The sequence below is a fragment of the Lissotriton vulgaris genome, chromosome 9 (assembly GCF_964263255.1).
Source record: "Lissotriton vulgaris chromosome 9, aLisVul1.2, whole genome shotgun sequence".
Lineage (NCBI taxonomy): Eukaryota > Metazoa > Chordata > Amphibia > Caudata > Salamandridae > Lissotriton > Lissotriton vulgaris.
Window position 1 is genome coordinate 822,796,487 of NC_141697.1, and position 72,089 is coordinate 822,868,575.

The window sequence follows — 72,089 nt, forward strand, 5'->3', positions numbered from 1 at the left end:
TATCACTGACATGCAAAGCAAGGCCCAAGATGGTCGCTATCTCCTATTAGCTGTCACTAACTGGTGTTAGCGACAGCTTGGTAATAGGGAGATAATTTTATCTCCGCTTTCTTGGCTTTTAAAGCCAAAAAAGCAGAGATAAACCCCCTTGATAATATGCCCCATTGTTCTTTCTGACTGTTGAGTGAAAGACTCATTTTGAGCAATACCACTGGAATTGAGGGGCATATTATCAAGCCTGTGCGCTAAAATTATCGCCGCTTTATCGGCCGAAAACGGCCGATAAAGCGGTGATAATGGGCTTGATAATATGCTCTGTGGAATTCCAATCGAAGCCCATGTTAGATGTCTTCACATCTAACATGTGCTTCGATTGGAATTCCATAGAGCATATTATCAAGCCCATTATCGCCGCTTTATCGGCCGTTTTCGGCCGATAAAGCGGCGATAATTTTAGCGCACAGGCTTGATAATATGCCCTGAGATCTTTACAATCCATGGCTACTGGTATATAGTGCTTTACATGCTATACAAAGTACCTTGCACACAATCCTCTTTCTTAGAGGAAGGCAGTAAAGCTTAGTCAGTTCTTATGAGATCGAGTGAAATTTAGGAATGTTTAGTATACATCGGGCAGCAGCTGCATTTTGTACTGCCTGCAGCGTATTTAGGGACAGCTGGTTTCAACTTGTCAGAAGTTCAAGTAAAGAGAGTCACCATCAAGACGCAAGAAAATGAGGGCTTAGACAACCGATTTCCGTGAGGAGAAAGGGATAAAAAGGAAATATTTCTCAGAATCCTGATGATTTTAAAACATGAAGATGTGACCTGAGTCACCTAAGTGTCGACTGTAAGTGAGTCATCAAATAAAATTCTCAGATTCCCAGCGAATTTGACTGGGCTACGTAACATGCCAAACTTTTTTGGTCACCAAGCATTAGACAAGATAGATGGATCTTTACCAAACTCAGAACCTCTGTCTTTACTGCATTTAATGTCAGACAATTATTTTACATCCAGATACCGACTTTTTGCATACAATTGTGAAAGTTAACATCTGTTGGCTGGACAAGATAGTAACAATTATCTGAGTGTCTGTGTACGAAAAGACAGAGAGGCTAAATATCCTGATCTAACTTGAAAGATGTGAAACAGATTAAAAATGATGCAGCTTAACAACAAGTCTTACAGAACTCTACCCGCAGGTAGAAGGATTAGAAATGAACTGATCACAGGTCATAGCTGGTGACCTATCCATCAAGAGAGAAAACACGAGTTTCAGCACCTTCTCCTTGATTCCAAAGCAGGTAACTAGAACAGAATGGCAGACAGTAAAAAATGCTGGTGTGAGATCAAGCATAATTTGAGCTGCTACACTGCCACCGTCAACAATCGCTCAATTGTTATCTGCAGCCGCTACTAAAGCCAACTCCGCGTTGTATCTACTTCTAAAGCCGGATTGCGATGAGCCTAGAAGATTGTCGTTAGCCAGGAACACCTCATTTCTGGTGTGAATATGTTTATGAAGATTACACCAATTGTCAAGAATTAATTCGAGAAATGTATAGTTTACGTTAGTTGTTGTAGTGTAGTTTAAGACGATGGCAAAGTCAAGCCTGTTTCGATAAGAATGGAAGGCAGGTATTGTGAAATTAGTTGAAACTAATTTTTTTAGGACTGAATTTTAAGTAGTCAGCCTGGCCCGAATGATGTTTAGTGTTTAAGCCAGTAAGCAGATGTCAGCAGGGAAAGAGACCTTCTTAATGGTGATAAGATAGGCCAAACTCTTTGATGATGTCACCCATGGCTTTAGGGAGAGGTTGAAATACGCAAGGGATAGGTAATAGAGTTCTGGGGATCACCTTGATGGCCTGAAACAGGATTGGCGTAACCACTGTCTATTTTATCGTCTGAGATCATTGTGCTAGATAGGATTATAAACAATTCAGGACTTTGGCTTTAAAACCCATGCATTCATTGAGCACACGAATGAGTATACCATAGTTGACTGTATTGAAAGTGACTCCTAGAGAGTTGTATTATCAAACAGAAGTCATTATTATTCACAATACCCAGGGGATTAGCAATACTTTGCAAAATGGCTAGTTCACTATTACAACCAATTCTAAAACCTCAAAATTATTATTGATGATGAATTGTTTGAGTTTTACATTTTCACAGCTTTCGAGGATTTTGGCAAGTTGGGGAAGAGCGACGACTGAGTGGAATTTATAATATCATCTGGGACAAAAAAGGGTTTTTAAAGAGAGGGGACAGTGCCCAACGTTCTGACAGGACACACTCCCCGAGTTAGTGAGAAGTCGACACGTTTATGCCATTGAGGCACAAGACCTGCTCTTATCTGTTTAGCTAGGGCAGCCTGTACAAATCAGTAACATGATTGGATAATTGAGAGAGGGCACAAAGTAGTTTTGTGGGATTAGCTACTTATTGATTTACAGAAATGGGTGGCATCGGAGAAGCTGGGATGAGTTGAGATGTAGGCTTAATTATTGTGGTTATATCTTACTGCACAGCTTTAACTCTTTGTGCTCAATATATGGTATATACCTTTCTTTATAATTAGGCTCATGCAAACACAGCACTGCATAAACAATATATATGCAGGAAGAAATATGCTATTTTTAGAGTTATATACTAAATACCCAATCATGGAGTTTGGGGTGATGAGAGCAGCAGAGCAACTGAAAAAGTGATAAGTACAGGGTTCGAGGGGGCGCTAGGTGGCGCGCAATCAGTTTGGCGCACTCTAGTGAGGCTTCTGCAGCCTGGTGCTTTTAGCCGACAATCATCCTGAGTAAAAGCTCGAAGAGAAGGGTGATCTTGCGGAAAACGACTGAGGAATGTGAAAGGGAGCTCCGCAGCAAGTTTCGTTAAATTTGGGACTGAGCTGACCCAGAAACATCCCGAAGAAGACTTCGCCGGGAGTGAGGAAATTGTGGGGGCGGAGCGCTGTGCCGGCTCCGAGCACTAGGAGAGCCCACGGCCTGCCACGAGGAGTCCAGGCCCTGGAAAGAGATCTGACGGGCCGCGGGAGAGGAGACAGGCGCACGCGAAGATACGGCTGGGCCCACAAGGAGGGCAGGTGTGGAGACGGCAGGATTATCAGCCGCAACATAAGGAAAGCGCGTGATTTAATATTATTTGCTGGAGCGGGAAGGAACAGGCTAAGAAGCGACGCTGCTGGGGCCTCTAACTGGGCGGCCATCACAGACCCACAACCAGCTGCCGAAAGACCAGTGCGAGGTGACCGGGAGCGAGTGCTGGCCCCACACCTCGGAGAGCGTACATACCCCGAGTCGTGGTGGGGGCCGCGGCTGCTCGGGGAGGGCCTGGACGGCGGGCGATAGATGCACCCGCACTGACCGAACTAAGGAGGAGGCCAGTGCTGGAGGCGCTGACAGCAGGAACCAGCGCTGCAAGAAGCTAACCGCGGGAGGGACCGATCCCCCTTGGAGAGATACTGCCGAGACTGGCTGGAGTACATAGCGCGGCCCCCGCGACTTGGAGGGAGGAACACTAGCTGGGCCGGGCCCTGGGATACGGGGCGAGTACCGGGAGGCTGCCTGCCTGCCTCTGAGAAGGATTATCCTTTAAAGGCTGCCCTTAACAAGTGAGGAGTTATTCAGGGCCCACACCGTCATTCAGCAAGGGCACAGTATAGGAGCCCTAGACTTGCCCACTGCACGCGCAAGCTGACACTGCCACCAGTGCCTGGAGAGCGATCTGGACATCTTTAAGAAGGGAGCAAATCAAGAAGCTGAGGCCTGAGTAGGGAAGCAAAGAGCGCCAAATTTGCTGTTGGAGTAGGCCTGACCTGGTGGAAGGAGGGGGCCTTTGCTGATACCATTGGATCTGTCCGGAAGGGCTAAGCTGCCCTGTCGCTTATAATACAACGGCGCGCTGTGCGTAGATACTGCATCTGCTGCTGCACGCACCTACTCCCAAGTGCTGTACGCGCTGTACAACAGGTATCCTAGAGTGAGGTTGGCTGAGGCGGACCGAGGAGTTTCCCAGAGTAAACATGGGCAAGCCAGACACCCGACAGCCAAAATTGAATTTGGAAACGGCGGATCGCAATACCAAAAACCTGCAGGAGGATGAAGATAGTGACAGAAGAGAGGAAGCCCAGGTGAGTGGGACGACGCAAGCATCGGACATGCAGAGTATCCTACAAGAGGTGCGCCAGGGTTTCGCCACCATTGTTGGCAAGGTTGATAGGATGACCTCGCGGATGGACTCCATCGCGCATAAGCTAGAGGGACACGAGGACCGTCTGACGGAGGCGGAAAGGCGCATTTCGGACACAGAAGATACGACAGCCAGAACCACGTCACAGCTCGCTCAGATGGATAAGCTCATGAAACTGATAGCTGCCAAGAACGAGTACTTGGAGGCGCGCAGTAGGCGCAATAATATACTCATAGTGGGAATTCCCGAGTCGACCAACACGGGCAGAATGGAAGACTATGTGGAGTGGATGCTGCTGTCCTCGATTGGAGCGAAATCTTTATCCAACCACTTCACAGTAGAAATAGCTTACCGCTCGCTGGGACCACGACTGGCCTATCATTGAATTACAGGGACAGAGATGTGGCACTAAGAGTGGCAAGGAGTAAGCAACAACTGACGTACGAGGACAACAAGTTCTCTATCTACCCAGACTTCTCCCCTGTTGTTCAGGAAGAACGGCAAATTCATGGCTGTCAAAAACAAATTGAGACTGCCTCAAATAAATTATGCGTTGCTATATCCTGCTTGCCCAAGAGTCACCCACCAAGGGAAACAGCGTTTTTTTACCAAGCCGCAGCAGGTGGAGGAATTTCTCAAACATGTGAAGCGAACGAACCGCTCATAAGGAGCCGCACCGGCGTCGCAACAATCCTCCTCGACAGGAGCGGAAGACGACTCACAGTGAATGTAGGCACTTTCATGCACTTTGATTGTTTTGGACATTTATAATTGTTGGAAGGAGACTGCAAGCTGGGATGGATCTGTACCAGTCGGACCTGCTTCAAGGACTGTGTATCCCGAGTAACTGGTAGGACATGCCAAGCTGATTTAATGTACACCAGGCACCCTCTACATCACCGGGCCCAGACATACCACCGTCTGTGAAGGGCTCCGGGATGGAGGTGCAGTTGTGCTGTCACCTGGGGACCGCCCCTAATGGGTATTCCCCCACTGTTGTCATCGCAGACTTTGGCGGGAGCAGTTGGTTGTTGCTGTCTAAGATGGGACCAGGGGAGGGGGGAGGGACAATCTTTCTGGCATGTTGGGGTTGCTTCAGTGGGAAGGGGGTGGATGCTGGGGGGAATTGGATACTTCTAGTTTGTACCTCACATATGAGGGGGATGGATTTCTTAGGCTGGTAGGGTCGACATGGCAGTTACAAGCAGGATACTGGACAGGTAACATGGCATGACGCACTGCACATATCTGGCTAACGAGCTGTGCACACCTCAGGGGCTCGATCCGACTTTGAGGAATGTATAGGCACATGGCTTGCAATGACCTTGCATTATTGAATGTAATTACGTGGAATGTCGGGGGGCTGGGGGACCCACGGAAAAAGAGACAAGTCCTGGACTATCTTGATAGGCAACAGACGAACATAGCCATGCTGCAGGAAACTCACCTTGCCCCCCAGGGGACCAATACATTTGCGAATAGATGGGTGACACACATAATCTTTTCGTTCTACTCATCCTACGCTAGAGGCACAGCCGTACTGATTAGGAAGCAGGTCCCCTTTCACCTGGCTGGAGCCTCCTGTGATACCCATAGATAATATTGCCTGGCGTGGGGGAGACTGGGGGTAGAATCAATAACTTTGGCCTGCTGCTGCGGGCCTAATACGGATGCCCTGGAATTTTTTACTGCATTATGGGCTGAAATTAATGCGCTGGGCTCTAATCAGGTCATCTGGGGCGAGGATTTTAATGTTACGTGTGACCCTGCCATGGACAGGTCTCACCCTGCACCCCACCATTACACCAAGGCGTGCCTTATTTTACAAGCTACACTCAATGACTACCACTTACTAGATGCGTGGAGACATACCAACCCCTTGAGGCGTGAGGGGACACATTACACAGTACAAGCTGGGTCATGGGCGTGATTAGATTATTGGATTGTATCTAGAGGACTAGGCCCAACCATACAAAAGGTGCAGCACTTAGCTAGGACATACTCAGATCATGCTCCGGTCAAGCTCACACTAAACTCGGAAGAACTTACGGCCTGATTCATCAAGCTTTTTTGCGCTCGCAAAGGGCCAGATTCTGAGAATCTGGCCCTTTGCGAGAGCGATTTTTGCATTTGGGATTCAGCATCCCAAATGTAAAAATCGCTAATTGCGATCTCGCAATTTTGCGAGGAATTACATTTAAGGAATCTCTATTTGAGATTCCTTAAATGCAATTCATCATCCTATTTTTTTTTTGCGAATTCGCAATTTCTAGGCGCAATTTACCGCGAGGTCAGACCTCGTGGTAAATTGCGAAAACTCAGAAAAATGCATTTAAATGCATTTTTCTGAGTTGCATGTTACACACACACATGTCCTTTGGACATGTGTGTGTGCAACACATGTGTAAAATGTCATTTGAGGGGTGCTACAGGGTGTCCTGTGGACACCCCTGGCACCCTTCAAATCGCTATCTGTTGGACAGGCCACATGAAGGGCCGCTCTCCCCCGGCTCAACCAGGCCCGAGCCCGGTCCCGCAAGTACCACACACCACCATTGCACGTCCTCCGTCCCCTCAGGGACCCCTGCCCCCGAGCACGTTAACCTCGTGGATCCGATCCACTGCCGGCCCACGCGCCCAGCCCGGGCCGCCATCTTGGACACTTCACCACGAGGCCGCCTGGCCCCCGATCGACCTCAACCCGGGGCCTAGCCCGGCCTCAGACATTCCGGCACCACCCTCCACCCAGGAGGTGAGCGGGCTACTTGGCAAGTCAATGGGAGAAAGAGGTGCCGATGGCTCTCCCCCGCCAAGTGCCGCTCGCCCATCGCCTCCCCGGGCGCTGGCTCCACCCCCCTGCTGGGTGTCTGGACTCCCTCATCCCGGACCTCCCGACCTCCAAGTGCGAGGGCCTGGACATCAAAGCACACCAGCCCTATAACTGGGGCAGCTCCAGAGCAGGAAGGCAGTTGTATCTTGGAGTCGAGAGACGTAAAGAGGAACTCATCCTGGACGGACTACTGGCGCTGCCATAGCTCTGTCCTGTGCACCATCGTCCTGCCTGTTGGCGCTGCCACAGCCGTCGTAACCTTCATCCTTCATCGTCGTCGGGATCTGCTGGCGTGGCCGCGGACCGTTGTAACCGTCATCTTTCACCGGGACCTGCAGGCTCCGCCGCGGACCGTCGTCCTTCCTTCATCCATCTCGGGACCTGCTTGGCTCCTCCACGGCCCGATCATCTAGAACGCCGAGCTCGAGGATTGAGAGCTATTTTGTACTCATTGGTAACTAAGACTGTCCCGCTACCCCTTTCCTCAACCAAAGACTAGAACCGAGGGGACCCCTGAGTCCAGACCTCCTTGTATCATACCACGTAACCTAAGAATTGCATATAAAGTCTCGTTAACCTTCAATCTTGTGTGGTGTCCGTCTGTGGGGGGGAAGTTACTTGTCTGTACAGTCGTTGGAGACGGCTCTCCCTGGAGACCTCTCCCCGTAATCTCGGCCGACCCTCCCGGTCCGTCTAACATTGGTGGCCAGCGGCGCGATCCGAATCACCGCATAAACGTACAGAGAGTAGCTCACCCCACGACGAAGTCACAATGACCACGAAAGAGAGCGGATCAACTGAGAAATTCCAAATGGAGAAATTGGAGGAGTACAACCATCGTGAACTAAAACAATTCTGCATCGAACTGGGTATCGCTACCACCGGACTGAGTACCAAGGACGATTTTAAGCATGCCCTAGAATCTTGGGCAGAGACCGGGGCTGCCGGAACCCCTGATCAAAGCACCGCAGAAAAAACGACCACGGCCCCTGAAGGACAAAGAACGGGTCTCTCGCAAGACGAGATCCAGGAAAGAGAAAGAACCCGACTACACGAACTAGAAATGGCCCGACTCAAAATGGACGTTGAACTTAAATTGGCCGAACAAAAAATCAACTTAGAGCACCTGCGTCTCCGAGAAGAAAGAGAGGAGAAACAGAGACAAAGGGAGCTCGAGGAAAAGAAACTAGCGTACGAACACGAACGGAACCTAGCCGAGATCAACCTACGCAAGCAGAATAAAGAAGCAGGGGTGCCCGAGCGACCCCCCACCTCAGGGGCCACAGACAAAAAGGTACACATCCCCAAGGATGTTGTCCGAGAATATTTCAGAGAGGACGACATCCAGCAATGGTTTAAAGCCTATGAAATCGCTATGACTGCACACCGGATCGATAGAAGTGACTGGGGAGCCGGTCTCTGGGGAAGATTCCTCAATGAGGGCCGCGACACCCTGCTACAGCTCCCGGACCACCAGATGACCTCCTACGACCATATGAAAGCGGCACTCCTCACCCGCTATGGTCTCACACCCGAGATGTACCGTCAGAGGTTCCGAGACTGCACCCGCATCCCGGGTACAACTTGGGTGGACTATGTAACATACTTTAGCCGAGCCTTCGAGGGCTGGATCCGGGGAAGCAACGTCACGACCTACGAGCAACTATTTAATCTGATGGTATGGGAGCATCTGTCGAACAATTGCTTCATTGAACTCCGCCAGCACCTCCTCGACAGCAAGTTAACCGATCCCCGGCAGCTCGCAGCCGAAGCTGACCGGTGGGAGATCACCAGAGTGGGCCGGAATGGGTCCTACGAGCAGAACAGGAACCACAATGGTCACCACCGACCCAGAGGAGGAGGAGGGGGCCAAGGACGAGGAAGAGACAACACTCCGGCCGCCCCCGTTACCAGCACCACCCCCCCGGCCAACCGGGGCAGCACCCCGGCGCGACCGGGGTACAGAGCCAATGTCACGTGTCACCGATGCCAACGAGTCGGCCACTATGCAAACGACCCAAGCTGCCCGCAGTATCAGAGTCCAAAACCCCGCCATGTGGCCGCCGCGGCACTAGGGGAAGAACAGATCCCCGAGGAACAAGAAACAGACGAGCAAGAGTATCAAGAGTGGGAGCCAGCCGCCATGACTCTCGCGTGCTTAGGGGGAAGAGACATGGTCCCGCGGGTCCCCCTACCCGCTAACACCCAGAAGTACAGCCAATGGGTGAGCATCAATGGACAACGGGCCGAAGCCCTTCGGGACACCGGGGCCAGTGTGACAGCCGTCCGCTGTCACCTGGTGACCCCAGAACAATATCTACCGAACATTCTCTGCCCTGTGCGATCAGCCGACAACTCGGAAAGTCTGTGTCGGATGGCCTGCGTCCCCTTTGAATGGGGAGGGGTCTCCGGCATGTTGAAGGTGACGGTCCGAGACGACGCCCCCGTGGACTGCCTCCTCGGAAATGACCTGGAGAGCTCCCCGTGGGCAGCCGTGGAGCGAAAAGAACACTTGGGGATGTTGGGCGTCCCGGACTGGGCGTGCGTCACCACCCGGTCCATGGCCGCCCGTGCCAACCATCACCCGGAAGAACCAGAATGGCCGGCGCCACCGCCTCCGGTCGCCCCAGCCGAGACCCCCGACCATGACACCCCCCTCGAACCTGCTCAACCTTCCGACCTCGCTAACCTTGACCAGTGGGCCCAAGAGGGGGGACCCACACAAGAACAATTTCGCCAGGAACAGAAGACCTGTCCCTCCCTCGAGGGACTCCGCCAACAAGCGCTCGCCCAAAACGCAGGGGATACCTCCGAACTCATTGGGTCTACTGGGACAATGATCTGTTGTACAGCGAGCAACGAATCGCCGAGCTGGGGGCCAACCGAGTACTAGTAGTGCCCCTCCGCTTTAGAGACTTCCTGCTAAACCTGGCCCACGATGTCCCCCTGGCAGGGCACCTGGGACAAGATAAAACCTACAGTCGCCTAGTGACCCACTTCTTCTGGCCCAAAATGAGAAACGATGTGCACCAGCATTGCCGATCTTGCCCCACGTGCCAAGCCAGTGGGAAGAGCGGCCGCAAACTAAAGGCCCCCTTGCAACCTTTTCCAGTAGTCACGACCCCATTTGAGAGGGTCGGAATAGACATTGTGGGACCCCTGGACCCGCGTACAAAACAAGGCCATCGCTTCATTCTGGTGCTAGTGGACCACGCCACCCGCTACCCTGAGGCTGTTCCTCTCCGGACCGTGACAGCCCCAGTGGTCGGCCGGGCCCTGATGGGGATCTTCTCCCGGGTGGGGTTCCCCCGAGAAGTCGTCAGCGACAGAGGCACGAACTTTATCTCTAAATACATGAAATCCCTCTGGCAACAGTGTGGGGTCACCTACCGATTCACGACCCCCTATCACCCCCAAGGGAACGGACTTGTTGAGCGGTTCAACCGCACGCTAAAAGGGATGATCGGGGGATTGGAAGAGCCCCTCCGTCGCCAGTGGGATGTGCTGCTGCCGTGCCTCCTCTTCGCCTACCGAGAGGTCCCACAGAAATCCCTAGGCTTCAGCCCATTCGAACTGCTATATGGGCACCCAGTGCGGGGGCCGCTCAGCCTGATCAAAGAAGGCTGGGAGATGCCTCCGGCCAAGAACCCTCCAGATGTCTTCCGGTACCTCCTCACCCTCCGCAACCAGTCCCGGCGGTTCAGAGACCTAGCAAAAGCCAACCTAGAGGCCAGTCAAGAGGACATGAAAAAATGGTATGACCAGAACGCCTCATCCATTGAATTCGAGCCGGGGCAACAGGTATGGGTAATGTCCCCCACGGAGCCCTGCGCTCTCCAAGACAAATGGACGGGACCCTTCAAGGTAATCGAGCGCAAGGGTCCTGCCACCTATCTGATCGATATGGAGTCCTCCCGGAACCCACTCCGAGTCCTCCACACCAACAGACTGAAACCCCACCTTGCACGAACAGAACTCAGCCTGCTGATGGCTACAGACAATGGGGTTGAAGACGACTCCGAGCCTCTCCCTGACCTCCTGCGGACCCAGGAGCAAGACGGCTCCGTGGATGGGGTCCGACTCTCGGAGACCCTCACCAGAGAACAACGCCAAGAGTGCCAAGCCCTCCTGTCACGGTTCGCCAGTCTGTTCTCCCTCACCCCAGGTGTCACTTCCTGGTGTGTGAACGATGTGGACACCGGAGACAGCCCTCCTATCCGCCACCGGGCCTACCGCGTACCTGATCGGGTACGGGCCTGCATCCAGGCGGAAGTGGCTAAGATGCTCACGCTCGGGGTCATCGAGCCCTCAGACAGTCCCTGGGCCAGCCCGGTCGTACTGGTCCCCAAAGCAGCCGCCCCCGGAACCACACCAGAACTCCGGTTCTGCGTCGACTACCGGGGCCTGAATGAAGTCACCAGAACGGACGCCCATCCCATCCCCCGGGCAGATGAACTGGTCGACCGAATGGGAGCTGCCCGCTACCTCAGCATCTTCGACCTGACAGCAGGTTATTGGCAGATCGGCCTCACACCCCGAGCACAAGAACGTTCTGCCTTCTCCACCCCCGATGGCCACTACCATTTTACGGTCATGCCCTTCGGCATGAAGAATGCCCCAGCGACTTTCCAACGGCTCGTCAACCAGGTCCTGGCGGGGCTCGAAGGGTTCAGCGCCGCCTACCTAGACGACATCGCTGTGTACAGCCACCATTGGACCGAGCACTTCCACCACCTCCGAGCAGTACTGCAAGCCCTTCAGCGAGCTGGCCTCACGATCAAGGCCAGCAAGTGTCAAATTGGACAAGGGTCTGTGACCTACCTCGGACACCAGGTGGGAAGCGGCCTAGTGGCCCCTCTACAGCTGAAAATTGCCGCCATCCAGGACTGGCAGCCCCCTATCACCCAAACCGAAGTACGAGCCTTCCTGGGCCTCACGGGCTATTACCGAAGGTTCGTGAAAGACTATGGTACCATAGTGGGGCCTCTCACCGAACTCACGTCAAAGAATCAGCCCAAGAAGGTGAACTGGACCCCAGAGTGTCAAGCGGCATTCGAACAGTTGAAGGCCGCCATGTGTTCCGCTCCTGTGCTCCAGGCCCCAGACTACAGCCGGGAGTTCGTCGTCCTGACGGACGCCTCCGACCAGGGCATTGGGGCGGTCCTGTCTCAAGTGAACACCGAAGGCCTTGATCAACCGGTGGCCTTCATCAGCCGGAGACTCCTACCACGGGAGCAACGCTGGAGCACCATAGAGAGGGAAGCCTTCGCTGTGGTATGGGCCCTCAAGAAGCTCCGGCCCTACCTTTTTGGCACCCACTTTCGGGTGCAGACCGACCACCGACCCCTGCAGTGGCTGATGCATATGCGGGGGGAAAACCCAAAGTTGCTACGCTGGTCCATCTCCTTGCAAGGTATGGACTTCACAGTCGAACACCGGCCTGGGTCAGACCACGCCAACGCGGATGGCCTGTCCCGGTTTTTCCGCCTCGACGAGGAGAGTCCCCAAGAGGATGGGTAACTCTCCCCGCCTTCAGCTGGGGGGGACGCATGTTGGACAGGCCACATGAAGGGCCGCTCTCCCCCGGCTCAACCAGGCCCGAGCCCGGTCCCGCAAGTACCACACACCACCATTGCACGTCCTCCGTCCCCTCAGGGACCCCTGCCCCCGAGCACGTTAACCTCGTGGATCCGATCCACTGCCGGCCCACGCGCCCAGCCCGGGCCGCCATCTTGGACACTTCACCACGAGGCCGCCTGGCCCCCGATCGACCTCAACCCGGGGCCTAGCCCGGCCTCAGACATTCCGGCACCACCCTCCACCCAGGAGGTGAGCGGGCTACTTGGCAAGTCAATGGGAGAAAGAGGTGCCGATGGCTCTCCCCCGCCAAGTGCCGCTCGCCCATCGCCTCCCCGGGCGCTGGCTCCACCCCCCTGCTGGGTGTCTGGACTCCCTCATCCCGGACCTCCCGACCTCCAAGTGCGAGGGCCCGGACATCAAAGCACACCAGCCCTATAACTGGGGCAGCTCCAGAGCAGGAAGGCAGTTGTATCTTGGAGTCGAGAGACGTAAAGAGGAACTCATCCTGGACGGACTACTGGCGCTGCCATAGCTCTGTCCTGTGCACCATCGTCCTGCCTGTTGGCGCTGCCACAGCCGTCGTAACCTTCATCCTTCATCGTCGTCGGGATCTGCTGGCGTTGCCGCGGACCGTTGTAACCGTCATCTTTCACCGGGACCTGCAGGCTCCGCCGCGGACCGTCGTCCTTCCTTCATCCATCTCGGGACCTGCTTGGCTCCTCCACGGCCCGATCATCTAGAACGCCGAGCTCGAGGATTGAGAGCTATTTTGTACTCATTGGTAACTAAGACTGTCCCGCTACCCCTTTCCTCAACCAAAGACTAGAACCGAGGGGACCCCTGAGTCCAGACCTCCTTGTATCATACCACGTAACCTAAGAATTGCATATAAAGTCTCGTTAACCTTCAATCTTGTGTGGTGTCCGTCTGTGGGGGGGAAGTTACTTGTCTGTACAGTCGTTGGAGACGGCTCTCCCTGGAGACCTCTCCCCGTAATCTCGGCCGACCCTCCCGGTCCGTCTAACACTATCTTATTTGCGATTAGCAAATTGCTAATCGCAAATAAGGAATACTCCCCATTCATTCCTATGGGCCTTTTGGCCCATAGGAATGAATGGGGAGTTATTCCTTATTTGCGATTAGCAATTAGCTAATCGCAAATAAGGAATTGTAAGGAATCGCATTTTTTTTGCATATTCCTACATGAATCCCGTTTTGCGAGTCCTTAATAGCGATTCGCTATGAATCGCTATTAGGGCCTCGCAAAACGGGAGCATGATGAATCAGGCGGTTAGTTCCCCGCGCTGTGCAAGGAGACTCAATGCGCGTATACTATTAGATATAGTGTTCCAGGAGGAGCTGCGGGAGGAGATCCGTGATTTGTTTGAGTGGAATAAAGGCACTGTAAAGAGCGTGGATACCATCTGGGAGGCATTCAAAGTCACAATCCGAGGGTTTTGCATCTCTAAAGGAGCTGGAGTACTGAAAGACATCACCACACTTCGCAGGCTTGACTCAGAGCTCAAGGCATTGGACGGAGCGCTGGCAAGGGGTCCAGACAGTGCTACGCAACAAAAGTTTAGAGAGACACTCTCAGAATATATTGACATGGCGCAGAGGGAAACAAGATTTAGGGGCAAGCATTGGGTGGCTTTCAGGTACGGAGAGGGAGAACGGCTTGGCAAAGCGTTAGCCGACACAATTAGAAACCCGCGATATTCTAACTACGTAGTAAAGGTGGTGGGCCAAGGGGGAACTACTTGGCGAGACACGGAACACATCCTTCAAGCCTTCACACATCACTATACTGATCTATATGCCACGACTAGAGAGGATGACTTGGACCCGGAGGCGTACTTGGGGGACGTAACCTTAGGGTGGTTAAGCGACGTGCACCGTGAATTTCTGTGTGCTCCCTTTGAGTTGGACGAGTTCAGGGAAGCCATTATGCAACTACAATCTGGGAAGGCAGCTGGCACGGACGGCATCCCAATAGAATTTTCCAAAACCTATATAGATTTGATGGCCCCATTTTGCGTGAAGTCTACGAGGAGTCTCTGGAAGTGGGCTGCCTCCCACCATCCATGAGAGAAGCTCTCATAATCTCTCTTTTGAAAGCAGAGAAACCACTCCAACAATGCCGGTCTTACAGACCGCTGTCGCTTCTAAATTGTGATGCCAAGATCTTGGCGAAACTCGTCGCTAATAGGCTTCGCTTATTATTGGAGCACCTGGTTCTCTCGGCTCAGTCGGGATTTGTGCCAGGAAGGGCCACTTCCCACAATTTTAGAACATTATTTACCATTTTGAACAACGTATCCCCTGACTTGCCCTTGGCGGCGGTCTTTCTAGACGCCACCAAGGCTTTTGATTCCATAGAATGGGGACTATATTTTTGGAATAATGTTACAGATGGGATTCCCGCCCCTTTTTTTGTCCTGGATCCGATTGTTGTACCAAAGACCAGGAGCTAAGGTACTCATGAATGGGCACATGTCTGAGACTTTTCCGATCACCAGGGGTACTCGACAGGGGTGCCCCCTGTCCCCCTTACTTTTCGCCTTAGCGACAGAACCATTGGCGGCAAGGCTGCGACAATGCCACAATGATAAAGCACAGAGATGTAACATGCAGCAGATATTGATCTCGCTATATGCTGACGATATCACATTATATGTCAGGGACCCTGAGCACAATTTGAACGTGCTCCTTAGAGAATTTATTGTATTTGGGAATTGTTGGACTTGGCCCGCAGGGCAGGTTCACCCCTAGACTTTTTGCCTTATTTGTGACCCTGTGTTAGTGATTTTTGGGTCTCTGCGCACTTTCCCCTGAGTCCCAGAGTGAAAGTGCGTGCGTGTAGTATGGCTGGCCTGCCCTCCCATAGGAATGCATGGGGAATGTGTGTGTCCCTAGTAGTTCCTGATGCGTGGGGAGTACAGGCTCGAGTTTAGTATGTGTAAACTCGTGAGAGTGAATGCTGCAAGATGGTGTCTGCGGCATGTGTGTGTCTAGTTGGGAAGTGCTACTTCTGGACATTGAGATATGTGTGCAGTGAGGGTGCTGGAGCGTGATTGGCTGGAGCTGGCTGGCATGCCAGGCTCCAGGAAGTCTGGATGGGTCTGCCCGGTGGTGAGTGGGAGATTAGCATGAGTGATGTGTGGGAGGAGTGTACCTGTGTCCTGGATGGGCTGGGTTTTCCCCACACAATGCTGGCTCCGCCCCCCTGTGGTGTGTCTAATGACCCTAGCCTCCCCAGTGAAAGGAATGGGTGGTTGGGCCATCAAGAGTGCTCCAGAACCAGCTGCGACTGGTTTTCCCCCCACCCTGCACATTGTAACAAAGGATTTACTGTATAAAAAGGGACTGTGTCCCCTTGGAAAATGTTCTACTTTTGGATCCTGCCAGAGGGGGCTTTTTGCTGCTGCTGGGACCAGAAGGACCGCCACTTGGGGAGTCTCCCTGCCTGGAGACCCAGTGTGCTGGCTCTGGCCCAGCCTTGCCCCCCTGCCTGCCTCCAGCCCAGCTGGAGCCCTGTCCTGTCCTCCAGTGCTGGGGAGCACTGAGGACTTCTTGCCTGCAGCCTGAGAGCGCTGCTCTCTGCCCTTCAGCGCTGGGAGCGCTGGAATTCCTTGTCTAGCGCTTGAGAGCGCTGCATTTGGCCCGGTGGCGCTTGGGAGCGCCTTTTCTTAGAGGCTAGCGCTGCTAGCGCTTTGAGAGCCAGCCGGTGCCCACCTGGCATCAGCCCGAAATTGCGGTGCCTAGCGAGTGCCTACCTCGCTTTATATTTGCTTTGGCGGCGCGGGTGCCACCCCGCTCATTGCCGCGTTATTTTTGCCCGGTTTGTTGATCTACGAGGGAGCCCACTCCTCGGATCATCTGGGAAGCCGCCTGCCTGCCTGGAAGCGAGCCGCCGCGCTGCCCGCGGCGACCCGGAAGGGGAGAGGCGGCCAGCCAATCCCAGCGCGGCCCCGGAGCGGCCGACCGGAAGTCCCGCCTCCGTTGCCGAGCCGGGAAGAGAGAAGCTGCCGGCCGGATCCCCGAGGCTCCCCGAGTGGAGAGGAGAGCCCCGGGACCAGCGGGAGAGACCCGCCTTCACTGGAACCCAGCGCGAAGCCGGTGAGTGTGGCCGTTCTGGAGGGAGGGGCGCCGGGACACATTGTCGGTGTCCGCCCCCCCCCTGCCCCCTCGGCAGCGCGACCTCGCGTCCTCATGTTGAAGAGCCCAGAGAGGCTCGGGGGCATTGCGTGAAGAGAGCCCAGCGAGGCTCCAACGACAGGGCGCCATTTCTTGTTTAGAGAGCCAGAGAGGCTCTTGAGAGGGCATTTCTTTGAGAGTGCCATTTGTTCGCGAGCCCAGAGAGGCTCTGAGGGGCATTTCGTTCGTGAGCCTGCGAGGCTCGTCCAGGGCATTTGCCTTTGCTTTGGGTCCCCAGAGCGAGGGACCCCACAGCCCAGCGAGGCTGCACCTGTTGTTGCTGGAGTCCTGAGAGGCTCAGCAGCACGCTTGTTTGTTTAAGAAAACGAGAGAGGCTCACCAGTGCCACAGTGGTGGTTCTTTGAGCCCAGAGAGGCTCCAACGTTGCCCTAACTTTCCCTGCTCCAGTTGCCCAGCACTTTGTGGGCAACTGCCACGTTTAGGCCCTGACATTGGGACACCGGGACAGTCACAGGTGGTGACTTGTGAGTTTGGCGCAATTGTATTTTCTCTGCACCTCTGAATGTATTGTTTATGCGTCATGTGCCTTTACACCTCTGAATGTTAATGCATCATGTGTTTTATCCTTGCACCCCTACAGGTAGTGTGACATGTAGGTGGTTGTTTTCTCCCTAGTACAGGTGGTACTAGTGAGGTCCTGTTACCAGTGATTACTGGTTGTATGCTCTACTTTTATAGTGTGTGCCATTCCTGAAAGTATTATTTCTAAAAGTGCTGATACCCTTGACAGTGGTCCAAGTGGCCCTGTCCTGTACAAATATCCCTTGTAAATTCCGCCCGTGCCTGTTGGCACAGTGTAATAAGATGTGTGTTTTATCTGATGTATATTTATGATAATACAAAGGCTATTTTTATATAACCTTGTGTGGAGTTTTCCTTTGTGGTGGGCCTTGGTTGTTGTTGCTGGGGTGCGTGCGCAAATACTTAACTTACATCGCCTCCAAGTTTAGCCTTGACTGCTCGCGCCACGTTACCTAGAGGGCGAGTGAGGGGTTATCTTGGTGTGTAACTCCCTTGACCTGACTTTAGAAATGGTGATCCCTGACTGACCTCGACGCGAGTCTTGGCCGGCCAGGGTCCCGTTTCTAACATTGGCGGCAAGCGGTGAGGATAAGAATTTGTGTTTGCGTTGTACCACAGTGGCAACTGGCCACTACAGAGCTCTGCATTTTAGATAAATCACATTTTGGGGATTATTGTGTTTTTGGTAAAATTCCATTGTTTCTTCTCCTGAAGAGTGTCATTTGATAATTGTGTTCAGTACATTTGTCCCCCGCCCTGCTTCCAGAGTTTGGTACCTGTGTCACATGTGGTCAGGTTGAGAAGTCAGGGGTGGTAGAAACTGCCTTACCGATCCGAGGGGAGGGTGTGTGTGGATGAATGGTGTGTTTCCCTGGACGCATGAGTGAGTTCTTTTTTTTAAGGAGAGTGGAAGTTTTGGAATTGTGTACTTTTACTTCAGATTGCTAGGTCCCTTGTGTTGCATGTGTCTGTGAGCATCCTGTCAAGATGGAATCTCCTTTTAACCTTTGTAGCCTGTTTAAGTACAGTGTGCATGAGTTGGTACGGTTATGTAAGGAGAGAGACATCCCAGTGAGTGAGTCAGACACCCAGTCGAAGCTTAGGGATAACATGATCCTGTGGCAGAAGAGTGACTGGGAGCGTGAGCACAGTGAGAGGGAGAGGGCCCGTACCGCACACCATGAGGGTGGTGGGTCTGAGGGGAGCCCTGAAGAGTCTGATGTGGAGAGTGAGTTTGACAGTGAATGGGCGCCAGCAGAGAGCGAGTACCCCCTAGATAGGGAGTCCCTTGCTGGGTCCAGTGTCAGATGTAGCCCCCCCATCCCTTTCCCTGTCCCCAGAGGAGTGGGTGGATAGGAGAGAAGAGAGGGAGCACCAGCTGGCCATGGAGAAGCTCAGGTTAGAGCATGCCTGGGAGATGGCGCAGCTGGGTGTGAATGAGCGGACTGCAGAGGCTGAGAGGGCCTTGGCCAGGGAGAAGATAGCCCTAGAGTGTAGGTTATCCCCTGACCGCAGTCTTAATTTTCTGGATTCCCCAGGGAGGGTGGAGTCCAGTGGTGGCAGCTTTTTAAGTGTTGGTGTTGACAGTCCCACTCCCAGTTCCCAGAGTATGGTTCCTGTTTCTCCAGAGGAGGAGAATAGGTTGAGGTTTAGGAACCTTAGAAAACAGCCTCACCAGGAATGGAAGTATTTTGTGGATGACTGTTCAGATGCAATGTGGGACTGGCTGAAGGCTAACTTGAACGATGAGGTGGATGATGAGGTGGACAGTGTGGTAAATATGTTCCTCAAAGAGCAGTTGCTCAGTGTTGTCTGTCCAGAGTTGCGTCAGCACCTGCTGAAGTTGAAGTGTTTTTGTCCTTGGGGCCTTGCAGATGAAGCAGAGCGCTGGGAAAGTGCTAAAGGACCTGTAGAATCATTAGCGAGTGAGTCCAACAGTAGTGGTACAGGGAGCTTCCAGCCCAGCGTGGTGGAAGAGGCTCAGTGTAGCCCAGCTAGGTCCCAGTATAGTGAGAAGGGTGGAGGGGCTGACTACCTGGCTCAGTGGAGCAGGAGTCAGTGGGTGGCTGAGAACACCCAGAGGCCCGAAGCCCTGTCTCAGAACTTGGGTGGTTTCTTGAGGGAACACCAGGTTAGGGACCTAGGCTGTCCTGTTAGTACACTTGAGGAGGATCTCCTAGTGTCTAGGGAACCTGGAGCGTCTGTAACTAGAGCTCCAGGGGTTCCAGTGTCCGGCAGTGTCGCTCCAGTTGGGAGGGCACAGAAGTCCGAAGCGAGGAGTGATTGGGGGATGAGTTTCCCAGTGGATGCACCAGTGGACCAGAGACTAGCCAGTTGGGCTAGATCTTCTTGGGTGGACCCGGGTGGCGCCACTTCTGGTCTGGGGGATCTTTGCGCACTGTCAGGTGGACAGGAGGCGGGAGATCTGCGCCAGACAGACAGTCACACGACACATGGGTCATGTGTCAGCCTCAGGGGGATTGCGTGTGAGTCCCCAGAAGTCCTGGAGTGCCAGGCAATTATTCCACCAAAGGTTTTAGACCGGAGGTTGGGAGGCCAGGTTCAGGTTCTGCCTGACCTGAAGGGTAGGACGACTGTAACCAGTGTCCTGACCGGTTCTTCCAGAGGAACTTCTCCAGTTGGGAGAGGGCAGACCTCTGGAAGGGGGTACAGACGGTGGGAAAGCCCACCTCTAACCCCGGTGCAACCTGAGGGGTTAAACCCTGGGTTGGAGTGGCGTTGTAAGGGTACCCCTCACAGGAGGAGGAGGAACCCTAGAAGAAGAGGTAGGGGGAGGAGAGCCTTCCCTGAGACTCCTGGTCCGCCTGAGATTGTAGACCAAAGGCTGGTGAACCAGTGGCAGTCTAGTCCTGTCTTGCAGACAGGGAGAGTGGAGAATGGGTACTATGTGCCAGGGGTTACTACCCCCCGCTCTGCGAATTGGCAAGGACCGGTGGCACCTGGGTGGCCCAGGGCCTGGTCCTGGCCGCGGACAGCTGAGGAGTACCAATGGGGTAACCCAGTTGGTCCTTACAGCAGCTTTAGAAGGAACCCTAGGGGTTCACCGTGGCATAGAACAGGAGGGTGTCCCGGCATTGGCGGGCCTGCGTCCGTGTTCTATCGCCCCAAGCAGGGAAGTCCATCACGGTGGTGATTGTTCTCCCCTGCGTTTTGGCTGGAAGGGGGTTGTGTTGGACTTGGCCCGCAGGGCAGGTTCACCCCTAGACTTTTTGCCTTATTTGTGACCCTGTGTTAGTGATTTTTGGGTCTCTGCGCACTTTCCCCTGAGTCCCAGAGTGAAAGTGCGTGCGTGTAGTATGGCTGGCCTGCCCTCCCATAGGAATGCATGGGGAATGTGTGTGTCCCTAGTAGTTCCTGATGCGTGGGGAGTACAGGCTCGAGTTTAGTATGTGTAAACTCGTGAGAGTGAATGCTGCAAGATGGTGTCTGCGGCATGTGTGTGTCTAGTTGGGAAGTGCTACTTCTGGACATTGAGATATGTGTGCAGTGAGGGTGCTGGAGCGTGATTGGCTGGAGCTGGCTGGCATGCCAGGCTCCAGGAAGTCTGGATGGGTCTGCCCGGTGGTGAGTGGGAGATTAGCATGAGTGATGTGTGGGAGGAGTGTACCTGTGTCCTGGATGGGCTGGGTTTTCCCCACACAATGCTGGCTCCGCCCCCCTGTGGTGTGTCTAATGACCCTAGCCTCCCCAGTGAAAGGAATGGGTGGTTGGGCCATCAAGAGTGCTCCAGAACCAGCTGCGACTGGTTTTCCCCCCACCCTGCACATTGTAACAAAGGATTTACTGTATAAAAAGGGACTGTGTCCCCTTGGAAAATGTTCTACTTTTGGATCCTGCCAGAGGGGGCTTTTTGCTGCTGCTGGGACCAGAAGGACCGCCACTTGGGGAGTCTCCCTGCCTGGAGACCCAGTGTGCTGGCTCTGGCCCAGCCTTGCCCCCCTGCCTGCCTCCAGCCCAGCTGGAGCCCTGTCCTGTCCTCCAGTGCTGGGGAGCACTGAGGACTTCTTGCCTGCAGCCTGAGAGCGCTGCTCTCTGCCCTTCAGCGCTGGGAGCGCTGGAATTCCTTGTCTAGCGCTTGAGAGCGCTGCATTTGGCCCGGTGGCGCTTGGGAGCGCCTTTTCTTAGAGGCTAGCGCTGCTAGCGCTTTGAGAGCCAGCCGGTGCCCACCCGGCATCAGCCCGAAATTGCGGTGCCTAGCGAGTGCCTACCTCGCTTTATATTTGCTTTGGCGGCGCGGGTGCCACCCCGCTCATTGCCGCGTTATTTTTGCCCGGTTTGTTGATCTACGAGGGAGCCCACTCCTCGGATCATCTGGGAAGCCGCCTGCCTGCCTGGAAGCGAGCCGCCGCGCTGCCCGCGGCGACCCGGAAGGGGAGAGGCGGCCAGCCAATCCCAGCGCGGCCCCGGAGCGGCCGACCGGAAGTCCCGCCTCCGTTGCCGAGCCGGGAAGAGAGAAGCTGCCGGCCGGATCCCCGAGGCGCCCCGAGTGGAGAGGAGAGCCCCGGGACCAGCGGGAGAGACCCGCCTTCACTGGAACCCAGCGCGAAGCCGGTGAGTGTGGCCGTTCTGGAGGGAGGGGCGCCGGGACACATTGTCGGTGTCCGCCCCCCCCCTGCCCCCTCGGCAGCGCGACCTCGCGTCCTCATGTTGAAGAGCCCAGAGAGGCTCGGGGGCATTGCGTGAAGAGAGCCCAGCGAGGCTCCAACGACAGGGCGCCATTTCTTGTTTAGAGAGCCAGAGAGGCTCTTGAGAGGGCATTTCTTTGAGAGTGCCATTTGTTCGCGAGCCCAGAGAGGCTCTGAGGGGCATTTCGTTCGTGAGCCTGCGAGGCTCGTCCAGGGCATTTGCCTTTGCTTTGGGTCCCCAGAGCGAGGGACCCCACAGCCCAGCGAGGCTGCACCTGTTGTTGCTGGAGTCCTGAGAGGCTCAGCAGCACGCTTGTTTGTTTAAGAAAACGAGAGAGGCTCACCAGTGCCACAGTGGTGGTTCTTTGAGCCCAGAGAGGCTCCAACGTTGCCCTAACTTTCCCTGCTCCAGTTGCCCAGCACTTTGTGGGCAACTGCCACGTTTAGGCCCTGACATTGGGACACCGGGACAGTCACAGGTGGTGACTTGTGAGTTTGGCGCAATTGTATTTTCTCTGCACCTCTGAATGTATTGTTTATGCGTCATGTGCCTTTACACCTCTGAATGTTAATGCATCATGTGTTTTATCCTTGCACCCCTACAGGTAGTGTGACATGTAGGTGGTTGTTTTCTCCCTAGTACAGGTGGTACTAGTGAGGTCCTGTTTAGGCGTGGGCGGAAAATCCGTTCCGCTCGCGGATTTTGCGGATTTTCGGGAAATCCGCAATCCGCGAGATTTGCGAATTTCCCGCAAAATCCGCAAATCCGCGAGCAGCGGATTTTGCTCGCACTGCTCGCACTGTTCGCGTGAGTTCGCGCCCCGCGAATAAGTGCAAAATTGCAGAAATACGATCTTAGCAAAACTGAAAGTAACTACTTACCAGGTTCAAAAGTTCAGGCTCATCATTAGTAGCCATTTCCTGGAGTGCTTCCTGAGGGGCCCCTCCAGAGTTCAGTTGGCAGTTGCAACTATTATGTGACCCTGCTCTGAACCTCAGAATAGTTACACATATGCCACAAAGGTCCTGAATTACAGCTAAGGGAGACAAGCAGGAGCCAGGCTGGAAGTTAAAATCCATTAATCAGCCCCTAATTCATTATTGTCAGTTGGGGCAGGGCAGGTGTTGTAACTAATTTTGCAACAATGAAAGCACTTAGCAAGTGCAAAAGATCACTAATCAGGGCGCACTAAGGAAGCAGGTGCCAGCTAAAAAAATATTCTGTGACACATGAATCAGCCCCAAATTAATTCAGGTCACTTGAGGCAGGGAAGGTGTGCTTTGCTTTGCCGAAAATAATGTACACTGGACAACCAGAGGGTGTGGTGATGAAACAGAGGGTGGCATGGGTGGGCCAGAGGGTGGCATGAGTAGTCAGAGAGTGGCAGTGGTGACAGAGAGTGGCAGTGATGAAGAAGAGTGTCCCAAACAGGCTGGACACGTAGAAACAACAAGTTCGCGAAACTTGCGACCCGACAGGTAAGTTCGCAATTTGCGAAAGTGTACAAAACCCTCGCGAACTGGCAGAAACACGGGCGAACACAAAAAAAAAAAAAATCCGCAAATTCGCGGGAATTCGCGGATTTTGCGGATTGCGAATCCGCAAATCCGCAAAATTCGCGAACGCGAGATCCGCAAAATTCGCTCATGCTTGGTCCTGTTACCAGTGATTACTGGTTGTATGCTCTACTTTTATAGTGTGTGCCATTCCTGAAAGTATTATTTCTAAAAGTGCTGATACCCTTGACAGTGGTCCAAGTGGCCCTGTCCTGTACAAATATCCCTTGTAAATTCCGCCCGTGCCTGTTGGCACAGTGTAATAAGATGTGTGTTTTATCTGATGTATATTTATGATAATACAAAGGCTATTTTTATATAACCTTGTGTGGAGTTTTCCTTTGTGGTGGGCCTTGGTTGTTGTTGCTGGGGTGCGTGCGCAAATACTTAACTTACATCGCCTCCAAGTTTAGCCTTGACTGCTCGCGCCACGTTACCTAGAGGGCGAGTGAGGGGTTATCTTGGCGTGTAACTCCCTTGACCTGACTTTAGAAATGGTGATCCCTGACTGACCTCGACGCGAGTCTTGGCCGGCCAGGGTCCCGTTTCTAACAGGAATCTATCCAGGATCCATATAAACTGGGGAAAATCTTGTCTATTCCCTCTGACCACATCAGTAAAACGATTCGCACTGGATTACCCACTGGAGTGGTGTGAAGACGAATTGCGTTATCGGGTCATCCGAATTACCAGGGATAGGGAGGAATTGATGCGTCTTAATTACGGAACTGCGTTGAATCGCATAGGAGATTGTGTCACCCGCTGGATTGCATTGCCACTCTCTGTGGCTGGTCGAGCATCACTAGTTAAGATTTATTTATTTATTTATTTATTTTATGTATTTTTATGGAGCTCAGCTACCCAACAAGGGTTTCCCGGCGCCTATGACATATGGATGGTCAAGGAAAATACTGGATTAATAGTTTAACACAATTGTCTCTGAAACAACCAGGTTTTTACGTGTTTCCGGAATTTTGTGTAGCTGTCCTCTTTCCGGATATGAAGGGGGAGTGAGTTCCATTGTATCGGTCCTCTAACAGAAAAGGTTTTCCCACCAGATCTTTGTAGTTTGAATCGGGGGACGACAAAATTCGAGGCCGTTTGAGAGCGAAGACTTCTTTTTGGCAGGTAGGGAGAGGCTAAGGCTTGTAGGTAGGAGGGTGCCGTTTTGTTTTTGATTTTAAACATGTAGCTCAATGTTTTGAAGTTTATCCGATGTTCAACCCTGAGCCAGTGCAATTCGTTCAGGTGTTTTGAAACGCTTTCGGACTTTTTAATCCTACACAGGAGTCTTGCAGCAGCGTTTTGAATTAGTTGGAGTCGCTTAATTACTGCTAAATTGGAACCAAGGTAGAGGACATTTCCGTAGTCAATACGTGAAGTTATTAAAGCGTTGACCACGGTTTTTTGCGTGTCAAGGGGCAGCATCCAGATGATTTTTTTTAGCCACTTGATTATGGTGAAACAGAGTCCCGCCACTTTGTTTGCCTGCTGTTTCATAGACAGGGTATTGTCCAGGATGACCCCTAGGTTTCTTACCTGGGAGGCTGGCGGGGGAATGTTGCCCAGCTCAGGCGGCCAGTGGAAAGGGGTCCAGAGCTCCTTATTTCTTCCCAGTAGAAGAACCTCCGTTTTGTCTCCATTAAGTTTCAACTGGTTGGTGGTCATCCAGTTGAAAATCTCTTGGAGGCCATATTTCAGTAGGGAGGGGGCTAACGGGTTTGCTTCGGATAGAGAAAAGATAATTTGAGAGTCGTCAGCGTAGGTCATCAGGGTCAGGCCTACGTGGTCGGCCAGGTCTGCCAGTGGTCTGAGGTAAAGATTAAAAAACAGTGGGCTTAGGATGGAGCCTTGTGGAACTCCATGTGGCAGGGGGAAGATGTCTGAACTAGCGATGTTGGATTTGATCTGGAAAGTTCTTCCGGATAGAAAGGACTTGATCCATTTTAGGGCATCGTTATGAATGCCATTTTTCTCTAGGGTAGACAGAAGGGTTTTGTGTGATATGGTGTCAAACGCCGCACTCAAATCTAGAAGAATGAGTGCGACTGTTTGACCTCCATCCAGGAGTTGGCGAATTTTTTCTGTCACACCTAGCAGAGCGGTCTCCGTGGAGTAGCCTGCTCTGAAGCCTGACTGGGAGGGGTGAAGAAGATTGTTGTCTTCAGAAAAAGAGGAAAGGGCGGAGTGAATGTGCCTTTCCATGAGCTTGGAAAAGGCAGGGAGCAGAGAGATAGGTCGATAATTGGAGAGAACTGTGGGGTCGGATGACGGTTTCTTCAGTAGTGGGGTCACCACTGCGTGCTTCCAGCAGGATGGGACAGTGGAGGTTTGAAGGGAAGCATTTAGGATAGCTGTTATGGCAGTCAGGGGTGTAGTTTCGAGCTGTTTTAAGACACTCACAGGGAGGGGGTCACAAGGGGAGCCTGATGTGATGGATTTTAGGGCAGATTGTAAGGAGTTGCTGGTTATTGGAGGCCAATTGTCCAAGGTGTTTATTTTGTCAGGGGCCAAGGGCAGGTCCTGGCGAGGGCAGATGCAAAGGGGTCTGGACGCAATATTTGTGATTATGTTTTCAATTTTGTCATTGAAAAATGTCGCAAGGTCCTGACATTGTTTTTTAGTTAGGGGGTGGGCAGCGGCAGCTGTTTGGGCCCCAGCTAGGTCCTTTACAGTGTTAAACAAAGTCCTGGCTTTGTTTGAAGCATTGTTGATGGAGTTTGCCACATATAAGGCACGTGCTTTTGTGCAAGAGGAGTGGTAGGCATTTCTCGCCTTATTGTAAGCTGTCTTTTTTGCCGGGTCGTAATCTTTGCGCCATTTTCTTTCAAGTGCTTTGCACTTGGATTTTTCTTCTTTGAGAAGTTCATTGAACCATGGGGCCGGGGGGTGGTGAAAGTTCTTATTTGCCGTTTGTAGGGGAAGGTATTGATTGACAGTGGATGCCAGCCACTGATTAGTGGCTACAGCAAAATTTTCCACATTTTGGTCCTGGTGAGGTATGCTAGTGGTTAGCGTTTGATTCAGTTTATTGATGTCTAGTCGTTTCCAGTTTCTCATGGGGTTTAAGGACCGGGTGGTATTTCTGGGGGGGGAGTACAGAGTAGGTGAAAGCTGATAAGGTAATGGTCTGACCAGCATATAGGGCTGGTTAGAGTCCATTTTAAATCCGGAAGATTTGAGATTATGGGGTCTAGTAAGTGTCCCGCCTTGTGCGTGGGACCGGAGTTGAGGAGTGATAGGTTTAAGGCATTTAGGTCATCTAGTAGACTGCAACACGCCAGATTTAAGGGGTCCTCTAGATGCAAATTAAGGTCCCCTAGGAGTGTAAAGTTTTTGTAGTCTAATAGGAATGGTGAGATATAGTTTGCAAGGGTGGCTACCCAGGTAGTAGCGTTCCCTGGAGGTCTATAAATTAAAAGGCCGGAAAACGTAAAATTGGGGTTCAAAGTGATTTGGAAGGAGGGAGCTTCACAGTCTGGGATGTTCACTGGAAGCATGTTGCAGGTAAAATCTTTGCAATAAATGATCGCAATTCCCCCGCCCATTTGACCTTGACGGTCGTGCCTAGCTATGGCATAGTTGGCTGGGAGAGCTGTGGCTACATCAGGACCTGAGCTGTCATGCAGCCATGTTTCTGTGAGGAAAAGAGCACTAGATGGTGATACTCCCCCAATTGCTATACCTCTTCCTAAACATACCATATTCTCCAAGTAGGCACTTCTTTAAGGCTCTTAATACGGAGCTGACACATCTAGTGTGGCGGGGTAAGAAACCAAGGTTGCAATGGAATGTCCTGATAAGACCATATTCGAAGGGGGGGTCTGGAGTCCCAGACTTTGAACTTTATTACATTAGCGCACAGGCCCACTATTTGTACTTTTGGGTGAACCAACCGAAATACATGCTACAAGTAGCAGCTGAACATTGGCCGGCATACCCGGTGCCGATCGAGGGTGCACTCTATGCAGCTCCGTGCGCCCAAGAGAGGACGCAGACTACTGTCACGGCATGGCGGCGCATTGAACAGCTGCTAAATGCCCCCAAGGCCTATTCCCCGCTCTCACCCCTGGTGTTTCACCCGGATATGCCCCTTCTTCAGGAAACAATATTTCATAAATTCAGAGAGCGGACTGGAATTAATACCTGGGGGGACCTGTACCAAGACGGACAGTTTAGGGGCTTGGGAAGTATAGTTCAGGACAAGCAACAGACCCCGCTAGATACTTTTTTGTACATAAGGCTTTGACAGGGAGTCCGATCTCTGACTCTGGAATTCCCAGCGGAACCCCCAACACTGGCACCGCTACACTTGGTTCTCCAAAATACATCCGCTAAACGCCTGGTCTCAATGATATATCGTACAGTTCACACACAAAGGGAAGTACTGACTACGCCGTCCCGCACACGCTGGGGTGAAGAACTAGGCTGCACACTGAATGATGAGCACTGGGAATATAGTTGTGCGCAGACTGAAAGAGTTTCGGCGAGTAGCAGGTTGCAAATAATTCATTCTAGATACCTGCATAGGTTATATTACACACCGATGAGGATGCATAAATATAAGCTTCGGGACACGGACAGATGTGAAAGGTGTCGTACTCCGCATGCTGATTTTCTGCACCTGGCCTGGGACTGCCCGGCGGTGAATGAATATTGGGGACAAATCTTCGAGGCCTTGACTTTGATGACTAACACATATATTGAATCGACAACTTTGATGGCCTTGTTAGGGTATGTTAAAAACGTATAGGTGACACACCGCAGGTATGTAGCCCTTGCGCTACTTATGGCCGAGAGACGGGTGGCATGTCGGTGGGGCAGGGGACGGGCGCCCAAGTTTAAGACCTGGCTTGCCGATATGATATATTGTCAGGAACAACTCACCACTTATGCCGAACTGCTTCCCAGTTCATCCAGGCCCAGGTATATTTGGGCACCACTGACTTGTTACTGAGTGTCACAGCCACAGGAAACTGAGATGGATGCACAGCAGGGACTAGACCCCCATGATGCCTCAAAACAGAGTATAACGGTTGAAGGGGCTCAGGGAGAGGAGATATGATCGCTATTGGGAGGTGCGGGACATGTGTTCTGGATAAGATGATAAACCTGTTGCACAAACAAGGGCTTAGAGCTAATGGGCCGATATCCATGAAAATTGGTAATGTGTGAAGGAGTCGGAGATTCATGCAGGATTGAACGAATGCCCTCAAATGTCCATGTTGCACAGAAATGTTTACGCCTGGGAATGCGATGCACTGTGCCTTCTGTATTGTTTTATTGCATGTTGATGTAAGTAAAGTAAGTGTCGGATACTGCCAGACATGTAACCTACCGATATTGTTGGAATAAAAAATACAATTTAGAAAGTTTAAAAACAAAAAAAAGTGTAGTAGAAGCACTGTAAATGCATGCTTTAACATACATAGCAATACGAATACATATAAACGAGTTGCACTCATAAGAGTTTCTTATGACTATGTTGTTTATTTAACGTTTATGGATAAAATTGTGCTGTTAATAAAGTGGCATAGTGTTCCTATCGCTTTTTGTTAGAATGCACCATTTTTTAAAGTTGCTGCAAAAATGTGCAGAAATGAGGTACGATCTTGAAATTTCACATAATAATACTAGAGATACTATAATTTATGAAAAGTGAAAAACGAACTTTGTAGTATAAACTTAGAAAATGTACACATATCAATCTTGAAATTGTGTGGTATTTGGGTATTTCTAAAGTTTCCTATTTCTATGTAATAATCTCTGTAGAAAGTTCTATATATTCTCTATTTAAAATGATGTATTGCATTATATTTGATATTGATTTAGAGTTTATTTCAATTAAATTGAGTCATGCTAACTTAAAAAAAAAGTGTTTTTATTGTAGCGGCCCTGGGCTAGGATTAAAAAACAGCGTGACACTGTGGGAATGATTAATCCCGCTTGTGTGTCACAGAGGTCGACAAGTTTCAGCCTATGACCCATTAGCGGGGTCAGGGCTTTCTTCAGACCCAGGAGTGCTGCTGCTTAAATATGGTCAAATAAAATATAAGGGCATAACTCATGTTTGCAATATATGCAATATTTACAAAACCAACCAGTTATCTCATGGAACATCAGAAAAGGAAGGATTCACTGATGGTACCTGTGGAAGACATATTCAGAAAGAGGTTTTTCACAGAGAAGTATGCGTGTCGAACTTTGATGGTTAAGGTACAGCCAATGGGCAAACATATCTATTAATGGGTATTATTGACAAATCTGAAATGTAGAAAAGTCCTGCTGAGGGCATCTCAAACCCTTCTCATTACTGTGTGTTTTCATTAGTAGGGACCCATTCACACCTTATTGGCAGGCGGAATGGGTAAACAGTAAAACAATACATATTAGTAATAGTGAAGCATATAAACCACAAACGTGGAGGGGCTTACCCGCTGTATTATTAATATGTACTGTTTTACTTTTTACCCATTCCTCACACTAATAAGGTAGGTCGCTCCAAATCACCTGTTACTACCTCCATTGCCAACAACGTCTTCCTGCTTACCTTGAATCTTTCTACAGATGATACATTTGCCACTTTGTTTATTTGTGTCAAGCAACAACTAACACTCTCTTGACCACTGAAACATATTACCTTTTCCATAATTTCTTTTAGGTCTTAACTATTTGAGCAAACCCCTAACAAGCTTTGAATAGAAATCTGCTAGGCATAACAACGATCTCACCTCATCTTTGTATTATGGAACAATTTACTTACTTGATTGCATTTCACCAAGCATAATTTAGGATAAATACCCTCTGTGAAAAATGTATTTACTAAGTACATTACTGACCCAACCCTAATCTGCCACTTTTACCTATTTACTATTTTGTGCTGATTTGCAATCTTACCAGTACTGAGCAAAACATGCTATCATGTTCCTCAACATCCTTCCCATACATTAATATGAAATCCACGGATACTATAAAAGTAGCAAGCCCTACAAATATTATTTGTCATATCCTCTGAAATACTGCTGCTGGAGCAGGTGCCAGGCAAACTGCATTCCTCTGATCCTGTATACTCCAAGTTGATTTACAAAGTACGTTTTTTCTGTGAATCATCAGGAAACTCTCTTTGATGGTAAGCAGGTGGCAGGTCAATGTTAGATCCTTGGCTCACCTGCACATCCTGATAGTTCTGCCGAAGAGAATTGAAGACAGTTTATACCCACCCTTAAATCTCTGATCTCACAACACTGAATACAAACAGTGAGTGAAGAAGAGAAACCCAAGGGAAGTGGAAGTGGATAAAATAACAAAAGAGAAACAAACACAGCTCAACACTGCTTTTCTTGAGATGTCCACTGTTAAGGTAGTCCGTTTGCTGTTTTACCTACCAAAGAAATAATAAGAGTAAACATCACTATTACATACCTATTATATGTTTGAGCGTCACCTTCCTATCAAAGACTTAACACTAATGTATCAACATTCTCATATGTACCTCTCAGAATTCTGGTCTTTTCTGTCACCAGATAATGGTCTTGAAAAGGAAGCGATATTCTAAATATTGTTAAAGAAAGAAACAAAATGAACTTCTGACAGCAAAATGAATTACAGAATATGTGGGAAACCAAGTGTCAAAACTCGCTTGTATGCACGCCAATATTCTTTCAATGACGCACGATGACCTTTGAACTTGTCATGTATTCTGCACACCAATAATCTTTCAATGATGCACAATGTCCTTTTAGCCTCTCTTCACCTTTGAGAAAGACTGAGAAACCAGATCCCAAATGCGTAACCACATTTAACAATACAATCACATAAACAAAGAATGAGAAAACTGTGTTGGCAAGGATCGAGCTAAAAAACTCTAACTCAACTCGTTTGAACAGTCTTCAGTAAAGAAGCCAAAATGCAAATGTCAATAGCATCCAGAAGAATTGTCTGTGCCTTCCAAACTGTCTGTGCCTTTTCGATTTTTTAATCCTTTTGAAATATAGCTGTAAGTTGTAAATGCACTTACTTGAAGAGTTGTTTGTCCTTTCGAAATCTAACCTTGTTTTTCTCTTTGTTGCAGGTTGTACCGCAATGGACGGGGGACCGGAGATACCGGAAAAGCTGGGGAAGGACTTCGGAGGCGGACCTGGAGCCAAGAACAGCCCCGGAAGAACAGGAAGCCCAGGGCGAAGGGAAGAGCCACCGGAGAGAAGAACTCAGCCGCCGGAATCTGGACGCAGGAATCGGGATGCACAGGTAAGAAGGAGAGTCCGACAGGCACAAGCAACCGCTAGCGCTCCGGGCTTTCTTTTATAGGCAAACTACGGGTGGGGCTCACATGCGCTGCACGTTGACAGAGATCAGTTACAACTCGTGCAGCGCTTCATTATGTATGCAGATAGCGATTCATATTAGTAGCAATGGGCGATAGGAAACATAATTTAACAAACCTTGGTAAAAACATTTCTTGACATTAAATTGAGTTGGTTTGCAGCCTTACTACGTAGTTATGTACATTGTTGATTTTTCCTGCACAAACTTATACTAAGTAGGTACCTGATGTTACATTTCAACACTTAAAGCTGCAATCATTGTGTAAAGAAAGGGCAAGCTCTCTGTGTTAAAAAACTCCTTACAGTCAACCACACAAAATACTCTTGTTTCAGTGAACTTGACAGTTCTTTAGAGATATGAGGGAAGGGGAGCGTGTCTATTCAGATGTAGCAATTCAAGTCTTGGAGGTTTGCATACATGGGGATCCAACCTTCTCTGGTTTTATGCACTAGGACTACTGATACAAGCCCGTTCGAAGACCCTTTCTCCTCAATGAAGATATCTACTAACATGTTAATATCTACGTAGTCTGCCTCTCGCATCAAATGTAGAACATGGTGAACTTTGCATACCACCAGAGTGGTGCCTTCTTTCAGACCAATTAGTCATTTGAATTCCTTCAATAATCAAAACTGTCTTAAAACATTCAAGTAGACAGTAATTTGTCTATCATTAACACATTCAAGTAAACAGCAATTTTTCTATCTTGCGCACACAAAGGTAGTGTCAGCTTTTACTTCATTTGCAGCACAGTACACACTTTACATAACCCATACTAAATGTTAAAACATACTCTAGATTGCCACAGCTAAAACATTTCATTTTTGTTTCGGCCTCAGATTTCCCTTCATCACTCTACGACCTCCGCCCCTTGACGTTTTTCTCTTTTCTCATTAACTTTTGCAACTTACAAATCCTCCTTTACTGATCCTTTTTAGGTCTCGCCTGCGTTGCAGCGCATGCGCTGTTTCGCCTTGGCGAGTTCTATTGTCGTTGGTTTTGTGTCCGTTTTCTTTGGATGCGGGCTTGGTGTCCGCCTTGTCTCCCTTAGGCCCCGCCCACTCACCTAGAGTTGCAGCGCATTCACGCTGGTCTCTTCACGTTGTGTCCTGTTTCCCTTTCACCATTCACTCGACGACGTACTGACCCTCCATTTCCTTCTCTCCACACCTATTTAGTAACGTGGGGAGGGTCATGAAGACTTCTTCCAGGTGGTGCAGTTTATGGCATATGGCAGTCTGGTAAGGAAACAACAAATACTAGGAGTGGGTGTATTGCAATGCTTGAAACCCCATGCCGACCCAACCCCATGCAACGTAGCTAAAACACAGGGCAAGTGCGCCCATATCTATCCCAGAAACCAGCCCAGTGCAGTCACCCTCATGTAATGCATACAACTCCCATGCAAGCACCAGATAATATAGCTACCGGGCACAAGCCAGGTAATGTATCCTTGTGCCGAGGACGGAGAACCCATGGAGACCCTGTGCAAAACCCATGCAATGCGGATCTTTTGCAAGCTCCAGCATCACAGCCCGCAGATAACAGGAATCCCGTGCAACTCCAGAGATAGGGAACCCACCGCCAGTACCTCATGCACAATCTGTGCAGCGTGCGTCTCATGCAGCCACGGGAAATGTCCTTTCCTTTCTGACCTCATGGATGGAGCATCCTATGGCGGAGACCCTGATGGATGTATCTGAGGAGGCACTCCATCCTGGGCTTAAACCAAAAGCAAGGGTTCTCCTTCAAGAGCCATCCTAATAGCCCCCTTTCTGTTAAGTTCTTGCGGTGCTTGCTGCCCCTACTCGCCCTCGGCTCCTCAGTATACTCGTCTACACCAGGTCCCACACAGTCTCCTACCCTCTTCCTCCAGAAAAAAAGATATTCCACACTGTATGTATGATAACTCCAAAAAAAACAAGTATCCGGAGCATTTTAGGGTCTCGTTGAAATGTCTGGAGGTGGCCCGGGCTGGTTTGTGCATCTGTTTTTGATTTCAAGGCCCTCGTAGGCGCATTATATATCTCATCCCAGCTTCAGTCATTTTATTGCGTCTGATTGTGCTCTTCGGATTTAATCTTACTCACTAGTGTCAGTTTTTAGAGTCATTTTTTGCGGTGTAATGTAATCTAGGAATGCATTGATTTTATTTTCGTGGTATGCTTGTTTTGATCCAGCAGTAGACACATGTCAGAGTGTGTGGTTGAACTGTTTCTAGCGATGCCAATGCTTTGTTCCTTACAGTACCACTGAGATGCGTGGTTTGGTACTCCTAGTCGAACCCTCCAGACGGTCTACTCCCTACCCCGGCTTTAAAACCATATTTATGGCCCTTTCAAAGTTAGCGTTTCTGCCACACATTGAAAACGTGGTTGTATTTTCAGACCATCCCACTTTAAACAGCATGCTTGTTACCCTGTCTTTTAAAGTGTTGGAGTAGTGTGAAGTAGTTTGAGTGCTCGTCTACCCAACATCTCCCCACTCACCCCTTACAGTCTTCACGTTTAGGTAGTTTAAAAAGCTTGGCATTGCCTTCTCCACTTTGTTTGCCGGTAGCTTGGTTTTAGCCATGTGATGGGAGCACATGCCCTTACCCAAAGGCTGTGGCTGCATTTAATCGAATCAGCGATGTAACTTTTTTTTACTTTGTGGCTGTGTTGCGTTTCATACTTTCGGTCACTTTATTCTGTGGAGCTTGTGCGTTTATGAGATCTGCAAGTAGTTACAAATGAAGCATGTGTTGCCGCAAAGGGAGTATGCAGCTAGAATATTGCGCATTGGTTGATGCTCTGACTCCTTTTTGTTGCCCCGGGTTAAGTCAGAGATGTGCTGTGTCTAACGTTAATGAGATGTGTCCAGTTTGTGAATAAGGAATATTGAACACCTGTTTGCGCTATGTAAAAATAGGAGCTGGGTCCAGGTGCATGGGTCAGTGGAGCGCCAGCGTAACATCTCATGTCCATGTTTTGGAATCCATTTTAATAAGGCAGTGCACCTAACCTTCCACAGCCTGTTTTTAGAGTATGTTGAGAAACAAACGAGGAAACACTTTGCTTATGGTCTAAACATTAAATGTGATGCACTTTACAAAAAAAACACCCTCGTACATTTAGAGCACCACATTAGTAAATGAAACAAAATTATCTCTCAAGAAATTGTGATATCCGTGAACCAGTGGCTACCAGAGGTGAAGTCAGGACTGCTGGCTGGTAATCCAACTGGAATATTCTTTTTGAGAGGTGTTGTAAAGAAGATGCCAGCTAAACTTTAAAGTGTGTATTTTTAAAAGACCAACATTAAACAAGCATTTGGAGTGCAATAGCTCTAGCATTTGCGAGAGTTAGAGCTATTGCATTGTAAATGACAATGCCTTTTATTTATGTGTTTTGAAAATCTGCAAGCAGTGCGTAAACACGCACTTTGTGCTTGTAGTCCTTGCTTACGAGAAGCAAGGCTGGCAGTAAAAGGGGTGCAGGGACTGCCAGCCTTGCTTCTAATAGGCAACTACTATAAGCACAAAGTGCATGTTTACGCACTGCTTGCAGATTTTCAAAATACATAAATAAAAGACATTGTCATTTACAATGCCAATAGCTCAAACATTCGCAAATGCAAGACCTATTGCATTGCAAATGCTTGTTTAGGTTGAAGTCTACCATACAGTGTAGTTGTCTGCTTGCAAGGCATATTGGGAACATGCTGAAAGCTTCCCTACGAATGTATTCCGCCCACTGCTTACCTTTCACTTTGTGTTTTGTAACTTAAATTTGTTTGCTTTGTACTTGCTGTCTTTCTTTATTTTAGGCTGTCCAGCATGTCTGTGTCCCTTCTGTGGAGCATAGCAAGTTTACCACCTCTTTGACTGGCTCTGTGTATTTTTCCACAAGTGCCCGCTTTCTGGGAACTCTTTTTTATTTTTCGTGAGGCACTTCAGAGTACATGTGTTTTTAGGTGCCTTCTTTTGGCTGCTGGTTCACAGCAGTAAATGTGCTGTATTTCTTTGAAAATGTTAACTGCCTGTCTTTCTACTGAACATTTTCTACTATTCTGCCACTAGCAGTTCATCAATCTTGCATGCCTGTGAGGAACAATATTTGTTTATGAGCTTTTTTATTTTGGTCAGTGCTCCTTACTAACAGCATTACTTAAATAATTCTCTTCCTTAATTTCAAGCCCATGGCATAGACCTGGAAGCAAGGGGGTGGGAATGCTGAATCACCCCCAAAATAACCACGCTGGAGTTCAGCCAGCTACATACATACGGGCAGAGACATCTTTAGCTGTTACCTTTGCAGTCTGGTCAGCAAATGCATTAACCCGTCCTATGTCATCAGTTACTTTCTTGTGGGCACTACATTTGACCACAGCTATCTTTGAAGGAAGAATCAATGCTTCTAACAGCCTGCTGACCAGATGACCATGCTGTATCTTAGTACCGTGAGAAGTAAAAAATCCCCTCTCAGCCCATAGTCGCCCAAAATTATGGGCCACGCCAAAGGCGTACGGCTGTCAGTGTAGATGTTGACACCATCCCCGTACTCAGTTCACACGCTCTTATCAGTGCTACCAACTCGGCAGCCTGTGCTAATTGGTAAGGTATTCTCTCACTTTTCACTACTGCGTGTAACATGGTGATAGCATAGGCAGCAGTTGTGCTACCATCAGGACGTTTGAAGTAAGAACCTTCCAAATACAGGGTACCTTCAGGGTCAGTGAGGGGTGAGTCAGTCAAATCCACACGGCCTTTAGTCTCTTCCTCCGTCCAAAGGACACAATCATGTGGATCAGAACTAGTGTCACGATCAACAAAGGGTAGCAATATGGCTGGATTTAGCATAGTGCAGCGTCGGATGGTGATATGACTGGCTAAGAGAGTCAATTCATATCCGGACAAACGTGCACTAGGAAGGTGTTGAGTTTTTGTCCTATTTAATAAAGTGTCAACTGCGTGAGGAACCATAACTGCAAGTGCAGTATCAAGCACCAGGCCAGCAGATTAACGAATGGATATGGCAGCTGCTGCTCTCAGGCAACTGGGTAGTGTGCGGGCCACGGGATCGAGAACTGCAGAAAAATATGCACAGAGGCGTTGTCTGTAACCAAAACACTGTGTTAGCACTGACAATGCGCAACCATTATGCTCGTGTACAAAAAGAGTGAAGTGCTTCTGATAACTAGGGGTGCCTAGCACCGGGAATGAACACAAGGCAATTTTCAGTTCTTCAAATGCATGCTGGCACTCATTTGTCCAAGGGAGTGGGTGAGGAACATCTTTAAGTGTGAGGCTCAATAAAGGTTTAATGAGTAAAGAAACATTGGGTATCCACTGGCGGCAGTAGGAGGTGATACTAATAAAAGCACGTACCTATTTCTGCGTTTTTGGTGGGGGCATCTTACTGATTGTTTGTATCGTTCAGGGGTGAGGCGGCATCCCTCCTTCGACAGGAAATGACCTAAGTAGGTCACCTCATGTCGACAATATTGGAGTTTGGAGAGGGAAACTTTGTGATTGAACTGTGCCAGATGCAGGAGCAATTTAATTGTAGCTTCTTTACATAACGCCTCGGTGTACCTTGAGGTAGGGACAGGGAATCAAGTTGGCCCTTGAGGGCCTGACTATAAATTGAAGGGCTCTCTGTATATCCTTGTGAAGCTCTGCAGAACCGGAAACTTCGTCCTGCGAATGAGAATCCAAAAAGGTCCCTACTCTGTTCATCAACGGGTATACTAAAGAAGGTGTTTTTTGAGTCAATGACAGAGACGAAACATACAGACGGGGAACCTTAGTCAGTAGAGTGGTGATATCTGGGACCACAGGAAACTGGGGTACTACTATTTTGTTTATCTCGCGCAAATCAATGACAAAATGATAAACAGGGGGCTTGGAAGGATCAGTGCGTTTTAGGAAAGGCAAAATTGGGCTATTGCGCACGTTTCCTCTTGTCTCTTCAATCACACCCTTGTCAACAAGTTCAGAAATGATCTGGAGTAATGCCCTTTCCCCTTGTTTGGGTATTTTGTATTGGGGAAGTCGGGGAGGGCGAGCATTTTCCTTCAAGGTAACAGAAAAGGGGGGTATGGACAAAAGGACAACATCAGTATCACCTTGGGCCCAAAGAGCAGGAGGAACATTCTGAAGTTCATGGGGAATGGGATCTGAGGAGGCTAAATATACTGGGTGTGGGGTAGGGGGACCCATAGTGAAGTAAACCCCATCAGGAGAACAGTATATGGTTGCATGTAATCTTTTTAATAGATCTAAACCCAACAAATTTTCGCCACATGTGGAAGTCAAAACCAAAAGGGAATCTACTGTGTAGGGTCCTATCGTAAGTTCCAGTGGTTGTGAAACGGGGCTAAATACTGGGGTACCAGAAAACCCCACAGAAATGTTATTTGCGCCAGACAAGGGGGCCCCAGGGACTTTAGACCTAGCAATAGAACTTTTGGTTGCACCAGTGTCGACCAAGAATTTTTCCGAAGAGCCCAATGTTGTAACATGGACATACGGTCCCTTTTGGTCAACAGGAATAGGCATGGGTCCCTTCTCTTGACCTTGGCAATCTTAGTGGGACAGGAACCCCGTCCCTTCTTCAGGCTCATAATCCTCGGTAAAATAATTGCGGTCCTCATAATTAGCGTTATCAAATCTATTCTCTTGCATAAGGGGCGCCTGTCCTGTAACTGCATTCTAGGTCCGCCTTGCCCTCGTCCTCTCTGGGGACGTTGTCCTGTGAAGCGGTCAGCGGGGGCAGAGTTGTTCTGGGCCAACAAGGGACACTCATCGCGCCAATGACCCTCCTGGCGACAATAAGCGCACTGGTTGGGTCCTAGCGGTGGGCGAGGAGTCACAGGGGCAGGTCTCTGAGCTATTCGTTGAAACTTAGGGGCACCTCTGTTTTGGGTATGGGTCGGGTATGCTTGTTGGAGTAATACCTTTGTCTTTAAGTCTTTAGTCTTTTTATCCATTCTATCTCGCTCTTCATTCTTCCTATTCTCATAGTACTGGGTCATTGTCAAAATACCAGACGGGGTGGAGATGGGCCATGCACTTTCTGACATTTTTAGCTTAGTCCCAAGCTCTGGTAACAGATTGGACACAAATTTATCCACAAACAGTCGCTGTCCCCCTTCTAAAGTCATGTCCTGTCCACTATAGTCGGTGAATGTGCTTTCGAATCGTGTGAAAAAGTCAGAGATACTTTCATCTTTCTTCTGTTTGCAAGCAGCTAATCTGTCCCAATTGATACGGTGAGGTGTCAACATCTTTTTCATGGCAGTAAGTATCTGGGCCGGAAGGGCTAAGATCATGGGATCGGGTTTCTCACCACCAGTTCGAGCTCTGTCAGCTTCCTCAAATTTCTTTCACGTATGGCCAAATTCTGTCTGATCATTATGGCGTATTTTGGACCATACTTCAGTCGGTACTATCTGTCCCATTAACATATCTATATCTGCTAAAGTCATTACGCAAGATTGGAGTGTCTGAGTCAATTCCTTATAATAACCTGCTGGATTTTTACATGGGTCAGGCAATTGGCTTTTAAGTTGGAGGAAGTCAGACCTTTTCCAAGCGACATGGACCCACATTTGTCCAAAACCTGCTGGTGAGTCAGGGTTGCCATCTATGCCAACAACGCGGTCTCTCCAAACAGGCTGTACCTCCCTCATTGGAAAACCCTTATTTAGCGTAACAGCTGATAAGGAGTCTCTGTAGGCTACCAGCGTGATTAGATCGCATAATAGTGCTGGGCCGTGAATATCCCCTTTTTCAACCTTATGGCGAAGGTCAGACAGACCTGGGGGTGGACCTGATTCTACAAAATCCTCCCACATTTGGATCAGTACGTCACACATTTCACAAAAAATGTCAATCTGTTGAATGCGTGTCCACTGATCCATTGTCATCCATATATCCTGAGCGGTGTACATAGTGTTATTTTCCATCCACACACAAGCTTGTTGACTCATAGCGAGTTGTTCCTGTGTACTACCTATCAGTCTGCGCAAGGTGTGTCGTCTGGGAGTGGGTGGTCTATGCGGAGTTACATAAGGGATATAATCACGGACCACTGACCAGGCATTCGCTAATAGCCCTGCACTGGGGAAGGTGTCGGATGACTGTCAACAAGAAATGGGTTGGTTGCAACAGGAGTTGTAGGCATATTAGGTTGGACAGGTACGGGACCAGTGGAAGGTACAACAAGGGGAAGGGAAAGGTGGACTCGCATAGGTACAGTGGCCTGAACAGTCGGGGCTTTGGGAACAAGTGACTGAGGAATCGGACAAACCAGGGCATGGGCAGGGGCAACAACTGGAGCAGGATCGGGGGTCAATTGGGCGTGATCAAGGGTCAGAAACATGGCGGGAGTATAGGGTGATGGGGTGTTCAACATGGAGGTCATGAGAGGGTCATCCTCCTTGTCTCGGGCCTTTTCGGGGACCTTCTTTGTAATGTAACATCCATCTACACATTATTTTAGCTTCGTTCTTTTTGAGTTTGATTTATTTCTGTTTGGACTCCTTGCGCCAAACTCGAAAGGAATCAAACATCGCAGGTCTAGCTTTTATTTGAAACAACCTTTCCTCTAAATTATCTAATACAGGAGGTTCAAAACTACAATGCATTGGCCATTGTAATTCAGCACTACCGTTTGTATATTTGTGCCAAAGTGAGGAAAACATAATCGGGCCAACACCATGTTTAGCATAGACTTCATGATTAGGGGTCCCCAAAGGAGAAATCGGATAAGATTCCTCCAATGTGGAGTCCTGTGTACAATAACAACAACAACATTTCCGAAACGTACTAAATCCAGGCATCTCTAGATGTGTATCCTGGTTCCAAACATCAAAGGGTAAAATCTAATATTTACAGCATATAACTGTACTTACCCTCCCGAAAACTAAAATACAATTCACCAAAGAAGTGGGCCACTCCCACTCTTACCTGACCGTTAATCTTCCATCACACGGCAAGTGTCACAAAGGTCTTGATCTCCAAAAACTAGGAACCAGAACTGGGGCGTCAGTCGGGGCCGCAGTCGGGTAGCCCACTGGAGGGAGGAATCAGGCAATCAGAGACCTCGGGCCCACAAAGACAATTTTCAGCCGATGTAGTGGCGCGCCTCCCTTGGAATTCGATAACGGACCCCTCACGACCACCAGGCTCGATCACGACCACCGAAGACGTCCCACGTGGGGCGCCAAATTGTAGAACCGGCTTTCTGGCGACCACCCCCACTAGGAGAGTCAAAGCCAGCGGCGCAGGGGACACCTAGAATCTACAGGTTCTTCTTGCTTAAATCATACATTACCAAAGAGACCAAGACAACCAGCTGTGGAGGAAGTAAGTTATTTATTAGCTCGAGCTAAGGACGGGGTCCCAGAATGGTACAAAGACAATTCAATCCGCAGCGCACACATTAATATAGTACTAGCCACGCCCATTTGCACAATACAAGTTCCTTATTTCGATAAGTTCCTTATCTGACAAGTTCTTCGTCAGTCTTGTGGTGCAATCGTGGCCAGGGGACATCTGTCTCTGATTGCACAATGTACGCAGCCTCGTGCTCCCTTGATCAGATGGTGTGGTCACGGGGCACAGCCTCGTGCTTCCTTGACCAGATGGTGTGGTCACGGGCACAGGAGTTGGTCGTGACAGGCTGAGTTACCAACAGTGGGCAGGATGTGGCTAGGTCTCTGACACAACTGGGGGGTGAGGTACACAGGCAGCTTCTCGGAATGGCTCGACCACAAGGAGCGGGGGGTTGAGCAAGTTTCAACAGGGACGTGACAAGCAATTCTTCACCAGGTTGCCGGGAGCATGGCAACACAAAATGGAGTCTCGTGGGTCATTTTAATTACAGTTCAACACTTTGCCATTAAAGCACCTTGGCCCCCATCATGACCAGTGAGGTGGCCACATCAACAAAGGAGTATAACACAGTGGCCACTTCCTCTGCCGTAAAGTCATTCACAGACCTTTCTTCTGGCCTGGACATGAGCTGAATTAACCAAAACTGCCTTCCTCCTTCTCGGGCACCACTCTAATTGGAGACACAACCAAATCATTGATGGGGCACTCCAAAAAGGGGCCTGCCATCCTACCCTCCACCAAAATCCTTCAACAAAACCCCTGCTTCTTCCTGATGCTTGCAGAAACCCAGCCAGTACTCTAACCTGTCTAGTCGAAACGGAGTACAAGCTGCCAAAGGTCACTGTCCAATTCCCCCCATTTTGCCTCTTGGTCCTCTACCAAGCGAGTCCTAAATTCCTAATCATACTGGGCCCACGAATACCCCCACTGTTATTTGGTACTTTCTAATGAAGTCCATGTATTTAAACATAGTGACACTAAACTCTGGGGGCCTCATTTATGAGGCCCCTTGCGCCATCGGAACTTCACTTTTCATGAAGTTCCATGGCGCAGAAGCCTGCATGGTATTTATCAGGCAGCAGTACGCCAGTTTTTGTGGCGTACTGCTGCCTGATAAATATCAGTCCCTTTAACGCAGTGTTCTGCGTTAAAGGGGCGTGCAATGGGTGTTGCTGGGGGCGTTCCCAGCAACATCCATGGCCTTTTGACACTGCCCCAGATTTACGAGAAATCGTAACTCTGAAGCAGTGCCAAAAGCTTACGCCTCCCCAGGGGAGGCGTAAGGGAGGCGCAACAGGGAGAAATGTCTTTATTTCTCCTCGTATTTCCTTTTTCTATGTGTGCTGCATTCTGCAGCACACATAGAAAGAGGAAAAGCCTCTTGTGATTATTTTTGTACAGAAAGGTTTCCCTTCCTGTACAAAAATAATCTTCCCCGCAACGCAGGCACCCTTGCACCATTGTGCAAGGGTGCCTGCGCTGGCGCAGGCAGCCCATTGTGCGCCGGCGCAGGGGAAAAGGACAGGAATGCGCTGTATCTTATAGATACGGCGCATTTCTGCCCTTTTCTTTTGCCGTAGGGAAGCGCAGCAGGAATGCCTGCTGCGCTTCCCTACGGCAAAAAGTCATAAATGAGGCCCTGGATATTTTTCAGAATAGACGCTGGCATAAATTAAGAATGCCACTGTCCAGTTTTCAATGGTAAGGGGAACCTTCGGCCGCGTGGCCAATTTGTATTCCTCCTCTTTTGAACCCTCCTTTGACCTCAACTTCCTATGTAGCAGCTTGAACATCCACACGTACACCCCTTTCCAGATGGGCTATTTTGTGGGCAGCATAAGATGAGGCCCCCAAATGCTTAGTCACCTCCATGTAAGACAACCTCTTAAACTTGAGCTCTTGGTTCTCTGGGCTGTCTTTCTTCTCTCCTGTCCCTCCCTCCTCCCCTGTCCCCTTGTCCATGGTGGTTTACTTACCCCAGCACCATCCAACTCATTAGTGCTGCCCCTACATCCAAAACAGAGTTACCTTTCTGCAGGATCTCCCCCTCCCCACGCAATTCCATTGCGCCCACCCTGATAGACACCATAGCAGGCCTTCCTGCCCTGCTGTTAGCCTTACCTGGCTCCAAGGTTGGTGCAAGTACATCTACAGTCCACCTAACCAGTGGCTTTGCTTCCTCTGTAATCTTCCTGGCCTCCCTGCAGGCCCCAATGCCCCTGCTGGCCTCTCAGCATGACTCTGAAACACACTGACCACTGTATTAGTGGTCAGTGTGTTTCACGACCCCTCCTACCTTCCTCACCCCTCACTTTGCCTTCTTCTAGGATATCCTTGTCATAGTCCAACACTTTCGTGCCATGGTGTTCCACCACTAGAGGCCATCCCAAACCGGCACTTTCAACTGGTGGCAGTGTCTCCTAACGCACCCCACTGCCAGCCTGACGTCAAGCATCTGGGGGATCTTATTGAACCTGTTCGTGCCGTTCCACCACTGTTATGAGTTGACTTTCCGCTGGCTTCACTCTGGAGGCCATTCCAGACCCACGAGATGCAAGGGCCATCAAGACCACTCGGGCCAACATCCGCTGGCCATGAAGGGAACCCCTGATGACATCAGGCGTGGCTTACTGGGCCCAGGCCTTTCTTTGCCTCGGTGCAAGTGTGCCACCAGGCTCTGCTGAGTCAGCCTCCCTGTGACGCTCCTGTACCTGTAACACAAATGGCCAAACTGGTGAGCTGGTTCCCTGACTCTGGGCAAAATGCTCCACTGCCCATTCCCTTCCCTCTCCCCAATCCCCTTGCCTATTTACCCCCAACTACCTTTACAACCTGCACCACCTCCTACTCCCCGCCATCTTCTTCACCACTCCATTCCGTTATTGCTGAGATAAGCCTGAAAGCCGGCCCCTGCACCAGCTTTCAAGAGCCCCTGCCTTGCCTGTCCTGCACCTGTCCACTCTGCCCACTTGTACTGTTGGGCATAGTGTCTCTAGTGTCCCACTGAAGGGACCCCCCTTTTGCCAAGTAGTTATCTTGCTGTGCCACTCTGTCTCCCTTTCGGACCCCTCCCCCCCCAATATATACAGGCCATGCCATGCACCAGGATCTTAACCCGGTCCTGGAGAACCGGGCACTTCGTCCTCCTCCCCCACCAAACCAGGCAGCCTTGTCTCCTCCCCATCTCCCATCTCCTCCTTGAACTGCCCCTCAATGCTTTCCCCCCACTGGGTCCCCATCCTACTGACCTACCCAGACGCTCCCAAAGCCCTGTAGACTGACTCCTGACCCTCCTCCACCCTTACTTCTTCTTCAAATGTGCTTACCGCCTCCCCAGACAGCCCACACCTCACGCTCTCAGTTCAGACCGGGCAGCCCAGCCCCTCCACTGTGAATAAATGTAAGCCTACCTCAGCCCGTGCAAGAGGGTCACTCGACCTCGCCTGCTGGGCCTTGCCCCTCCCTCTCACCGACCGAGTGGCTCAACTCCATAGCCGAAGCCGCTCTGGACAGACCACGCCTACTTTGCGTGGCTCCATACATGCACACTCCACATGCTGGAGTTGTGGTGGATCTACCTCCCGTTTCACTGCTCTTAGTGGCTAGAGCCGCCTCACCCTAGCACCCAAAGGCTAACTCCCAGCTTCCATAGTCAGAGCCACAGTAAGCGACCCGGCTCCTGGCTCCTGCCTGCTGTACATGTCAAGGGGCTGCCCTCCTGGAAATCGAGTGGCCCCTCGTGCTTACCCCCTCGGTCTCCACTCCAGCTGCTGCACACTATTTTCTCTGCAAAGAGAATGCCACTATTACTGCCTTGACTCCCGCTGATGCCTGTCTCACTGGGTGGGGCACCCCGGCCGCTTCCGCCCCACCACAAGGTCTATGCAGCCAGCCTCCCTCAGAAGCCACGTTGCCAACATGACTCCTGCTCCTCCATCGCTGCAGACACTACAAGCTACTCTCTTACCGTTCTCTTGAAACAGACAACAAATAACTACACTCTCTACACAATCCAACAAAATTGCTATGACAACAAAATTGCTACGCTCTCCCTGCCACCAGCCACCAGGTCACCAAACCTAAAATGGTGTTAGGGAGCCCAAAATCAACCCACTAAATATCCTCAGGGCTAGATTGGGCTGCACAACTGCAGCCCAAATATAAAGTCTAAAATGGCAGTCCTTGGACTGCACCACCTGCATTAGCACACATAGAACTTGTAAAACATAATTGTTTTTTATGATTTTAAGGGACACCTTCCTGCACATAAACAATCATAAGAGGTGATTTCTTTGTTCTATGTGTGGTGCAGAATGCAGCACACATAGACAGAGGAAGCAAAAACAAAAAGAAATGAATGCATTTCTCCTTGTTGCGCCTCTCTACGCCTTCCCTGGGGCGGCCTAGCATTCATACGCATTTCCAGGTTTACAATTTCTTGTAAATCTGGAAATGTGTCAGGTTCCATGGATGTTGCATGGGGACACCCACAGCAACACCCATGGAATACCCCTTTCATGCAAAGTGCTGCGTGTAAAGGGGCCGTATTTACAAAGACAGGAAAAGCCACGCAGGTCGGCTTTTCCTGTCCTTGTAATGGAGGTCAGCAAAATGCACCACAGGTGCCTCACAAAAAGTGATGCACCTGCAGCGCTGCAGGCAAGAGCCCCAATGTATTCAATTGTGAATTGTTCTACACAAGCATTAAACTACTGACTTATACATTCCGATAATGAAGTATAAAAACTACTTTCTATCTATTATTAAAAAAAATAGATAGGGTTATTGAGATTATGGCAGGTGGCCCTCCAGCCTACCACGTCAGTGGAAGCCCTAGCCTGGCTGAAGACCATCCGTTTGATTATGAGATTTCAGCCTGTATAATAGGGATGTCTTTGACTTCAGTGCAACTGCCAGGGCCGCGGTCGCTATGAAGGCAGAACCGCGCGCTATATGTATTTGGCACCACATGACAGACTTTTTGGTTTTTTGAAAATACACTCTGGGAAAAAGAGTTTGTTTCAGAAAAACAAATAAAGCAATGGTCCCTGTGCATCAGAGCCATTGTATGTTTTACCTGCCCTGGGCAGTCATACCTTGCAAACCCTGCTGATTCCTTTGATAGATGGGCCACATTAAAATCTTAAAAGGGTCCAGAAGGAAATGAACGCTTCAATCTTCTTGTGGACTCAAGATCATTCTTGAGACTTGGGAATGTGTGGCACCAAGTAGAACAGGCTTTACCAACTTACATACTCTATAAAGAGGGTTAACGAATTCCAACTGCATAGACATCTCACACGCAATCCACTGCTGGAAAAAGAGTATCTTCTACTGAAAAAATCCTTAATGTAATTCCGATGGCCATCATTAAAGAAAGACCAGTAGGCTCAAGGCAAGAATCCCGTCATATTGACTTCACTCCCAACACTACAGGCAGCTACAATGGCAAATATTTTGAAATCTGGGACCCTTTATACTAGGTGGGTGCGACTGCCATCAATCCAAGCTTCTCCTGATATCCACCTTGAATATGATCCCACATGAAGGAATCAGGAGTTTCTGTGGTACAAACAGTTGGTATCTCATAGTCCAAATATGAAACCATTATATCTGTACAAGACAGTGTTCATACTACACTGATGGTTCTGTGCAACTTGCTTTAGGTGTATGACAAAGGCACCCTGCTGCCTGGGCAGCAGGACAGTGTATCTTTAGAAATGGGGAGTATGAAATCCTTCAAGCATAAAATAAACCTCGAGGTGACAGCACAATCCAAATTACTAAAATAAATGCAATGTTGTAGGGCTTACAGAAAGCAAACCCTAAAGTCTCTACCAGGCACATGCATCATTGTTGGCTTTTGCGATTTCTTAATTGCGATTTTTAAGGAATCGCAATTAAGAAATCGCAAAAGCCTATGCATGAAGAAATCGCTGAACCGATTTCTTAAAATTCCTTAATTGCGACTCGCAAATTGCGAATCACAATTACGGAATACCTCCCCATTCATTCCTATGGGCCTCTAATGGGAAGACATTCTCAATTTGCGATTAGCAATTAGCGAATCGCAAATTGAGAATGCGATTTCAAGGGTGCAGGGGTGTCCAAAGGACACCCTGTTGCACCCCTGAAATCAATCTGTGCACATATGTTGTGCCCTTAGGGCATGTGTGTCCACAACATGAAACTTTGAAAAATGCACAAAAGTGCATTTTTCAGTTTTCACAAATTACCATAAGGATCAACCTCATGGTAATTTGCTCCCCCTAATTGCGAAATCGCAATTTTTTTAAGTTTCATGCATTGCATTTAAGGAATCGCAAAATGCGATTCCTTAAATGCAATTGCAATTTGAGAATTCGCAAATATTTGCGAATTCTCAAATTGCGAGATCCTTCACCCTTCATGCATTCCAAAAGCAGATATTGCGATCGCAAACTGACGATTTTTGCGATTCGCACCGTTTGCGATCGCAAAATCCTTTGATGCATGTACCTGTACCTTAGTGGTGTCAGAAACATCTTTTTTGTGCTCTATGTTACATTACAGACTTAGACCACAAGAGCGACAATGGACTCAGAGATTCAAGAGGTCGAACCATAACAGCTAAGCACTTTTAGTATCGAAAAGCTACTTAATATTGTCAGCTTCCACTCCTAGATTAACAAAATACACTGGCACATCTTGGTGAACAGATTCACATGAGAGGTCATTCATTCATTCATGGATAAAGCTGGTAAATGGGCAGTTTTAAAGTGAAAAATTACAGCCGCAACTAGGTCTCATACTAAAATGGATCAGGCCATAACATTAGCAACAGATGGGTCAGCTTCTGAACAGCGAAAAACATTTCTTAAGGGTATCCCAGCAAAGTGGAAATATTTACAAGAGACTGCAGGAAAACTCATAGTAAATAGTTCTGGGGTTGGGGATCACTGTATTACAAATGAAGCAGCTAGATTAGATTCAAAGCGGCTCATAAGGGGATTGGATTTGTACTTGCAAACGTTTCTAGGATTCAAGAGACGTTGAGGGAATGCTACCAGTGGATACCTCTTGCTCATATGGTTAAGGAATATGTGCTTCAATGTGGAATTTGTCAATGGACTTCGCTTTCTACTGTTGCAAGGCCACCTCTAATTCCATTGATAAAGGCAGCAAAACTCTCTGACACAATTTATGTGGATCATTGGTTCTTTGATCACTGTCAGTCGATATAAATATATATATATGTAGCTGGAGATAGCTACCCTTGATTTGTGTGGGAATGTCCTGAGTACTATGCAACATCGCGAGCAGTTGCGAAAGATTTTTTGTTATGTCTGGTTGCCATGTGATGAGTTAGGACTTGCCATCCAGATAAGAATCTAGCATTCACCCCTAAGATGTTAGAGAATGCCTAGCCTGCAATGGGACCTCAACTCCAGTTTACTCATCAGTTCTGTCCCAGGAGCAGCGGTGTGGTTAAAAGGAGCAACAGTACGCTTAAGAAGATCTTGATATCAAAGATTTTAAACAAAGGCGCTAATTGGCATATATACAGTTCACAGCATGCTAGTCAGTAATATTACCTTTATTTCAGTTCCCTGAACCATAAAAGTGCGCAGTATAAAAGACCATATATATACATAAAAAGATCATAAATACAAATCACATCCGAATACCAATGTGCATACGTTAAAATAAGCAGTCATAATACAACAATTGACAAGTGCTGCCCCTAATTAAGATCAGATCAAAAGAGACCAAAACCTCTAAAAGAGAAACCTTAAAAAAGTGCTCCTAAAGGGTCCGCTATGTCACCCGGCTTGTCTGTATTCTTTTCAGATAAGGGCAGCTCAACAACTCCCTGAAATAGCTAAACATGATCATACACTTATAACCTTAAAAATATATAATGTTGGAACTGTGACCTAAACAGGTTGCATATCTCCCTTTAATTCCAAACTTCATGACAATGGTTTCATTGAATCCTCAAGCAGTTCGAGACATAATGACAAAGGGAGGTACCCTCCTAAAAGAAATGATATAAGATAAACCTAAGTGGAGACTTAATTGGGATAATGTTAAAACAATGGGTTGGATCAACAACTTAACATACAATATCATACAATATGCCTTACCAGTTTATTAAAACAATTCATCCCTTATCAAACGCTTTAACCCACACAGTATCATAATTTCAGTGCATATCACTCTCTAACAATCTTGCCCATATTGCTTTCTGATGGCAAGAGCCCCCTAATAAGATTTGCAACTGCAATACAGATGTCACTACAGGCTAATACATACAGATATCTAAAACCTTCTCTTTAGGTACAGGGATGTTGCTTTCTCTTTAGTGGGAGCAAAAATATTGCTCTTGTAGTTTTATAAAGTGTGCAAAACAAATGCAAAGTGCTTTGTTTAGACAGATTGTCACGAGGACATGGCATAAACTGATCTGACCAACCCAGTGGCGTAACGAAACTGCAGGGTACGTGGAGGCCCCCCCCCTCTAGACTCAACGTGGAGCTCTCCGGCTGAATTGCAGTGCTGAGGGCCCCCCTGGAGGTTGCCCCCCCCCCTGCACCGCGGTGGCCTGTGCTGCACCCTTGGACCAACCTCCTGGATGTGGAAAGCTCCCAAAAAGTGTACTGTGCCTAACCGACACCTTGTAACACATCATCTATATTTCAAGTTAGTACAAAAATGTAAGTAAATTTGTAAATGGTTGATCAGCGGGCTGACCCCAGCTGGGCACTGCATTCCCAGATGCCCCTGTTGCTGCAGATGACCGCTCTTTGCCGTAATAGAAAAAGCCATTGAAATAGTGTATTTGTCGCTTGTGGTCATGTTCTGTGGGTTTTCAAAGAAGTCCTGTAGACCAGTCTCAGACAACCTACATTTCAAATAACAAAACCAATGAATCTTAACTCTACAAAAGAGATGGCACGACAATAAATGATAATATGATCGCTCGAAAAAGCGAAACCGGATAGCCAGATCGATACCCATAATAACAGGGGGGGGAAGCCCCCCAACGATCCTCCATACATTCCAACCCTAATTCGAAGTGGCAGAGTGATGTAAAAGCATGTTATTAACAACCTACCAGGGAGAGTATTAGTAGACCATACACTTTTTTTAATGCTTTTTGTCATTCAAAAGTTTATTTCAGATCTTCCAGGTGTCACAGATCTCCCGGAACCATCACACTTTGACTTTCTGCAGAGTGTGCAAGACTCATGAGAGGAATTCTGCTAGTAGTACCGTGCCAGACTCAAGCAAAGTTGATGGATGGCAACCAAAAGCTCAGACCATGTCTGAGAAAAAGTTTACACTAGCACCAGCTGTTGTCACCACGTCAGCAACTTCAGATGACAGCTCAAGAATGTATCCCCATTTGTGAACAGTCAACTCATCTGGATCAAGAGATGGAAAAAGAATTGGAAGTGAATGATGATGTATGTAAAGTATTCAACTTTTAAAAGCATCAGCAGTCGAGCAATGCAAAACAAGAATCAAAAAAATTCACTAGCATACGTGCCTTAATCATTTCATGTATACAATGAAAATGTAAATGCTCATGTCTTAATGTGTCATATTACATTCCATTAATCAATGCTGTTTCATGTATGTGCCTGTTCAAAGACCACTAACGCCTTAGCATTATTGCACATGTACACACATTTTAAATGAGTCTTGTAAGAAAGTGGATTTTGGGCAGTGGTCATCCACCTAAAGTAATATTAACTCTAGCTTGTCAAGGTGAACCTCAACGTAACTAAATACATTTCACCTCAACCAGAGGAGACAAGCTTAACGTAGGGCAATGTGTAAAGTATTTGTTGCTGGTACCCAAACAGTAATAAAGCAAAAACACTAAACCATAAAAATCACAAAACGAATTAGAAAAATAGAGTATGTTTTAATAAAAAGAATGACACCAAAAAACAAACAGCCAATAAGGGGAACCAGAGGTATGAATGTTTAAAGATTAATTTGGAAAGAGTGCCAAAACATATTAAGTGCCAATAGTAGTCTTTGGAAGCAGAGGTGCAATTTCAGGCCAACTATGATGGAGTGTGAGTCATATAAATCAACAAGGTTAGTCCTGGCCAAAGATTTTACCTTTTCACTTGGACTTTTTATGGAGTTCAAAATCCTCCAGCAGGGCAAGCCTAAAGCGGTATCCGAGGAAGCTGCATCAAAATCGAACACATTTGCTGTGAGGTCCAGTAGATGGCTCCGGTGGTCTAGGAGGTCTAAAAATGTCTTTAGATCCAACCTTTGTTAGGTCTCTGTAGCAGCTCCTCTGGGTCACTTCTAAGGCTCCTGGGACTCAGACAGCACTTACGGGTCAGGGATCATCCTTGCAGAGGCCACCAGCAAGGTGTTACTCTAGTTTTCCTCATAGGACAGCCAAAGCCTTTCACAGTGAAAATAGCTTTTTAGGGCTTGCCGGTGTAGGGACATGGAAACATTACATTTCTACTTGTACCACTTATGCATACAATGCAGCCTACCTTCTGATGGCTACAAGACCTACATATGGGTGAACTATCAATATTAAAAAGGAAGGTTATTCCCCCGTTAACATGATATTGTGATAGGTCAGCTGCAGGGTTAAAATGCAGCAGTCAGGCTACAATGTTAGGCATGAAGCCAAATTTTCCTTTGTCATACCAACGGATGACACAATAAAAGATGCAGTCCAGAGGTGATTTTTTAACTTTGTAAGCTACTGGTTATTTCTCAATTGAAAGCATTTGTTTCATTTGCAATCTGTACTCAAAATGTTAAAATTCAAACGTAAGTGTGTACTTTGGAGCATAAAAAATGAAACTAAGCAGTTTGAAGGGTATGAAGGGAACCAGCGTATGCCTGAACAGCTTGCTGTGTCTAAGAAAGAAAGAAAATACACCCTGAAATCTGTTCAGAAAATTGAACATCCAATGACATCACAAGGTAGCCTTCCTAGTGTTTCTTTTATGATTCATGGTTAAATCAGGTTCGAATGATTACAAGGTAGAACTGTACGAAATTGAAATTCCAGGTTGTTTTTTAAGTAATTGGGACTCAGACTGTGTAATTCAATGGAGTTTTAATTATATTGCTGTTTACTTGCAAAGGACAATACACAAATGACTTAAATGCTTCACTTTTGAGTCAGGAAATGATAAAATGCATAACGTTTGAAATACGCCGTCCGATGACGACTGATCCGTGTTCATAGTTCCACTTAAGCTTGAAATAGCTAAAATGAATATTATGGCATATGGGGTTACATCTAGACCGACATAGACACAATTGTTGTAAAAAAAAAAAGGAGTAGCATACTTTTTAATTTGTAAGCAGGAAAATGTATGTTGTAGTCTGACATATCCTGCACAAAGGGGATAATTGAAGCTTCCTTCTGCTAGACGAAGTTAGGCTGACAGGCAACGCGAACAATAACATATTTGCAATAATAATTTCCCTATCAATGCTTCAGAGTGTCTCACTCATAAGCCCAGGGAATACATTTATTCAGGAAACAACAGAAAGTGTATCAAAATGGTTGTATGTCTTTACAAGCATGCATTTTACTCTGCATAGGTTTATCACGCATGTACTACAACGCTATAACCTTTACAGGGGGCTGCATCACACCGTGATCCTTTACTGCGCATTTTTGTGGTGTAATTGATGCAGATTTGATCTACCTCTCTCGTTTGTTTTATGTTTGCACACTATGTACACGTATATTTGTATTTGTTATTGTGTTGTATAACTTTTTCTTTTTTCATCACTGCCTGTAAAGCGCTGTGATATCCGCAAGGATCTGGTTCGCGCTCTATAAACTTTCAAAATAAAATAAATATATATATCGTGTTTTCCACTGGAGAAACCAAAGGTTAAAGGGATGTTAAAGTTGGGTGAAAATGTCAGTTGAAACATACCGTTTTAAGCTAACAAAACCTCTGAAATTCACCAGGTATATTTATCTCAGGTGTCTTTACCTCATGAAATGATAGTCTCATCTTAGTAGAGGGACCCAGTGTACAAATGATGTAAATGCTTTCTAAAGCTAATAGGTGGCAGAACCACTGTTCACGTAATGTACGAATATGTTATCCACTGCAGTGGATGCAAATAACACAGCACAGCATGAGTAGATATGAACCAAAAATAAAATAATTGTGGACATCCACTCACGGAGTACAAAGTTACCAAGTTATATATATTAATAATTTTTCAAAATATATATCTTTTTTTTGGGGAAACCTCCCTTTTTTTCTCCCAATCTCCCTTTACCTCTTCCCTCCCTTGCAGCCTAAATTTACCAGCATCTCCTTTTACCTCGACCCATCCCTAAAGCCTAAAATGACCCATGCCTCTCTTTACCTGCACCCACTGCCCAATCAGAAATTTACCCTTTCCTCCCTTTACCTCGAATCACCCAAAAACAGTAAAATAACTCCTATCTCCCTTTAAATCTATCCACTCCTAAACCCGAAAATCACCCTTATCTCCACCCACCCCTAAAACCTAAAAATATCCTTAACCACCTTCACCACCACCCACCCCAAAACCCTAAAATGACCATTACCTCTACCCACCCATAAACCCTAAAAGCACCCATACTTCTTTTTACCACTACCCAACAAATACCTTAAAATTACCCTTACATCTACCCAACCCTTGCCCTAAAATCACCATTACCTCCCTTTACCTCTACCTGCAATTTTACCAATCTTGTTTTTTTAAATAATCTAAAAAATTATGTTATTAAAAAAAAATACCTTCTGGTATGGTAAAGAACTGCATTGTAATGGATGCATAGTAAAGGTAAAACCTATACTATGCACTTACCTGTGCGGTAAAGGCAATGCATGTTAAGACCGCGTTGTAAAAACTCTTTCACTATCAAAAACACTCATCTGCTAGAAAAAAAGGTATTAAACTGTTTTTGCTGAGGCATCATAGACTCTCATTCGCACACCCAACTCAACCAAAGTAGTACCTCATGTGGTAACTTTCACATAAGGCTTTATCAGAATCCAGACAATCGGAGGAATGAATCACCAATGTCAACACACCAGAGTCTCAGATGTGTTAAATCGGAGATCCTCAACCACACTTTCACAGCACGCTGAATATGCTATCCGCTTGTGTGGTAAGGTGGATAGTGTCATTACCGGGTCATAATCATTTGAGGGTTCGGTTGTCCAAGTGATTAACTGTCATTCAACAGGAGGGATACTGTGTGGTTCGCAGTCGTGGGAAGTGGATAAAAAAATCTTCAACTCCTGTTTGAAGAAAGTTTATTTAGTCAGGAAAGTGATATGGTTAAAAGAAACAGTAGTGCTTGGGTGGATTAATGATTGGTCCACAGCACCTTGTGGGGGGGGGGGGGGGGGGGGTAGACATGTTTTGACCTAGGAATCAGGTGGCCTTCTTCTGCACCGTGGTGTGGACAGTCATCTTGCATTTCACAGAGCACCTTTTAGAATGAAGAAGGTGGGTGCATTCACTTACCCTTCTTCGTCAGTGAGCTCAATGGCTCGTTGCTGACGTGGTGCTAGGTGCAGTCTTTACCTATGACTAGTGAGGAAAGGGAAAAGGAAAAACATCGCAAAAGTACATAATTAGGTGGTTCATGCAAATTAGGGTTCTTCTAGAGGGAACCCAGCGGATGACACACACTTACATTCACTAATGTTTTTTAAGGCATATTCAGCTTTCAGCAAAAAGAGACGGAGCAAGGACAGAATGGTCGTAGGTTAAGTCAATGTGGGTAGTGTTCTCATGAGTCTGTGCCTCATCTTAAACACTAGAGTATGTGTGTTGATGTTAGCGATATTAGTCCTTTTTCATTTCCAATGGATATGTATTAGTAGTGTAAGTGTTGGTGCCAGCGGTGGTGCTAATGGTTCTGGTTATTCTCCAGAATGCATAGGCAGACACGGGGTCCATCGTTAGCGTGGTAGTTACGGTCTTCAGCTAAACATAAGCGAGTTCAATCTGCCTCAAAAATAAGTTTGCATGAGAGCCTTAAAATGAGGCTAAAATGGGCATTAATTTTTGTGCTGTAGCCCTTCTGGGTTCTAGATACAGAAAACTTAAATTGAGGCTGAAATGTGTATTTATTCTAGTACTCCTGCCTCGTGGTTTATGGCTACAGGCATGGTATGGATTTCTTAGTTAACATCCCTTTTTAGTCCTTAAGTGACCGGACTGGTGACTATAGTAACGTTATTAGTGAGACACTGCCCTCCAGTGGTGGTTGGGGGGATATATTCTAGTTTTTAGGTCTCGGCTAAAAGACGAGCGTAAGCGCGTCTCCGCCGAGATCTTATGTCAGCGAGTAGCAGTCCCAGGAGACAGTCCTGGCCACGCGCATCCTTCCAGGCGATTTGTAACTGGAACGCGCGCTGTGGCCAGGCGCTGTCTCCTGGGAAGCGCAAGCACCACACACGCATGCGCATACACACACGCGCCCATGCACGCACGCACATACATACATACAGAGACACCACCCCTGACTCATACACACGCGCGCGCACACACACAAGTGCACCGAGGCCCCCCCTCCCCCTCCCCCGCCGTCACCGTCGCGCACATACATACACACACACACACGACCATACACACACACAAGTGCAGCAATCGCGCTCCAGACCCCCCTCCCCCTCCCCCTCCGTCACCGTCGCGCACATACATACACACACACACACACACGAGCATACACACACACAAGTGCATCAATCGCGCTCCAGAACTTACCTTACCTCAGCACGCGGCGCCCAACCTCCTGCTGGCGCGGCCCCGGAGCTCTACACCGCTCACAGGAGCCCCGGGCCGCGAGACGCAACGACTCCGCCTGCCTCCTCTTCCGGTGTGAACGTGGCCCCGCCCCCGTCACAGGCGACCGTGCCTGACTTCCGGGGCGGCCGCGAGTTCAATGAAATGCAATAAATACCATAAATGCAATTGTATTCAATAGCTGATTAATAGGTTTTCCAAGCCCTCACCTAACGGTGTTTAAAAAGGATTTAAATTAATGCTTACAATTCTGCCCGGAGCATCCTGCTCCTGCTTCATTCTAAGAACAAAGTTACCATAACTCCTTGCTGAGCAAAGCTCAGCAGTTGTATGCACCCGTGTTTCATCTGCCAACAATTTACATGTTTAAATTATGAATGGTTGAGTATGCAATCATCCCCTTTTGCACAACACAAATACAACACAGGCAACGTTCCAGGGATTCGCTGTTAGTTCTCAAAATGGACACTGATGAAAGACGCTTTGTTTACATCACCCATTGATTGAACTCATGCAAGAAAATCGCTTGCCGTACTGCCAAATTTTGTCTCTCTCTCGTTGAACCCGCATCAACATTTTGGATTAAAGCATACAGTGAATTCCAACAGCCCTCAAGCCAACGTGCGATAGAATGTGAACGTTTATATTCAAACATATTCAGAAGGACGCGACCACAGAGTTAAAAACAAGCATTGGAAAAGCCAATAGGTCTCGTCTACATAAGGTATTGGGTTTGTCAATGCTTGGTGGTGGTGAGTGGTGAGTGCAGAGTGGTGAGTGCAGAGTGGTGAGTGCAGAGTGGTGAGTGCAGAGTGGTGAGTGCAGAGTGGTGAGGGCAGAGTGGTGAGTGCAGAGTGGTGAGTGCAGAGTGCAGAGTGGTGAGTGCAGAGTGGTGAGTGCAGAGTGGTGAGTGGTGAGTGCAGAGTGCAGAGTGGTGAGTGCAGAGTGGTGAGTGCAGAGTGCAGAGTGGTGAGTGCAGAGTGGTGAGTGCAGAGTGGTGAGTGCAGAGTGGTGAGTGCAGAGTGGTGAGTGCAGAGTGCAGAGTGGTGAGTGCAGAGTGGTGAGTGCAGAGTGCAGAGTGGTGAGTGCAGAGTGGTGAGTGGTGAGTGCAGAGTGGCGAGTGCAGAGTGGCGAGTGCAGAGTGGCGAGTGCAGAGTGGCGAGTGCAGAGTGGCGAGTGGTGAGTGGTGAGTGCAGAGTGGTGAGTGGTGAGTGCAGAGTGGTGAGTGCAGAGTGGTGAGTGCAGAGTGGTGAGTGCAGAGTGCAGAGTGCAGAGTGCAGAGTGGTGAGTGGTGAGGGGTGAGTGCAGAGTGGTGAGTGCAGAGTGGTGAGTGCAGAGTGGTGAGTGCAGAGTGGTGAGTGGTGAGTGCAGAGTGCAGAGTGGTGAGTGCAGAGTGGTGAGTGGTGAGTGCAGAGTGGTGAGTGCAGAGTGGTGAGTGCAGAGTGGTGAGTGCAGAGTGGTGAGTGCAGAGTGGTGAGTGCAGAGTGGTGAGTGCAGAGTGCAGAGTGGTGAGTGCAGAGTGGTGAGTGCAGAGTGGTGAGTGCAGAGTGCAGAGTGCAGAGTGCAGAGTGCAGAGTGCAGAGTGCAGAGTGGCGAGTGCAGAGTGGCGAGTGCAGAGTGGCGAGTGGCGAGTGCAGAGTGCAGAGTGGCGAGTGCAGAGTGGCGAGTGCAGAGTGGCGAGTGTGCAGAGTGGCGAGTGTGCAGAGTGGCGAGTGTGCAGAGTGGCGAGTGTGCAGAGTGGAGAGTGTGCAGAGTGGAGAGTGTGCAGAGTGGCAAGTGTGCAGAGTGGCGAGTGTGCAGAGTGGCAAGTGTGCAGAGTGAGTGTGCAGAGTGAGTGTGCAGAACAGTGAGTGCAGAGTGGTGAGTGTGCAGAGTGAGTGTGCAGAGCAGTGAGTGCAGAGCAAGTGTGCAGAGCATTGTGTGCTGTTGAGTGCAGAGTGCTGTGTATTGGCAATGTTAATGACAATGGCCATTTATTTTTGATTTAAAGAAAAAAAAAGAAATGTCATGAGCAATGCCAATAGCTCTACCTTTAATGATGCCGAGACCATTGCATTGCAAATGCTTGTTTGTGATAGTAATCGTGTTCGTAACACACATCATTTTAAGTTCAAGTTCTCCCAACCCTGGTATTTTTTTATACAGATTTCCCTTTGTTAATGGGCTTTTGTCCTCCTAAGGATGCAGGAGAAATTGGGGGAACTGAGGGGAACATTTCAAAAGGTTTTTTTAAATTATGGCCAGTATTGCTTGAAGGGGATGGAGGGGGGAAGATGGGGGATGGTCTCGGGAAGGGCAGAGGTGCCCAAGTTCTTACCTTGATTGTGGGCAGTCTTGGCAGGCATTTGCTGCACTTCTCCCAGTCCTGGCTAACGGATGGGAGAAGTGCAAGGCGTGGTTAAGTACTGCGGTGGTGACATTAATTAAAGCCAATAGGTATGTGTCTGGATATAACCTCTCGTGCCCTGCCACTCACAGGGGGCTTGTTCCCACTTCGGTCACCTTAAGGCTGCTCAGTAGCTTGAGAGAGAAAAGAAAGAGGAACGAGGAAGAAGAACAAGCATTGAAAATGCAATACGTCTCGTCTTTGATTATGGTAAAGCAAGTCAAGTAAAAAAATAACTTTATTTCGGTCAACATGACCTAAAAAGTACATGATTTAAAAAACATTCATTTACGAAAATACATCAGAAGAATTTATAAATCTTGACATATCAAGGAAATTGAAAAACACTAGAGGTATCATTGTATAAATACTTAGAATCCATTTTTAAAAGGAGGGTGGCGGATATACAATGGAAACTGCTGCAGTGGTAGGACAATCGCACTCCTGATTTACATGTGGGTTGAAATGTTCGATGCAATTAAGTTGGTGCCATTCAGTAATCCTTTCAGGGCTGAAGTACCCAATTACGCCGTATTGCGCTATCCCAAACGTGGGTAGCGTCACCGAATGCACGCAAAGAAGAACATTTCATACAACGTTGCTATGCGTTTGAAGTTAGTTTATTACGAATAAAGTTTTTCTCGAATCTGGATGTTAAATTCACACCATAAAGTTCATGAGAATCATCAATCTTTGTTTCTTATAAATTCATTCATGGTTTCCCCAAGATTTCCCAATGCATTTCGGGCCATGTGCCCTTCATCAGGGGATTTAACAGTGCTGTTGGCAAAGGATAATACACAAAATTAGTACACAACATTATTACACATTTAGTCAATTTAAATGCGAAAAAATCACTCTTTTGGTTTTAAAGAAAACTATCTTCAATGAAAAAATGAACTCCTGGAGTCGACCCACAAAATACAACATGATGGTACACATTTCACACATGTAGCAATAACCTTTTTAAAAAAATAGTAAAGACTGCTGTGCTCCCCTAAGACTAAATGATACTCAAATAAGTGAAATGAGAAAGGTACGGGTATTTAGGATGTTAGATCGTGTCGGCTCTAAAATATAAACACATGCTGTGTGCAAACGAAATACGTCTGATTTTAAAGAATTTAGAATAACCAATGTAGAAAAGATGGGAACTGTCGACCTTAAAAAATGTATAAAACATCTCATGCGGGAGTGACACGCCTCAGCTGTATGAACCGTCATAAGCAATATCATACCATTTTAAACCTGGTTCTTTCTTATTTCCCCGAAGGAAAAGTTACTACGAGAGACAAAAAGTGCAAAGGAATCCTAAACGTTTCGAACGTGTAAGGGGCTCGTTGGTTTAACCACTAGTTACGAACGTACTAATGAAGTTGCTTACCGATCTCAATGCAAAGCACTGGAAACAAAGTAACCCTCCATGTGCGTTGGCGGGATGGAATGCGGAAGTCCCGACCAGGTCTTGAAGTGAAAGCCAGATGACGCGGGAGGTCATGTGACTGATGGCGTGAAAAACAGACTAAAATGCGTCTGAGCTGCGTTAACAACAATGAAACGCTGTAGATAAGCAACGAAAAATGTGAGCATCTGAACGGGCGTGGATCGACGATGTGATACCAAAAGGGTTGTGATATTAAGAGCTACTTAACATGCCCAGGGAATAAGTATGAAAGGGTACAGAGTCATGTTTTAACAAATGCCTGTTATGAGAGCCCAGAACATTCTAAACAAAAAGGTCAAATAAACATTTATAAAAACGTAATTATCCAGTTATTAAGTAAGTCATGACATATCCAAAAATACAATAGTCTGGTAGTCTGATTATAGAAAACAATGAAAGTCCATACGATCATTTAATCCTTTCGGATGGGTCGTGGTGAGACGATTTATCCAAAATATTTCTTGTCTCAGCAAGTATTGGCTGTTATCTCTTCCTGGTAGAATGCCCGGTTGTTCCAATACAAGAAATCTAAGTTGGCTGGGGGTGTGATTATGTAAATCAAAATGTACTGCCAAAGGGGATTTTGAACTCTTGGTCCGGATATTGCTCTTGTGTTCTGTGAGTCTAGTTTTTATTTTACGTTCAGTTTTGCCAACGTAGGCCAGGCCACATGGGCATTTCAGCATGTAAATTACGTTGCGACTATCGCAAGTTGCGGACACTTTCAATTTGATAACTGTTCCTTGACTTGGATGTCGTACTTCATTTCCTCTAATGATAGCATTACAATTTCCACAATTGTGGCACGGCAATGTGCCCTTATGAGATGCTGTTTTTCCTTCACTTTTTGCGTTCAGTATTTCTTTCATGTTTCTGGTTCGTTGGTATGCGAACCTGGGTGGAATGGAAAAGATGCCACTGAAGTCTTCTTCGAGTGCCAATAATGGCCAATGTTTAAGTAATGTCTTTTTGATGCAGTGACTCTCTGTGGAGTATTTGGATGTGAATACTGTTCTCTCTTGTTGTTTGGTGCTTTCCTTGTCATTCAATAAAGTTGATCTGGGTATGTTGGATGCCTTTACTTTCGCTTCATTGAGGATAGATAAATGTTTATTTGACCTTTTTGTTTAGAATGTTCTGGGCTCTCATAACAGGCATTTGTTAAAACATGACTCTGTACCCTTTCATACTTATTCCCTGGGCATGTTAAGTAGCGCTTAATATGACGACCCTTTTGGTATCACATCGTCGATCCACCCCCGTTCAGATGCTCACATTTTTTGTTGCTTATCTACAGCGTTACATTGTTGTTAACGCAGCTCAGACGCATTTTAGTCTGTTTTTCACCCCATCAGTCACATGACCTCCTGCGTCATCTGGCTTTCACTTCAAGACCTGGTCGGGACTTCCGCATTCCATCCCGCCAAAGTACATGGAGGGTTACTTTGTTTCCAGTGCTTCGCATTGAGATCGGTAAGCAACTTCGTTAGTACGTTCGTAACTAGTGGTTAAACCAACGAGCCCTTTACACGTTCGAAAAGTTTAGGATTCCTTTGCACTTTTTGTCTCTCGTAGTAACTTTTCCTTCGGGGAAATAAGAAAGAACTAGGTTTAAAACGGTATGATATTGCTTATGACGGTTCATACAGCTGAGGCGTGTCACTTCCGCATGAGATGTTTTATACATTTTTTAAGGTCGACAGTTCCCATCTTTTCTACATTGGTTATTCTAAATTCTTGAAAATCAGACGTATTTCGTTTGCACACAGCATGTGTTTATATTTTAGAGCCGACACGATCTAACATCCTAAATACCCGTACCTTTCCCATTTTACTTATTTGAGTATCCTTTAGTCTTAGGGGAGCACAGCAGTCTTTACTATTTTTTTTAAAAAGGTTAATGCTACATGTGTGAAATGTGTACCATCATGTTGTATTTTGTGGGTCGACTCCAGGAGTTCATTTTTTCATTGAAGATAGTTTTCTTTAAAACCAAAAGAATGATTTTTTTTGCATTTAAATTAACTAAATGTGTAATAATGTTGTGTACTAATTTTGTGTGTTATCCTTTGCCAACAGCACTGTTAAATCCCCTGATGAAGGGCACATGGCCCGAAATGCATTGCAAAATCATGGGGAAACCATGAATGAATTATAAGAAACAAAGATTGATGTTTCTCATGAACTTTATGGTGTGAATTTAACATCCAGATTCGAAAAAAACTTTATTCATAATAAACTAACTTCAAACGCATAGCAACGTTGTATGAAATGTTCTTCTTTGAGTGCATTCGGTGACGCTACCCACGTTTGGGATAGCGCAATACTGCACAGTAATTGGATATACAATGGAAACACGTCACATATACATAATAATTTTGTTGAAAGTGCACAGTGCTTTATAAATAAATAACTAGAGCTAAAAACTTTAAAAAACAGAAACAACCTTTCAGTTTAAAAATGTGTAACATATATATATAATGGGAGATTTTGCCAGTTGGTAGTGCTGTGCTAGACATCTGCTAATTCTTATCTAGTGGCTCATTTATTGCTTTCAGAAATACCCTTCTTGCACACCACACCGAAAACAGAAATCCTGCAACTGAGTAAACAACCGGGATATTGAGGTCATACTTCAATATCCTAAATGCTTCGTCACAGTGCCTACTACCCAGGTTTCTGCAGATCTGCACCAGCCATCTTTTTCTCACTTTATTATAGCCCGGACAACCAAAAAAGACATGCAGCTCTGATTCCTCAGAATATTCACAAGGGGGACATCTAACCTCATTCTGTGCTCTCCACTTAGATGTAAAACAGCGGAGAGGGAATACCCCAAATCTAAATTGTAAATAGAGTTTCCTGGCTGTCACTGGTTTAATGATGTTGAAAACCTTCTCATCGAAAGGAATATCCTTTATTTATATAAAGGCTTTAGTTAGTCTACCTTATTTGGAGCTGGAATGCAGTAAGGCCGTTCTATAGTTCTCTGTAGTATCCTCACATGATGTTTCATTCCCTATGTTTCTTCACTCTAGCTGCTCAGCCTGTGTGTGTCTACTCTGTATGGAATGTTGGTGAGTGGACCTTCACTAGAATGCCTGGGTGACTGAATGTGGTGTGACAGTTGATGAGAGGGGCTGAGCAGCTAGCAGGCTGCTCTTGGTGGGGCTGTGAATTACCGTCTACAAGACTTTTACCACCTGTTAACTTACTTGTAAATAAACCTACTTGGTTTACATCATACCAGCGTAGCGTGGTTACTACATAAGTTTTGGCGACGAGTTGGAGACCTTCCCACGCACTAAAAGTGGTAAAAGAAGCATAAAGAAACCTGAAGATGTCTTCCACAACAAGTTTGAAAAAGACTACAGCAGAGAGAAAACGACAGGCGCAACCAAGAGGTACAAGACAAAAGGAACAGGAGCCACAAAAGGTACAAGACAAAAGAGACACCAGCCAAAATAAGAAACTAAGAAACATAAGGAGCCACAAAGTAAGGAGCCACATAAGCAACATAAACTGCAAGCCAAGCAGCCCCACCAGTGTCCATCAGACCGGACAGCCCCTGGCCGAGCGTGCTGTGTGTGGTTTCACCTTGTACATACGGACATCAATTGCGCATTCATCAGAAGTAAGCGTGATTTTTTTTTACTTGTACTTGGCTCTTGTAAATATAATGAAATCTTCGATAAGGCATTTTTTTTAAGAAGAGATTCTGCGCCAGCCAAAGCGTGCTGTTCACTGTCTAAGCAAACTACTTCTACATGCGTCATAGATGCTGCGCAGAGTTACTCTTCATGTAAATTAAGCCAATTATTTTGTTTGACTTGTATTGCGCAGAGTGTTTGCCAGTTGACTGTCTGCCTCGAAACAGTCCTTGACTATAGAAGAAAAACGCTGCTTGATTAATGTCCGCTTCCCTCATCTCATCTGTAGTCGTGCCTGGAAGAGCGAAGCCAGGTGACAAGATGGATTTGGGGGCACACAGCTGAAGCCTATGGATAGTGTGTGTTCAAGTGGAGTTTGCTCAAATTAACATGGATCGTTCTCTAGCAGTGGATTATTCACAAAAAAGTTGTCACTCACACAAGAGGTGTATAAGCCAATTCACTCAAGCATATTTTGCAAGTTTGAAGAGACAGCAGCGTCTGGAACAGAGTCATTATTCACGAGTTAGGGGGAACATGTTTTGACTTTTTAATGCTTGTTTAGCCTTCATTTTGCCGTTCTGTCCAATTGCCACTTTAAAATGTAAAAGAAACATTGCTCGCGCTTACCTTTGGGCTGTTCTAAGGTCCCAAGCAGTCTCTGGTGATTTCTTCATCCACTCGACAATCTTCTCTGTGACGCATTTTGTGAAGCGCTGCACCTTTGATTATTTGGATGCAAAGACTTGACTTGAACCATCCGGCACGGCGTCAGATAAAGTGCCTCCATCATGGAGTTGGCAGCGTTGTGCTTTTAGCACTTTCTTCTTGCCTGCCAGCCTGACTATTTGCCAAGCACGTTTTTTTTATATTCGCATTGTTCTTTATTGGCGGCGCACGACGATGACAAGATTCAGGCTGACAGGATCTCACACGGACGTCTCATTTTTTTTGCAAAGAGCTCTACATGGACGTTTAACCGGGAAAAATTGGTGGCTCACATGACAGCAGCGGCTCCAACACGGACATTTGACAAGGGGAAAAGGTCTATTCCTCGCAAATCAGACAGGTACTTAATTTTGTTGAAATGTCAACGAGGAGCATTGGTCTCTTGTCAGGCGGCGTCTCACATAAGCCTCTTAAGGAATCTGCAACATCAAGACATTTCTTTCTTCGAATTGGCAAAACATTCTTGGAACGTCGTCTATCGGAGCACTTTTTAATGAGTACAGTGTTGGTTTAGTGCTGTTCAATGCTGCCATCTAGTGGCTTTTTCTCATGTATCAGTTTTCAGTGTTTTAGTCGAGATTTTCACTGTTCTCTATTTAAGAAGCATTGAGTATGTCAATTATAGCTTTACAGTACAGCTTCATTTCAAGTACAGTTTATGGCTTTACAGGATTACTGCTTACAGTTTTACAGCACTACAGTTATACATATTAAGTTTTTCCCTTACGTTAGGGATATTACGTTTTTTTTCTTGCAGGAGTTAGCTACACTTTATATGGCCCCTTCACAGGGGTGAACCCTTACACTGGGTGATTGTTCCCCACTTTGGGGTAAGTTTTGGGGATTTTTATGACAAATTTTACGCTTAATTACATTTGTACCCTTACGTGAGGGTGGTCTTTTTGACTTGTTGCAGGGGTGGGTTTCTGCGTGCTTAAGACGCCTTGCGCCGCACGTCTTGGTATGTTGTCACATGATTTGTCTCCTCTCAATGGAGAATTTTTAAACGGTTGTCCCTTAGTTTCTGGTGGGGCAGGACATTGGGTCACAGTCCCTCTCGTCCACATTTACACATTTTCATTTTTCGACGTCCCCTGTTTAGGGTGGGGGCAGGACATTGGGTACAAGTCCCTTTTATTCACATTTACGTATAGTTGTCCCCTGTTTAGGGTGGGGGCTGTATTAGTTCCTTTAGTCCACATACACACATTACTTGTCTTCCTACATGGGAGGACACATGATTTTACATTGTTGTCTCTTATTTTAGTTTGAGGCAGGACACTGGGTTGTTGGTCCTTTTTGTCCACATGACTTGATTCTCACATTACATTTTGGTCCATATTTATTTTCTGTATTTGAGTAGGGGGATGGTTATATAGTATTGGGTAGCCATCTTTCCATCTTGTCTTGGGTTCCTTTCCCTCTCGTGGTGCGGTGTTCCGTCATCCCTGGGTCTGGGCTTTTGACTTTGTTTTAAATGGTTAATTTCTTCCTCATGATGTTCTCTTCATTTTGGGATGTGGACTATTTATGTATGATGTATATTTATGCTTATAGTTAATTGTATGTTCTTAGTTATGCATTCGCTATTTCTTCTGTTCATTAGGGAAGAGGTATGTAGTATCCTCACATGATGTTTCATTCCCTATGTTTCTTCACTCTAGCTGCTCAGCCTGTGTGTGTCTACTCTGTATGGAATGTTGGTGAGTGGACCTTCACTAGAATGCCTGGGTGACTGAATGTGGTGTGACAGTTGATGAGAGGGGCTGAGCAGCTAGCAGGCTGCTCCTGGTGGGGCTGTGAATTACCATCTACAAGACTTTTACTACCTGTTAACTTACTTGTAAATAAACCTATTTGGTTTACATCATACCAGTGTAGCGTGGTTACTACATTCTCATAATGAGCCTTCATTTGTTTCCTAGGGATTAGTGGACATGCTAGCTCTGGATCAGACCAACATTCCCCCAGACCCATATCTGTCAACAGAGGTTTGATGTGGGAAAACAAGGGCAGTCTAGCAGCGCCTCTAATCTTTAAAACATCGGACAATTCTTCTCTATATGGGAGAAGTTCAGGTATCGACCATAAGCGGCGCCAGTACAGAAGGGGTCTAAGGTACAACACTTCTCCTAATGCAATCAATCCCACATCTAGACGAAGTGGAATTAAAGGAGTACTATGCGGCAATCTAAATAGGTTCCTAATGTATTGATTCTCAACCTGTAATAAAGACTAAGAATTGCAATGGCCCCAGAGCTCTGCACCATAAAGTGCACCCCCACGTGCCTGGACCCTATAGATTTCTAGCGCCGGACTGACAGCTCTCTTGTCTGATTTATTAAAAACCTTCATGATGCCCCCTGATGACTGGGCTAATTTTAATGTTGACTTCACTATATGCACCCCCCAGTCCATGGACTCAGTGATGATGATGCCTAAATCCATAAAATATGTCACTCCTTCCAGGGGTTTACCATTAAGTGAAGGGTTGGGACGGGTGCTCTTTGTTTGTTAAATACCATAAATGTTGTTTTCTGGAGGTTGATCTCAAGTCCTCTTTCCTCACAGAACAACTGAAACCTATCCAAAACCTTTTGAATCCCCCATAGGTGATTTAGACACCAAAAGGGTGTCATCGGCAAACATCATAGCCGAGATACTGCGTGAAGCTAATTTTGGGGCATCTAGATCTCTTTCTTGTGACAAAGCGTCTATCAGGCCGTTAATGTAAAGGCTAAACAAAGTTGGGGCAAGCACGCAGCCCTGGCGTACGCCACGTTTAATAGGTAAGGGTGCTATCAGTTTTCCATCCCTACCATATCTTATTTGCGCGAAATTGTTTTCATGCAAGCGCCTAATAAGTTGTATTAAATATACGGGGCCCCCAACTCAAGTAAGACAGACCACAGTTTTTCTCTTGGCACCAGGTCAAAAGCTGACCTCAGGTCTACAAATATTAAGTAAAGACTACCCCCTCCAGGCAGACCGTCTTCCAGTGTAATAGTTTTAATCTTAATACTTGGTCCAGGGTCGACAATTTTTCCCTGAACCCTGCCTGGAGGTGTGAAAGTACATGCTCGTCATCCATCCAGGATTGGAGCCTGAGGAGCAGCACTCGTGCAAATATTTTTGGGGGGATATCGAGAAGACTGATTGGTCAATAATTACTTGGTAATAAAGGTGAGCCCTTTTTAAAAATAGGGATTATCTCCGCACCCGCCCAACTACCAGGGATCTTCATACCCATCAATATTGCGTTAAAAAGGACCCAGAGGTAGGGGGCCCAAATAGATGGCTCGCTTCTAAAAAGATCCCCAGGAGTCTTATCCAAACCGGGGGCTTTGCCTGGGGCTAATTTGTCTACTGCGCCCTTTATTTCCTGTAGCGTTATGTTCGGTCACGGGCTACTGTCAGTATGATAGTTAATATCGTTTAGTACTGGCAGATAATCTGCATGACTCTCCTCCTCCTTATAGAGGGATTCAAAATACTCCCTCCAGACCTCTTCTTCCAGATTAGGTTCTAGCGCTCTTTTGGGAATAGTTGAGCCCGAGTTTACAACTACCCAAAATGTTTGCATGTCTCTATCCCCTAGAGATGTTTTTAGTAGGTGGCAATTATCCATTTCCCACCTGTGTTTTGCTTCCTGGACAGCTACTTTGGAAGCCCTTCTCAAAGTTTTAATTTGGGGGCGGAAAAAGAGACGGAGCAAGGACAGAATGGTCATAGGTTAAGTCAATGTGGGTAGTGTTCTCATGAGTCTGTGCCTCATCTTAAACACTAGAGTATGTGTGTTGATGTTAGCGATGTTAGTCCTTTTTCATTTCCAATGGATATGTATTAGTAGTATAAGTGTTGGTGCCAGCGGTGGTGCTAATGGTTCTGGTTATTCTCCAGAATGCATAGGCAGACACGGGGTCCTTCGTTAGCGAGGTAGTTACGGTCTTCAGCTAAACATAAGCGAGTTCAATCTGCCTAAAAAATAAATGAGGCTACGATGTGCATACATTTTTGTGCTGTAGCCCTCTGGTTTCTAGATTCGGAAAACTTAAATTGAGGCTGAAATGCATATTTATTCTAATACTCTTGCCTCGTGGTTTATGGCTACAGGCATGGTATGGATTTCTTAGTTAACATCCCTTTTTAGTCCTTAAGTGACCGGACTGTTGACTATAGTAACGTTATTAGTGAGACACTGCCCTCCAGTGGTGGTTGGGGGGAAATATTCTAGTCTTTTGTGATAGTTACGAATCGTGTTCATAACACACATAATTTTAAATTCAAGTTCTCCGAACCCTGGTATTTTTTTTATACAGATTTCCCTTTGTTAAGGGGCTTTTGTCCTCCTTAGGATGCAGTAGAAATTAGGGGAGCTGAGGGGAACATTTCAAAAGGTATTTTTTTTAAATTATGCCCAGTATTGCTTGAAGGGGATGGAGGGGGGAAGATGGGGGATGGTCTCGGGAAGGGCAGAGGTGCCCTAGTTCTTACCTTGATTGTGGGCAGTCTTGGCAGGCATTTGCTGCACTTCTCCAAGTCCTGGCTAACGGATGGGAGAAGTGCAAGGCGTGGTTAAGTACTGCGGTGGTGACCTTAATTGAAGCCAATACGTATGTGTCTGGATATAACCTCTCGTGCCCTGCCACTCACATGGGTACAAAAGGGGGTAGTGATGGAAGGAGCATCTGAACCAATCAAACACTCACACCCAGTCAACAGATCTGGGTTTAATCCATCACCGTTCTTTAGCCCACTCTGTCACCCCAGTTCAGACATGGCCATTTGCAAATCAGTCTGACCCTGTGCCTCATGGGAACTCGCAGGAGGCTTGTTCCCACTTAGGTCACCTTAAGACTGCCCAGTAGCTTAAAAGAGAAAAGAAAGAGCAACGAGGAACAAGAACAAGCATTGAAAATGCAATAGGTCTCGTCTTTGATTATGGTAAAGCCATTTGCTTTGCTAATGGTATTGTATAGCAGAGCAAATGGCTTTAACTTAATAAAAGACGAGACCTATTGCATTTGTAATGCTTGTCACACTCGTTTGTGGCATGCTCGATGGGTCAGGGAAGAAAATGCTCATCCTAGGGTGACTGGGTGGACTAAAAAAAATCTGAACATAATTAATAGGATACCAACCAAGATTGACACTGTGACAAGTCAAAAACAAGGAACACCCACAGGGTGTGCCACTTGGCCATACAAGCTGCAGGGGCTGCAGATGGAAAACAGCAAAATGTGACTGTGTCTAGAGCGGAAACACTCTTTGCAACAGAGACTATCTGCAATAAGTTCCACTGCAAATAACGACTGGAACTCCAGTTTCTCACAGCTCTTGAAACTGATGGTGAAATATTAGTATGCTGTGCTCAACACCCGAGGATTTCAATACTCTTTACTTGTATTCCCTCTGCACAGCGGTTGATCATCCCGTAAAAAAACAACTTTCCATTGTTATCTACAGACAAAAAAAGCATCAAAACAACCAACACCCAAACTGCCCGATCTTTTCGCATCTATGTTTTCTATGTGGACGCATGGCAAAGTTGTACTTTTTTCACGTTTGTTTTAAAAAATAAACTAAGTTCTAACTGTTGAAAATGCACAACGTTAAAAAGTTTGTTTTAAATAATAAACTAATTTCTCACTGTTGAAAATGCACAACGTTAAAACGTCTGTACAATTGGGAGGAAATTATCCCAAAATCAGAGATTGGGGGACTATTAGTATTCTCCTTCGTTTCCTGTGCTGCACTGTTTACTTAATGTAGAAACAACATCAATGCACTTTGAAAATGCTTCGCTTGCCCTAAGAATTCCCATGAGGCGAGGAAGTGCCTACAATTTGCCATCAACATCATCCATATTTAAACGACATCTACAAGATTATAGTTGCTTATGTGTGGCAGGAAGACAGACAGACAAACACCCTGCCCCTGATGATCTCCTCGTAATACACTACTGCTAACAAAACTAAAACGTCGGCATGGCAACCAGCCTCTGGCATCCCCAGAGAGGGACAGCGGTAAACAGAGGGGTGGATATTTGGCGTGTAAGTGGAATCACTTGCAAATGGTGTAGCCAAGGTCAAGATTTCGGATAGAGGGTCCTCCAATCATACTAGGCCTGTTGCAACTGCCCGTGTTTTACAGTTGACAAACAAGGCCACTGAAAAACCGAACCCATGACAATTGACAGCTTTAACACAACAGCCAGGAGACAAAGCTAACCAAGTTCGAGACAAAGTAAACTAACCTACCACATTATTCACCCTCCAATGTCGCATACCATTGTCTTAGGGATTCCGCATCTGTAGTACCACTCGAAACAGACTGGGAAGTAATAGTTTGGCTGAACTATTCACTTACCCAAATGCCAAAAAGTCATCACTTCTACCTGGAGGGGCACGTGTGGAGAAAAAAGATTATATGGTGAGAGGTAAGGGCGAGGTCACGTACAAGGCGGATTATCCTGAAACGCTTTCCTAAAAGACCCGTTCCAAGTTCTCCAACAAGAGGAAAAAATACCAACTGGGAAAGGTAAGAAATAAACCTAATTGTTAAAAACAGTTTGTGTACCTGGGGGGTCTAAAAAGCTGTATAGTCGCTTACGCAGATATACCCAGAGTCTAATGTGGCAAAGAGAAAAGTGAATGGCTCTGCTGGAAGGGGATAAAAAAACGTTTGTGTACGTGAGGTCTAAAAAGCTGCATAGTGTCTTATGAGGATATACCCAGCGTTGAATGTAGCAAAGAGAAAAGTGAACAGCTCTGCTGGAAGGGGATAGGCCAAGCTTTTTATTCATGGCGACCACCATAAGGAGCTGAGCGTGGGTGGCGACAAACTATGCAAGCAAATCTTAGCCCGTAACTCTAAAGAGGATCAATAGGGCCTCCCCATGAAATACAGCACTCGCACTCAGCTTAATTGGCTCCGGAGGATCAAGCGTAGTCGAACAAAGCAATCTCAGCCCCGTTTGTTGGTCTACAAGCCTCAGCAACATACACCACCTTACCTACATTAGAGATCTCCGTTCCTCTCGGTCGCAGGTCTGTTCACATGGGGTCGGCTGTATACACCAACAAGATCCTTTATCACCGCGCCAGCCAGAATGTTCCGCCACAGCAGCATTCCCGTAGGACATTATTTAAAAAGTAAAACAAGACATTATTTAACAAGTAAAACAAGCGCGGTACCGCAAAGGCAGCTGCGTGTTTATTTTCGCATTGCGCTTTTACTTTAAGTGAAAGCGCGATGCAAAACTAAACATGCGGCTGACTTTGCCAAAGCCGAATGCGAAGAAAAAAGTGCCCACTGGCTAATGAAGGAAAGAGTGTCACGCGGCCAGTAAACTTTCCAATCCCGGTGGGCAGGGCCTAAAGGAGACAAGGCGGCAACAAGGAGGGACTAAGAAGCCTCCTTTACAATCAGAAGCCAGCGTTTTGCATGGAAGATGGCGCCATTGAATGAGGAAGAAAGGCGGGGCTTCAACTCCGCCTCCGCGAGCTTTGGAATCTGTATTGATTCCAAGAGGCCCTCGTATGACGAGAGCAGCGCATGCGTGCTGCTTTCACCACCCGAGACCTTAAAAGGACAGGCGTGAGCAGGACAAGATGGACAGGGAAACCTGATACTTACATGGACTGTTCACTAAGCAGTGATGCCACATTTTATGGTTGCTTCAAAGTGCTGCTAGAAAAAACTGTGAAAGTCGTTAAAGGAAAGACAAAAAGAATGAACAGACAAAAACGTGTGTACGTGTGTATGTCATTCTAAATCCAAACCCTATCAAGCGGCAGCAAAAGGAATGAGAAG